At 38.3% G+C, this 72,089-nt stretch overlaps 1 long non-coding RNA gene across 2 annotated transcripts; it reads left to right on the top strand.

Annotated features, from left to right (window-relative positions):
• The first annotated feature begins 20,214 nt into the window (after positions 1–20,214).
• On the top strand, positions 20,215–50,084 carry LOC133561391 (uncharacterized). 2 transcript variants are annotated; one of them, XR_009808669.1, is made up of 5 exons: positions 20,215–20,372; positions 26,675–26,774; positions 31,165–31,256; positions 34,574–34,658; positions 49,878–50,084. It is a non-coding gene; the product is annotated as an uncharacterized LOC133561391 (long non-coding RNA). The 2 variants fall into 2 exon arrangements; XR_009808670.1 differs by lacking the exon at positions 26,675–26,774 and having other exon boundaries at positions 31,192–31,256.
• Positions 50,085–72,089: the final 22,005 nt, after the last annotated feature.

The following is a 72,089-nucleotide window of genomic DNA, read 5'->3' as shown; positions in this document are numbered from 1 at the left end:
TTGGGAAAGGTGGCAATAGATACTGATAAAGTTGAGGAATGCTCATCAAACACTTATTGGGAACATCCCACAGGTGTGCAGGCTAATTGGGAACAGGTGGGTGCCATGATTGGGTATAAAAACATCTTCTCAAAAAATGCTTTCACAAGAAAGAACGGGGCGAGGTACACCCCTTTGTCCACAACTGTGTGAGCAAATAGTCAAACAGTTTAAGAACAACGTTTCTCAAAGTGCAATTGCAAGAAATTTAGGGATTTCAACATCTACGCTCCATAATATCATCAAAAGGTTCAGAGAATCTGGAGAAATCACTCCACGTAAGCGACATGGCCGGAAACCAACATTGAATGATCCCTCAGACGGCACTGTATTAAAAACCGACATCAATCTCTAAAGGATATCACCACATGGGCTCAGGAACACTTCAGAAAACCACTGTCACTAAATACAGTTCGTCGTTACATCTGTAAGGGCAAGTTAAAGCTCTACTATGCAAAGAGAAAGCCATTTATCAACAACATCCAGAAACGCCGTTGGCTTCTCTGGGCTGGACATCATCTAAGATGGACTGATGCAAAGTGGAAAAGTGTTCTGTGGTCTGACAAGTCCACATTTCAAATTGTTTTTGGAAATATTCGACATCGTGTCATCCGGACTAAAGGGGAAGCGAACCATCCAGACTGTTATCGACGCAAAGTTCAAAAGCCAGCATCTGTGATGGTATGGGGGTGTATTAGTGCCCAAGGCATGGGTAACTTACACATCTGTGAAGGCACCATTAATGCTGAAAGGTGCATACTGGTTTTGGAACAACATATGCTGCCATCTAAGCGCCGTCTTTTTCGTGGACGCCCCTGCTTTTTTCAGCAAGACAATGCCAAGCCACATCCAGCACGTGTTACAACAGCGTGGCTTCGTAAAAAAAAAGAGTGCGGGGACTTTCCTGGCCCGCCTGCAGTCCAGACATGTCTCCGATAAAAAACGTGTGGCGCATTATGAAGTGTAAAATATGACTGTTGAACGACTGAAGCTCTACATAAAACAAGAATGGGAAAGAATTCCACTTTCAAAGCTTCAACAATTAGTTTACTCAGTTCCCAAACGTTTATTGAGTGTTGTTAAAAGAAAAGGTGATGTAACACAGTGGTGAACATGCCCTTTCCCAACTACTTTGGCACGCTTTGCAGCCATGAAATTCTAAGTTAATTATTATTTGCAAAAAAAAAAAAAAAACAAGTTTATGAGTTTGAACATCAAATATCTTGTCTTCGTAGCATATTCAACTGAATATGGGTTGAAAATGATTTGCAAATCATTGTATTCCGTTTTTATTTACATCTAACACAATTTCCCAACTCATATGGAAACGGGGTTCGTATAACGTTCAAAATATAAAACATTCTCATGCATTTTAATCCATCCATCCATCCATTTACTACCGCACCTGTTCAAGTAGTCGCATTAACGGTAAGATGTATTTTATTTATTATTGGTTAGCGTCAGAATAGCAATGTTATTAAAAAGAATCAAAGACTTACTACACTCTAAAAATGTTGGTCCTACTTAAAAATGCACATGATGTATTCAGTGTTAAAAAAAAATATTATATGGCTCTCACGGAAAGACATTTTAGAATATTTGGCTTTCGTGGCTCTCTCGGCCAAAAAGGTTCCCGACCCCTGCTCTAAAGGCTTAGTGTCCACATGCGTGGACAGCACCTTATAGCTCTTATTTCCAAAATTGTGTCTACTACTGAATTGGGGTCTTATGGCCACTTATGTGGACACTTATACTGCCATCTGGGGGTGTCAGAAGAGTATAACATACAATGGAATTGGGGGGGGGGGGGAAAGTGTAAAAAATAAGAGTTAGCATGTCACTAAACATGAAGTACACGTTTGTGTACTTATGGACTAAGTACATCATATCAAAAGATGGTTCTTAGTTTTTATTCTAATTAGGGTCCAATAAGCCCAAACAGCAAAAAGAAATAAAACAAAAAGCATGTAAACAAACAGCTTAGGCCTTAAGAGGTTAAACATGTTTGTTATTGCAATTTAGTCCTTAAATAAAATATTGAACATACTAGACAACTTGTCTTTTAGTAGTAATTAAACAAACAAAGACTCCTAATTAGTCTGCAGTAACATATTGTGTCATTTATACACTTATTGTTTTGTACACATTATGAGGGACAAACTGTAAAAAGGGATTATTAATTTCAGGCTTGCCACTGACAGTTTGTTTGTGTTTTACTTCTTCCTCTGTGTGTTTATTATTTCCTGTCCTTAGTTCCCGTCAGCACTCTTATTTTGGTTCAGCTTCCTGTTTGTCTCCCTGAGTGCTTTGTTTCCCCTCAGCTGTGGCTTTTTGGCACCTGGCCACACCTGGTGTCAATCAGCCCGCTCCTATTTGTACCTGCTTTTGTCCTCCAGTCAGTGCTGGATTATTGTTGTTGCCACATGCCGCTCTTGTCGTTGCTACCTGTTGTGTCGTGTCGTATCAGGTCGAGTCTTCGCAGTTTAGCAGTAAGCTTTATTTCGTTAGATGTTTGTAGCTTACTGTTTTTTGTTCCCTGCTTCCAAGTTTATTTTGTACTACACGTTACGACTTCTGTTTTCCTTCTCGCTATCCGCTAGCTTCCACGCTAGACCCTTTTTGTTTTTGCTAGCTTCCATGCTAGCTTTCTTGGTTGGTTATCCGCCTTGTGCGCGCCTTTTGTTTGTACCCTTTGTTTGTTTTTGTTTTAGTATTTAAATTAAATCATGTTTTCTCACTCCATGCCTGCTTATTTTGTCTTTTAACATGTTCTATCTACACTTCTGTAAAAATGTAATAATCACTTATTCTTCTCTTCTTTGATACTTTTCATTAGTTTTTGATGATACCACACCTTCAGGTATCGATCCGATACCAAGTTGATACAGGATCATACATTAGTCATGTTCAAAGTCCTCATGTGTCCAGGGACGTATTTACTGACTCTATAAACATAATACACATTAAAAAAAAACAATGTGATGTGATGCTAAAAATATCGACGTAATCATAGTATCGGCGAGATACGCTCTTGTACTTGGTATAATTTCAGTGGACGTCAGGTGTAAATCCAACCATGGTGTTTCTTTACATTGTGACGCCGGTGAGCTATTGTATCCTCCTACGGTGTGTAGTGAAGCATATTTAGCTATTCCTCGTCCTGCAGTGATAATGATACTTTATTTGTCGCCATGGAGACAAGGACTAGTCATGTTTGCGCATTATAACTTCATCTCTATCTTTATTTTTTTTACACCAAAATGCGTCCGTTCTCCCTGTTCTGTCTACACACTGTTTCTGCTTGTAAGTACTCTGTGTGTGTGCGCTGCCGAACATGCTCCTCGGCTCGTAAAACCAGCAATGTCTCGACGTGACGACGCGCTCATATGCTTGTTAAAAAAAAAAAGTTTTGAGGGCAGTAACCGGTACTTTTTAGAGGTGGTATAGTACCGAATATAATCCATTAGTATGGTGGTGCTATGTTAGTACCGGTATACCGTACAACCCGGACACATACTGTACATACTATAAGTATTTACATTTACAGCCTAATGTAACTGTTGATTCTTTCCATGTTCCAAAAGGAGCAGTGAAAACAAAACTTCCCCGCTGTTTGATTCACTCCAAACATCCCAACAGAACTAAAAATGTTTCCATCAAGCTGGCGTCAGTTTGTAAGCAACATGCCAGCAATTATTTTTGTAAAGGCCTACTGAAAGCCACTACTACCGACCACGCAGTCTGATAGTTTATATATCAATCACGGATTGTAGCGGACATTTTGTGCCAGCCCCGATCCCAGCTATAAGTCGTCTGCTTTAATCGCATAATTACGCAGTATTCTGGACATCTGTGTTGCTGAATCTTTTGCAATTTATGCAAATAATAATGGAGACGTCAAAGAAGAAAGCTGTAGGTGAGAAGCCATGTATTCAGGACGGCGTGGCGAAGCTGGTAGAGTGGCTGTGCCAGCAATCTGGGGGTTACTAGTTCAATCCCCACCTTCCACCATCCTAGTCATGTCCGTTGTGTCCAGACTTCACCCTTGCTCCTGATGGGTCCTGGTGAGCGCCTTGAATGGCAGCTCCCGCCATCAGTGTGTGAATGGGTGAATATGGAAAATACTGTCAAAGGGCTTTGGGCTCCTTTAAAAAAGGGTTAGAAAAGCGCTATACAAGTACAACCCATTTACCATTTGCGGCCGCCTATAGCAACACAAACACAGCCGGTGTCTCCTTGTTTCTGTGAAGCTTGTGCGGCATGGCGATGCCGGATTTGTTCCTCCGAGGATGCGTCGGGCAAAAATCCAGCATGAGGTAAGAAATAAAGATGTATTTAACTCAAAACAGGCTAAGAACAAAAACAGTGGTGCTGACAGAAAGGCAAACAAAAGCGCTAGCATGGAAAGGGAGGAAAACGAACGGGAAACACAAACACTTGGCACGAAGGCACAGAAAAGGGAAAGCAAACCATTAGCATGAGAGCTAGAAATGAACAAAACGCAGCGCGAGAGCTAGCGAGTATGGAAAGCAGGTCTTCGTCAGTTGCATGAAAGCGAACTAGAGTCCGAGGATGAATGACGAAAATGGGCGAGCTTAAATAAGGCAAGTTGATAAGGAGAAACAGGTGTGCGTAGAAAGCGAGGGACAGGTGAACTAATAAGCTACCACGGTGACAGAATAAACAGTAAATAAAGAAGTCCGAAAACAGAATGTGATACAAAAAGGAACTAATGCAAACATTGGCAGACTATAATACGAAAATGGAGCTCCAGATATCGGATCACAGCAGTTTTCTCGTTTACATTCCCGAAAGATGATGGTGAAGCTTTACTCTGGAACAGAGCGGTCAAGCGAACATGGTTCCCTACCACATGTCAACCGGCAGGTTTCGGTGAGAAAATGGTGGTAATAAGTCGGCTCTTACCATAGACATGAGCGGAGAGCTTGCATCGTTCCTCGGGCACTTGTCAAAGAGGCAGCTGTGAACTCTTTTGCCTCCTCCGACCGGCCGTCCCCGACCGTGGGATGCTTCCACTGTGGAGGAGGGGGATAAAAATCAAATCTCAGGCCGGCCCCAACGGCTGCCTTCGCTTCGCCTCGTCGAGAAACGTGGCTTCCCTCAGAGACACTGGCAGTCACCACACCAGTGGCCACATCCCTCCGACTTTCACTAAAACGCTAAAACACTAGTAACACAAAAAGCAGATAAGGGATTTTCCAGAATTATCCTAGTAAATTTGTCTAATAACATCTGAATCGTTATTTTTTTTCCCTTGTCCTTATACTCTCACTTTCCTCATCCACGAATCTTTCATCCTCGCTCAAATCAATAGGGAAATTGTCGCTTTCTCGGTCCGAATCGCTCTCGCTGCTGGTGGCCATGATTGTAAACAATGTTCAGATGTGAGGAGCTCCACAACCCGTGACGTCACGCACACATCGTCTGCTACTTCCGGTACAGGCACGGCTTTTTTATTAGCGACCAAAAGTTGCGAACTTTATCTTCGATGCTCTCTACTAAATCCTTTCAGCAAAAATATGGCAATATCGCGAAATGATCAAGTATGACACATAGAATGGACCTGCTATCCCCGTTTAAATAAGAACATCTCATTTCAGTAGGCCTTTAACATTGCTGTATGTATTCTTTTGACCCTCACATTTTCAGTAGAGCCATAATAAATTCATAAAAGCAGCAAACTTCATGAAGGTTTTTTGTGACCGACAAGTATGTGCTCCAATCACTCTATCACCCAAAAAAATAAGAGTTGTAGAAATGATTGGAAACTCACTAGGTAGATTTAAAATAAGAAGGGATAGTCAGTCGATCAGACAGTTGGTTGCAAAAAGTCAGACCCTGACTGTGAGGTTCAAACACTGATGACATCTATTAAACAAGACAAAAGGCAAGGAATCAAACAGACACAGAATTACATTTGGACTCAATCTTGAGGGGAGACATTGCTCCTGTACTGTGTGTACAGTTCCTGCACCACGCTCTGACGAAAAAGGTTTTCGACTCCTCTTTTATTTAGATATTCAATGTTTACGCAACAACACATGTCACAACAGAAATGGGGAGTATGTAAACAGTCATTGTTTTCGGTCACATTGAAGACAAAAGAAGAAGATGCCTCGGGCTTGGGCTCGTCCTGGATTCAGCTTCGGCAGGTGTTTGAGGACAATAAAAAAAAACCTTTCGTCGCATTCCAACGTACACAGCGGAATCTTCCAAGACCTTGCTTGGTCGAACAAGGACAGCTCTCATTTGTTCAATGGAAACTCAGAGAGCGGAAAGTTTTAATGGATAATTTACACACAATTTTTCTAACACTGACCGAATAATTCCAAATAATGCAGTGATAAACCCTAAAGACAATTAAAGATTGCCTGAAGAATGGATTCAGCAACAGCAACGGATGGAAACTTGCATAAGAAAAACACTTTTGGCCTTTGCAAGGTAACACAGAGGACTCTATTTTGATTTCATTCTGGAGGTGAAAGTGAAATATTACACAAGCGATCTGCTGTGTGTGCCTTTGGGTTGTCACATTCCCATTTGTCAGAGCAGGTGGAAAGCCTGGGGGAAATTACTTGCCTTTACTTCTATTGTGGTACACATTATTTGTGTTTTACTCACGCAAAATGTGTCTCATATTCCTTTAAAAAAAATGCCTTACTTGGTCAAGTTTAGTCAGTATCTATCAATCAATCAATAAATCAATCAATCAATCAAAGTTTGTCCAGACTCCCGAAATGCACCACAGAACAACACAGGAAGTTCTTCATTCCGACAGGCGTCAGACTCTATAATGCATATGTTCCTTTTTGACTGTACTTAAATGTATAATAGACTGTATTTACATTATTCACATGTGAATAATGCTGTATAATAGACTGTATTTCTATTATTCAAATGTGAATAATTCTGTTTATCCAACTGTATTTATATTACTCACTTGTGAATAAAGCTGTATATCAGACTGTATTTATATTATTCACATGTGAATAATGCTGTATATCAGACTATATATATATATATATATATATATATATATATATATATATATATATATATATATATCATTCACATGTGAATAATGCTGTATAACAGACTGTATTTATATTTTTCACATGTGAATAATGCTGTATATCAGACTGTATTTATCTTAATCACAGGTGAATCAAGCTGTATATCAGACTGTATTTGTATTATTCACATGTGAGTCAAGCTATATAATAGACTTTATTTATATTATTTACATGTGACTAATGCTGTATATCAGACTATATATGTATATCATTCACATGTGAATAATGCTGTCTAATAGACTGTATTTATATTTTTCACATGTGAATAATGCTGTATATCAGACTGTACTTATATAATTCACATGTGAATAATGCTGTATAATAGACTGTATTTATACTATTCACATGTGAATAATGCTGCGTATCAGACTGTATTTTTACTATTTACATGTGAATAATGCTGTATAAGAGACTCTATTTATATTATTCCCATGTGAATAATGCTGTATAAGAGACTGTATTTATATTATTCCCATGTGAATAATGCTGTATAAGAGACTTTATTTGTATTATTCACATGTGAATATTGCTGTATATCAGACTGCATTTATATTATTCACATGTGAATAATGCTCTATAATATACTGTATTTATACGGTGTAGCGTGCAAGGACAGGAGTGGAAGAAGTGTCAAAAGATGGCGCTAACTGTTTTAATGACATTCAGACTTTACTTCAATCAATAACAGAGCAGCATCTCCTCATCCGGAAACAACAACAACGTCCGATCGGAACTCTAATAACTAAAGTTCCTTGGGTGAATAAAGTTAACTCACTACAGCGGTATGTTTTCGTGCTTTCATGGCGAGTTTACTGACGGATATAAGTAAGATCTTTACACTATTTTATATTAGAAATGGCAACAGTGGAGGATGAATGTCCCATAACAAGAAGATAGAGAAAGAGACGAAGATTATGACTACGGTGTCGATACGAACTACAAAGGCGGAAGCGCACAAATTTTCAGGACTTATACAGATCCCAAATACAGATCAGCAGGTACCAGAAGGTAAGAAAAGTTGGTTTTGCATAATATTGTGAAACAAAACACCAGATGATAAGTCTTACCTTATACACACAGCATAATAATACTCCTATGTTGAAGCACAGTACAATCCATCAAGCGGTGCGGCTTCATAGCTTACCAAAGTCCTCCTAAAATATTTTTGACATATTTTTGAGCGCCATGTGCAATGTTCTATATTTTCAATGGAACATTAAAAAGTTTGGTGTTGTTTACTTGTGTCATATTGCAGTCTACACGTGTGTCTTATGCGTGATTGCCATCATCTTGCAGTCTACACGTATCTCTTATGTGTGACTGCCATCTACTGGTCACACTTATCATTACACCGTTTACCAAATAAAATAGCTTCCATGTCGGTAAGCGCGACCAGAATCATTTCGTACATTTGGCGTACCGGATTATAAGGCACACTGTTGAGTTTTTAGAAAATGAAATGATTTTAAGTACGCCTTTTGGTCCGGAAAAATACTGTACAAATATCGCTGTGTGTAAAGTTCTATATTTTCAGAGGAATATTAAAAGCTTGCAGTCTACACATATCTCTTATGTGTGACTGCCATCTACTGGTCACACTTATCATTACACCATGTACCAAATAAAATAGCTTCCAGGTCGGTAAGCACAACCATAATTATTCCGTATATTAGGCGCACCGGGTTATAAGGCACACTGTCGACTTTTTAGATAATGAAAGGATTTTAAGCGTGCTCTTTTAGTCCGAAAAATACGTTATAAATATCGCTATGTGTAATTTTCTATGTTTTCAATGGAACATTTAAAGTTTTGGTGTTGTTTACTGGCATTATATTGCAGTCTTCACGTATCTCTTATGTGTGACTGCCATCTACTGGCCACACTTATCATTACACCATGTACCAAATAAAATAGCTTCCAGGTCGGTAAGCACAATCATAATTATTCCGTATATTAGGCGCACCGGGTTATATGGCACACTGTCGACTTTTTAGATAATGAAAAGATTTTAAGCGTGCTCTTTTAGTCCGAAAAATACGGTATAAATATCGCTATGTGTAATTTTCTATATTTTCAATGGAACATTTAAAGTTTTGGTGTTGTTTACTGGCATTATATTGCAGTCTACACGTATCTCTTATGTGTGACTGCCATCTACTGGTCACACTTATCATTACACCATGTACCAAATAAAATAGCTTCCAGGTCGGTAAGCACAACCAAAATTATTCCGTACATTAGATGCACCGGGTTATAAGATGCACTGTCAAGATTTTAGAGAATGAAATTATTTTAAGGGCACTTTTTAGTCCAAAAAATACGGTATACATATCGCTGTGTGTAATGTTCTATATTTTCAATGGAACATTAAACGTTTGCAGTCTACTCGTACCTCTTATGTTTGACTGCCATCCAGGCCACACTTGGTCACACTTATCATTACACCATGTACCAAATAAAATTGCTTCGAGGTTGGTAAGCACAACCAAAATTATTCCGTGTATTAGACGCACCGGGTTATAAGACGCACTGTCGAGTTTTTAGAAAATGAAATGATTTTAAATGTGCCATTTAGTCCAAAAAATAGGGTACTAATATTGTTGTGTGCAACATTCTATATTTTCAATGGAACATTAAAAGCTTTGGTGTTGTTTACTGGCGTCATATTGCAGTCTACACGTACCTCTTATGTGTGACTGCCATCAGATTGCAGTCTACACGTATCTCTTATGTGTGACTGCCATCTACTGGTCACACTTATCATTACACCGTTTACCAAATAAAATAGCTTCCATGTCGGTAAGCGCAACCAGAATCATTTCGTACATTTGGCGCACCGGGTTATAAGGCACACTGTTGAGTTTTTAGAAAATGAAATGATTTTAAGTACGCCTTTTGGTCCGGAAAAATACTGTACAAATATCGCTGTGTGTAAAGTTCTATATTTTCAATGGAACATTAAAAGCTTGCAGTCTACACATATCTCTTATGTGTGACTGCCATCTACTGGTCACGCTTATCATTACACCATGTACCAAATAAAATAGCTTCCAGGTCGGTAAGCACAACCATAATTATTCCGTATATTAGGCGCACCGGGTTGTAAGGCACACTGTCGACTTTTTAGATAATGAAAGGATTTTAAGTGTGCTCTTTTAGTCCGAAAAATACAGTATAAATATCGCAATGTGTAATTTTCTATATTTTCAATGGAACATTTAAAGTTTTGGTGTTGTTTACTGGCATCATATAGCAGTCTACACATATATCTTATGTGTGACTGCCATCTATTGGTCACACTTATCATTTCACCGTGTACCAAATAAAATAGGTTCTAGGTCGGTAAGCACAACCAAAATGATTCCGTACAATAGATGCATCGGGTTATCAGGCGCACTGTCGAGTTTTTAGAAAATGAAAGGATTTTAAGTGCGCCTTTTAATCCGGAAAAATACGGTACAAATATCGCTGTGTGTAATGTTCTATATTTTCAGTGGAACATTAAAAGTTTGCAGTCTACTCGTATATCTTATGAGTGACTGCCATCTACTGGTCACACTTATCATTACACCATGTACCAAATAAAATAGCTTCGAGTTTGGTAAGCACAACCAGAATCATTCCGTACATTAGGCGCAACGGGTTATAAGGCGCACTGTCCATTTTTGAGAAAACTAAAGGATTTTATGTGCGCCATATAGTCCAAAAAATACGGTGATTACAGGTTCAGAGTGTGTTTATTCTGATTGAAAAGAAAACAATCACTTGACGGCCTTGATATTTATACTACCGTATTTCCTTGAATTGCCGCCGGGTATATAGTATGCGCCTGCCTAGAATTACTACCGGGTCAAACTCGTTTCGCAAAATAATTAGCGCATGCTTAGCATTACCGCCGGCTCAGGATTACCACTGGGTCAAACTCGTTTCGCAAAATATTATTTTTATTAGCGCATGTCTAGAATTTCCGCCGGGTCAAACTCGTTTCGCCAAATAATTTGCATATGCCTAGAATTTCCACAGGGTCAAACTCATCACGTCACGAGTGACACTTCCCCTGTCATCATTTTCAAAACGGAGGAGGCTGATTTCAATCATTTGAAATTGCATAAAGGGAAGAAGATTAAGCGCTATTCAGTAGGATTTAAGGTCCAAGCTATTGAATATGCTAAAAAGAACAGTAAGCAGCTTTGTTTTATTAATATACCGTAGCTGCGTGTGTCAAATATGACTCATTAAATGACTCCCGCCTCCTGGTGGTAGAGGGCGCTAGTGATCCTTCTTGCGACTACTCGGCTGCAGAAGAAGTGACAACAAGCAGCAAGAGTGAGCAGCGATCGTTTTTTTTTTTCCTCTCGCTTGCACTTTTAACATGGAGGATTACATATCTAAAATAAAACAGTTTTCTAAACTGGACTTTCAATCGAAGCAGGAGGTAATAAAGGAAGATCTTCATCGATACAGAGAGACTTTTAAAACCGAAGAAAGATAAGGAAGACTTCTATAAAACAAGTTATCGATGCTTTTGATCAAAAGGAGCTGCGAATGGACTTCATTTATAAGTAAAGGTAACACCATAATAACGTTTTTTTTATTAAATGTGCTTTTCATGATGGTATCATTACATCACACTCAAATTTTTAAGTGCAGGCCTAAATTTACCGCATGCCTTTGGTAAACGCCGCAGTGAGAAGAGGTTTTAAATTAAGAAACGAAGGAAATACAGTATACACAACAAGTTTTCTCTCATCGCGGTCCCTGAGTCAAAACTCCTCTTAATGACGAAGACACTTTGCTGGTTTTAAGGATCTGCTGCAAAGACTGGAGTTGAACAGGGCTGATCAAAGGTTGGATAAAGAAAGCTCACGTCCTTGTTGGCCGAGCGTCACATCCTCCATTAGACTGTACTTGCTAAGCCGTTGAGCAGGAGGATTATTCGGGACATTGTGTGTACGTAGAGTGTCTACACTCCCCGGGGGCATTTGCGGCCCACAGCTAATCGTTTACCTGCCCCCCACACATTCTGCAAAAATTAAAAAATTAATAGTATTGCAAAAATAAAAAAATAACATTTAAAAACGTGGAATGAGCTGAAATCTAATGAGAAAAAGTGGCAATGTTGACACAAAGCTGCCATGCGGGCAGTTTATTTTTCCTTTTGACTTTTTTTTCTTTTTTTTTCCATTGCTCCAAAAAAAAAAAAGACTGCGATGAGGTGGCGACTTGTCCAGGGTGTACACCGCCTTCCGCCCGATTGTAGCTGAGATAGGCACCAGCGCCCCCCGCCACCCCAAAGGCAATAAGCGGTATGTTATAATGAATTATTACTTAAAAATGATCACTTTAAAATGTTTTATGCGGAAAAAATATTGTCTATGTTGTGTGGTTGCCATATAAAAACATAAAGGTTTTGACAAAAGAGCATAAAACAAACAAAATAATAGTTCAAACCTAAAATCGACAGATATATCGGAAGTTGATCTTAAAATTTAAGTGTTAAAAGTAAATTAAAAAAAACTAATAAAAAGGCATCACTTTATGAGTGGGGAACATTTTCGGATCTCAAATATATTTCGTAGGATTTTATTTAACTTTTCACTGTGATTACTCAAAAATATTAAACGATTAAAATCAATGGTGTCCTGCATTATTGATCTTTGAGGGCTTTAATTGCTAAATAAAGGAATTACTATCTATCTAAATACTGCATATTTGTTTTACTTATCACTCGGCTGTCGAGAGCCTGCTGACGTACTGCATAACAGTGTGGTACGCCAGCTGCACTGAAGCAGACAAACAGGCGATTCAGAGGTACAAAAATTCTGCACAAAAAATCACCGGCTGCCCCCTGCCCTCCCTGAAGGATTTACATAACTCCCGTTGCCTCAAAAAACCACACCCTGGCTTCCACCTGTTCCACCTGCTACCATTGGGCAGGCGCTACAGGTGCATCAGAGCCAGAACAAACAGGCTCAGAGACAGCTTCTTTCCCAGAGCTGTCACCGTGTTGAACTCTAACTTATAATTATAATAATTCACCCTTATACAATAACCTGCCCTAATACCCCACTGTGCAATAGTACCCTTCGAGTGCAATACGTCCAACACTGATTGTTATTTATTACTTGGGTACACTTGTCTTGTTCTGTATATTGTACAGTATTTTGCATTTCTATAGTGTTTTGTATATTCTACAGGATTGCTTGTTATTTTTATTGGATAGTATTCTTTTTATTTTAATTGTTAGTATTTTATTTGTTACCGCACCATAAATTGGAGTCTTTAATCTCGTTATATGCAAATATAATGACAATGAAGTCTATTCTATTCTATTCTATTCTATTCTATTCTATTCTATTCTATTCTATTCTAGTCTATTCTATTTATATCAACTTCAAGTTGATATAGAGATTTACTGTAAGCATTGAATTTAAAAAAATAATCATAATTTGACTTATTTTTAACATTTTAGTGACTGAGACCCTCCATGCTCCCCAGGAAAAAAAATCCATATATTTTGTTATGGTTTAGAAATGAAAATGATCAAAATGGCCCCCACATGCTTAAATTTTTCCGTGTGCGGCCCTCTGTGGAAAAAGTTTGGACACCCCTGGTCTAACACCACCCTTGGAAAGCAGTCAAGTTTGACATGATATAAAGTAAAGGTACATAATGGAACAAAAGCCTGGTGTCTTGTTCCACCTTAAAGGGGAACATTATCACCAGACCTATATAGGCCTCAATATATACCTTGATGGTGCAGAAAAAAGACCATGTATTTTTTTAACCGATTTCCGAACTCTAAATGGGTGAATTTTGCCAAATTAAACGCCTTTCTGTTTATCGCTCTTTTAGCGATGACGTCAGAACGTGACGTCATCGAGGTAAGATTTTCATTTTCACATTACAAACACCGGGTCTCGGCTCTGTTATTTTCCGTTTTTTCGACTATTTTTTGGAACCTTGGAGACATCATGCCTCGTCGGTGTGTTGTCGGAGGGTGTAACAACACTAACAGGGAGGGATTCAAGTTGCACCACTGGCAAGAAATCTGCCGCCAGACTTGAATGTGCCAGAGTGTCTGCACATTTGACCGGCGATGCTAAGGCAGACATGGCACAGAGATGTATGGATAACCTGTGGATGCATTTGCAACTATAAAGTCAACAAAATCACAAAGGTGAGTTTTGTTGATGTTGTTGACTTGTGTGCTAATCAGACATATTTGGTCGCGGCGTGACTGCCAGCTAATTGATGCTAACATGCTACGCTAATCGATGCTAACATGCTATTTACGCTAGCTGTATGTACATTTGAAACTAGATACCCACATTTAATGCGAAACAAACACTTACCAATCGACAGATTTAAGTTGCTCCAGTGTCACAAGATGCGAAAATCCTGATCGTTTGGTCCGCACATTTTACCGCCGATGCTAATAAGGCAGCCATGCTATGGGCCACTTCATTAGGTACACCCAGGCTATGGCCAAATAGCGTCAATAGCTATTCGCTCAATAGCTTCAATTTCTTCTTCAATTTAGTTTTCGCTATCTGCCTCCATACTCCAACCATCTGTTTCAATACATGCGTAATCTGTTGAAAAGCTTAAACCGCTGAAATCCGAGTCTGAATCCGAGCTAATGTCGCTATATCTTGCTGTGGTAACCGTCATGTTGTTTGTATTGTCAGCCCTGTATGACGTCACAGGAAAATGGACAGTCGCACCGCAAATAGCAAAAATCAAAAACTTTAAAGCTTTTTTAAGGGATATTCCGGGACCGGTAAAATTTTGAAAGAAACTTCAAACAATTTAACAAGCCACTGGGAACTGATTTTTATTGTGTTTAACCCTTTTTTAACCGATTTCCGAACTCTAAATGGGTGAATTTGGCGATTTAACCCCATTACAATTGATAGCCCGTCGGAGCAATGACCTTTCACCCGTGACGTCACAACTTGAAGCGATCCGCCATTTTCTCAAACACATCACACACACCAAGTCAGATCAGCTCTGTTATTTTCCGTTTTTTCGACTGTTTCCCGTACTTTGGAGACATCATGCCTCGTGGGTGTGTTATCGGAGGGTGTAACAACACGATCAGGGACGGATTCAAGTTGCAACAGTGGCCAAAAGATGCGAAAGTACCGACGACAGCTATGCTACGACAGAGATGAAAAGAATGTGTGGATATATCCTGCGGCACTCAAAGCGGATGCATTTCCAACCATAAAGTCAACGAAATCTGCAATATTGGAAAATAGACTGACAAGGTCAAATACCATGAGACATTATAAAGACACAAAAACAGAGAATAGAAGACAAACCAGTGATTGCTTTTCACGTACGAGGAGAGAAACTGGAGCGAGTTGTCAGTTACAGGCTCCCAATTTACTCTGAAACTTTCTCCAGTCTCCTCGCCTTTTTAATTCATTTAGGGAAGCCCTTTCAGCACACACATGCAGCTGCGCTCAGGGAGGGGGATTTACAGCTGTGTGGGATACCTAACCCCTGTGCTGATAACTAAACAGGCAAATACATAGCAATAAAAGGATTAGCAACTTCCTGCATTGCTCTGGCCCATCTGCAAATTCCTCCTTTAAGCGGGTAGGTCAACTTAAGTTCAATCTAACACCAAGTTTCCTTTCTACTTGTCTACTCAATGCACAAAACAATCATATTTGAATAAAATAAGATAACTTATTTACAATTAATCCAATATAGACCACCACTGAATCTGCCGGAGTGCGAGCTATTCAGGGACGACGGCAGTCTCTTCCCGCAGACGAGCGAGGTAAAAACCCCCTGGATGTCTTGGCTCAGACATGTTTTATGCCACTTCTCATTTTGTCCACCAAACTTATAACGTTGTGCATGAATGCACAAAGGTGAGTTTTGTTGATGTTATTGACTTATGTGGAGAGTGCTAATCAGACATATTTGGTCACGGGCATTACTGCAAGCTAATCAATCAATCGATCAATGTTTACTTGTATAGCCCTAAATCACTAGTGTCTCAAAGGGCTGCACAAAACCACAACACAAACCACTACGACATCCTCGGTAGGCCCACATAAGGGCAAGGAAAACTTACACCCAGTGGGACGTCGGTGACAATGATGACTATTAGAACCTTGGAGAGGACGAAAGCAATGGATGTCGAGCAGGTCTAACATGATACTGTGAAAATTAAATCCATAATGGATCCAACAGAGCTGCGAGAGTCCAGTCCAAAGCGGATCCAACACAGCAATCGATAATCGATGCTAACATGCTATTTAGGCTAGCTGTATGTACAAATTGCATCATTATGCCTCAATTGTAGCTATATTTGAGCTCATTCAGTTTCCTTTAAGTCCTCTTAATTCAATTTATATCTCATGACACACATTTAATGCCAAACAAACACATACCAATCGTTGGTTAGAAGGCGATCGCCGAATTCGTCCTCGCTGTCTGTCGTAGCTTCAGTTCTTTAATTTCGTTTTCGCTACCTGCCTCCACACTCCAACCATCCGTTTCAATACATGCGTAATCTGTTGAATCGCTTAAGCTGCTGAAATCCGAGTCTGAATCCGAGCTAATGTCGCTATGCCTTTTCTGTGCTACCCGCCATGTTTGTTTCTGGTGGTTTCACGCTGTGACGTCACAGGATAATGGACGGGTGGATATAACGATGGTGAAAATCAGGCACTTTGAAGCGTTTTTTTGGGATATTGCGTGATGGGTAAAATTTTGAGAAAAACTTTGAAAAATGTTATTGGTTTTAACCCTTCAGAAATTGTGATAATGATCCCCTTTAATATTTCTACATTCTCTTCTTATGCGTCTGTTTTGCTGTCAAATCAGTTGAGGTTTCCAAAACTTTTACTGCAATGACATTGTTGTTCGAGCCTTCACTTTGTGTTGAAGAAGTAAAGGTTGAAAACAGAAATGTGCCAAGTCGGCTTGCGAGGACTTCATCTATCACGACGCGCTCGAGGTAGTTTGGAGCCGTTCCCAGCTTTCGTCTCTTAAACATCCATCCATCCTCTCGAGGTGGCAAGGACGTCCATTCTCTTCTCCAAAAGATGTTTTCTGACACCTTCTAAGTCCTCTTTGTCACGTCTGCTCTTCCTTTTGTGAGTCTTGGAGTCTGTGCCCTCGTTTTGTCTCAAACCTGCTTACATGGTTACTATGGTTACCTTGGAGCACAAATACACAGTACAGGCCAAATGTTTGGAATACCTTCTCATTTCTTTAATCTCAAGACCATCTATATTGTAGATTTTCATATCAAAACTATAAAATGAACACATGTAGAGTTAGGTAAAACATGGTGAGATAACTACATCCACTATGGACTGGACTATCTCTATTATGTTAGATCCACTATGGACTGGACTTTCACACTATTATGTTAGATCCACTATGGACTGGACTATCACTATTATGTTAGATCCACTATGGACTGGACTATCGCTATTATGTTAGATCCACTATGGACTGGACTCCCACACTATTATGCTAGATCCACTATGGACTGGACTCTCACACTATTATGTTAAATCCACTATGGACTGGACTCTCACACTATTATGTTAGATCCACTATGGACTGGACTCTCACACTATTATGTTAAATCCACTATGGACTGTACCCTCACTATTATGTTAGATCCACTATGGACTGGACTTTCGCACTATTATGTTAGATCCACTATGGACTGGACTATCACTATTATGTTAGATCCACTATGGACTGGACTCTCACACTATTATGTTAGATCCACTATGAACTGGACTCTCACACTATTATGTTAGATCCACTATGGACTGGACTCTCACTATTATGTTAGATCCACTATGGACTGGACTTTCACAATATTATCTTAGATCCACTATGGACTGGACTTTCACACTATTATGTTAGATCCACTATGGACTGGACTATATCTATTATGTTAGATCCACTATGGACTGGACTCTCACCATTATGTTAGATCTACTATGGACTGGACTATCTCTATTATGTTAGATCCACTATGGACTGGACTTTTACACTATTATGTTAGATCCACTATGGACTGGACTATATCTATTATGTTAGATCCACTATGGACTGGACTCTCACACGTTTATGTTAGATCCACTATGGACTGGACTTTCACACTATTATGTTAGATCCACTATGGACTGGACTTTCACACTATTATGTTAGATCCACTATGGACTGGACTCTCACACTATTATGTTAGATCCACTATGAACTGGACTCTCACACTATTGAGTTAGATCCACTAAGGACTGGACTCTCACTATTATGTTAGATCCACTATGGACTGGACTCTCACACTATTGAGTTAGATCCACTAAGGACTGGACTCTCACTATTATGTTAGATCCACTATGGACTGGACTATCACTAGTATGCTAGATCCACTATGGACTGGACTCTCACACTTTTATGTTAGATCCACTATGGACTGGACTTTCACACTATTATGTTAGATCCACTATGGACTGGACTCTCACATTATTATGTTAGATCCACTATGAACTGGACTATCACTATTATGTTAGATCCACTCTGGACTGGACTCTCACTATTATGTTAGATCCACTCTGGACTGGACTCTGTTACTATTATGTTAGATCCACTATGGACTGGACTCTCACTATTATCTTATATCCACTATGGACTGGACTCTCACTATTATGTTAGATCCACTATGAACTGGACTCTCTCACTACTATGTTAGATCCACTATGGACTGGACTCTCACACTATTATGTTAGATCCACTATGGACTGGACTCTCACACTATTATGTTATATCCACTAGGGACTGGACACTCACTATTATGTTGGATCCACTATGGATTGGACTCTCACTATTATGTTAGATCCACTATGGATTGGACTATCGCACTATTATGTTAGATCCACTATGGACTGGACACTCACTATTATGTAAAATCCACTATGGATTGGACTCTCACTATTATGTTAGATCCACTATGGACTGGACTCCCACACTATTATTTTAGATCCACTATGGACTGGACTCTCACACTATTATGTTAGATCCACTATGGACTGGACTTTCACAATATTATGTTAGATCCACTATGGACTGGACTTTCACACTATTATGTTAGATCCACTATGGACTGGACTCTCACACTATTATGTTAGATCCACTATGAACTGGACTCTCACACTATTGAGTTAGATCCACTAAGGACTGGACTCTCACTATTATGTTAGATCCACTATGGACTGGACTCTCACACTATTGAGTTAGATCCACTAAGGACTGGACTCTCACTATTATGTTAGATCCACTATGGACTGGACTATCACTAGTATGTTAGATCCACTATGGACTGGACTCTCACACGTTTATGTTAGATCCACTATGGACTGGACTTTCACACTATTATGTTAGATCCACTATGGACTGGACTTTCACAATATTATGTTAGATCCACTATGGACTGGACTTTCACACTATTATGTTAGATCCACTATGGACTGGACTCTCACACTATTATGTTAGATCCACTATGAACTGGACTCTCACACTATTGAGTTAGATCCACTAAGGACTGGACTCTCACTATTATGTTAGATCCACTATGGACTGGACTCTCACACTATTGAGTTAGATCCACTAAGGACTGGACTCTCACTATTATGTTAGATCCACTATGGACTGGACTATCACTAGTATGCTAGATCCACTATGGACTGGACTCTCACACTTTTATGTTAGATCCACTATGGACTGGACTTTCACACTATTATGTTAGATCCACTATGGACTGGACTCTCACATTATTATGTTAGATCCACTATGAACTGGACTATCACTATTATGTTAGATCCACTATGGACTGGACTCTCACTATTATGTTAGATCCACTATGGACTGGACTTTCACGCTATTATATATTTGTCATAGTCATTCAATTTGACATCCCACTGGGTTATGAATTTTTCTTTGTCACAAATCCCGGGTCTCCCATAACGACCAAACTAGTAAGAGTGAAGGACCTGCCAGACCTGTTTTTGTTATTATTTCTTAACCGTTGCGGATCCACCAGCCACGGCTGCCTGGCTCCCCCCGTCTTCGTGGAAGAGAGCAAAGGCAGATAAGATGTGACAGGATGATAACAACACACTGCCTGGGAAGCCAGGCGGGTTCTTCACTGCTCGGTATGGAAGACCGGAGCTCACCGGAGATAGTCGGAAGGAGGTGGGTTTGGTCCACTGCCTGCAGTGACCTTTTGCAAATAGATTGTTGCAAACTTCAATGCTTCCTCACCGAGTTTTCTTTTTAATTTGCAAATTATTAATAAGCGCGCGCGCGTAAACATGGAGGCGAAACCCGGTTGCTAACAATCTGTGCGTTTCCAGCCGGATGATTTCACACCGAAAGGTCAAACCTGACAATGATTTGAAACCCTTTTAGCGCAGTGTCGGCCACGCATTACATCACACTACCCAGCAAGCTTGACGTGTGCATACATTTATTCTGAAGGAATGAATATTTCATAGTTTATGGGCACCCTCGACAACATGCAGTGTGTTTGTGCACTACTACTGGCAGCAATGTAAGCATACGTAGTCCCAAATGTCGCTTGCCGTCGTCGTGCGGGTTCAATGGACCACCCAGGAAGGACATGCTTTTGAGCAGGTTTGACTCCTTTATTTTGCAAGAAACCTTGTCTGCGGTCGGGTCGCTTTTCAGCTCCTTCCTCCACTGCTCGTTACCGGTCTGCTTTTCAGCTGCCGTCTTGGTCGTAGTAGAGTAGTGGAACCTTTATTCAACCAGATAAGAAACCCATTGAGATCAAGATCTCTTTCACAAGGGTGACCTGGCCAAGAGGTCAACAGCACTTGTCACAGAGCAGTTTCAAAAAAGTAATACATTAAGACATACATTTTAAAATACATAAAAGAGAACTGTAAAACAATAAAGATTTACACCTTTTAAAAACACAGGCACTGTGCAAAAGTCGTCGTGTTGCTCTCGCTTCTCATCCGCTGCAGACTCTCCTCCTTCCTCCATCTCTCCTCCTTTTCCCCTTTTATACATCATGAGGAGATTGTTTAATCGTTTCCCGGTGTGTGAGCCACGCACCTGAATTAGATTGCGGCGGCGGCGCTAACCGGCACGCCCCGCCTCTCCTCTTAGCCGCATCCTCCACCTCCTTGCCGCCATCTTGGGCAAGGCTGCAGCGTACTCTGCCCCGCCGTCGGCCCGTTGGCTCCGCCTCTCCACAGTGCTGGAAATGTTCATTCCCAATAACAGGGCGTTAATTAGTCGGGTTTAAGCACCGAACTATCCATTAAACAGAACAAGAAGCAAGGAATCAGGCAGAGACAGAGTTCAATTTTGCTCATGAGGAGAACGCATGGAGCTGCACGCTCAGTTACAGTCTCCCGCTACGCTCTGAGGAACAGCCCACGCGCTCCCCCATTTATTCAGTTTAGGAGTTACCTAGTCACATCGCTGAGGCTGCTTCTAAAGGGAGGGGTCACACATCATCCAAGCAGCTCAGTAGGCACAATATCGTGATTATTCAGAACAGAACGATGTGATTGCGCCTGTCTCTGCCCGCTGTTGATATGACTTATCGTCGTTGAGGTGCCGGTTCGCCCTTTGGCTGTTAGCAAGCCGAAAAACAGAAAACATCTGCGGCGAGGCCACTCCTCGCATGCCGTGGAAGATAACAAGGTGTGTCCCCTTTTGCAGAGAAAAAAAGCACAGCTTGAGCACAATAGATGATAACCACAGCAACGGCCTTTAAGCATAAGAGTTGTGTTTGTGCACTACTACAGGCAGAAATGTAAGCATACGTCGTCCAAAATGTTGTAGAAATGTTCATTTACCGTAATAGGGCGCTAATTGGAAGCGGGCGTTGATTTGAGGGATGCTTTTTGTCAGGATTAAGCACTTAACTATTTATTAAACAGAACAAGAAGCAAGGAATCAGGCAGAGTTAAATTTTGCTCATCGGACACCTCCATAAAGTGGGGTGTTCGTTGTGCAGACACCTCCATAAAGTGGGGTGACAATTATGCAAACATCTCCATAAAGTGGGGTGTTCGTTGTGCAGACACCTCCATAAAGTGGGGTGTCAGTTTTGCGGACATCTCCATAAAGTTGGGTGTCAGTTGTGCAGACACCTCCATAAAGTTGGGTGTCAGTTGTGCAGACACCTCCATAAAGTGGGGTGTCAGTTATGCAGACATTTCCATAAAGTTGGGTGTCAGTTGTGCAGACACCTCCATAAAGTGGGGTGTCAGTTGTGCAGACACCTCCATAAAGTGGGGTGTCCGTTGTGGAGAAACCTCCTTAAAGTGGGGTGTCCTTTTTGCAGACACCTCCATAAAGTGGGGTGTCAGTTGTGCAGACACCTCCATAAAGTGGGGTGTCCGTTGTGGAGAAACCTCCTTAAAGTGGGGTGTCCTTTTTGCAGACACCTCCATAAAGTTGGGTGTCAGTTGTGCAGACACCTCCATAAAGTGGGGTGTCCATTGTGGAGAGACCTCCTTAAAGTGGGGTGTCCTTTGTGCAGACCCATCCATAAAGTGGGGTGTCCATTGTGTACACATCTCCATAAAGTGGGGTGTCCGTTGTGTACACACATCCATAAAGAGGGGTGTCAATTGTGTACACACCTCCATAAAGTGGAGTGTCCGTTGTGCACACACACCCGTAAAGTGGGGTGTCAATTGTGCAGACCCATCCATAAAGTGGGGTGTTTGCTATGGAGACACTTCCATAAAGTGGAGTGTCCATTGTGTACACACCTCCATAAAGTGGGGTGTTAATTGTTTAGTCGCCTCCATAAAGTGGGGTGTTTGCTGTGCAGACACTTCCATAAAGTGGGGTGTCCATTGTGTACACACTTCCATAAAGTGGGGTGTCCATTGTGTACACACTTCCAAAAAATGGGGTGTTTGATGTGCAGAAACTTCCATAAAGTGGGGTGTCCTTTATGTACACACCTCCATAAAGTGGGGTGTCCGTTGTGTACACACCTCCATAAAGTGGGGTGTTTGCTGTGCAGACACCTCCACAAAGTAAAGTGTTTGCTGGGCAGACACCTCCATAAAGTGGGGGTTTTGCTGTGCAAACACCTCCATAAAAGTGGGGTGTTTTCCGTGCAAACACCTCCATAAAAGTGAGGTGTTTGCTGTGCATACACCTCCATAAAGTAAAGTGTTTGCTGGGAAGACACATTCATAAAGTGGGGTGTTTGCTATGTAGACTCCTCCATAAAGTGGGGTGTTTGCGGTGCAGACACTTCCATAGAGCTGGGTGTCCATTGTGTACACACCTCCATAAAGTGGGGTGTTTGCTGTGCAGACACTTCCATAAAGTGGGGTGTCCATTGTGCACACACTTCCATAAAATGGGGTGTTTGATGTGCAGAAACTTCCATAAGGTGGGGTGTCCTTTGTATACACACCTCCATAAAGTGGGGTGTCCGTTGTGTACACACCTCCATAAAGTGGGGTGTTTGCTGTGCAGACACTTCCATAAAGTGGGGTGTCCATTGTGCACACACTTCCATAAAATGGGGTGTTTGATGTGCAGAAACTTCCATAAGGTGGGGTGTCCTTTGTATACACACCTCCATAAAGTGGGGTGTCCGTTGTGTACACACCTCCATAAAGTGGGGTGTTTGCTGTGCAGACACTTCCATAAAGTAAAGTGTTTGCTGGGCAGACACCTTCATAAAGTGGGGTGTTTTCTGTGCAAACACCACCATAAAAGTGGGGTGTTTTCCGTGCAGACACCACCATAAAGTGAGGTGTTTGCTGTGTAGACTCCTCCATAAAGTGGGGTGTCCATTGTGTACACACCTCCATAAAGTGGGGTGTTTGCTGTGCAGACACTTACATAAAGTGGGGTGTCCATTGCGTACACACTTCCATAAAATGGGGTGTTTGATGTGCAGAAACTTCTATAAAGTGGGGTGTCCTTTGTGTACACACCACCATAAAGTGGGGTGTTTGCTGTGCAGACACCTCCACAAAGTAAAGTTGTTTGCTGGGCAGACACCTCCATAATGTGGGGTGTTTGCTGTGCAAACACCTCCATAAAAGTGGGGTGTTTTCCGTGCAAACAACTCCATAAAAGTGAGGTGTTTCCCGTGCAGACACCTCCATAAAGTAAGGTGTTTGCTGTGCATACACCTCCATAAAGTAAAGTGTTTCCTGGGCAGACACCTTCATAAAGTGGGGTGTTTACTGTGCAAACACCACCATAAAAGTGGGGTGTTTTCCGTGCAGACACCACCATAAAGTGGGGTGTTTGCTGTGTAGACTCCTCCATAAAGTGGGGTGTTTGCTGTGCAGGCAACTCCATAAAGTGGGGTGTTTGCTGTGCAGACACCTCCATAAAGGGTGGTGTTTGCCGTGCAGACACCTCCATAAAGTATGGTGTTTGCCGTACAGACACCTCCATAAAGTGTGGTGTTTGCTGTGCAGGCACCTCCACAAAGTGGGGTGTTTTCCGTGCAAACACCTCCATAAAAGTGAGGTGTTTCCCGTGCAGACACCTCCATAAAGTGAGGTGTTTGCTGTGCATACACCTCCATAAAGTAAAGTGTTTCCTGGGCAGACACCTTCATAAAGTGGGGTGTTTTCTGTGCAAACACCACCATAAAAGTGGGGTGTTTTCCGTACAGACACCACCATAAAGTGGGGTGTTTGCTGTGTAGACTCCTCCATAAAGTGGGGTGTTTGCTGTGCAGGCAACTCCATAAAGTGTGGTGTTTGTCGTGCAGACGCCTCCATAAAGTATGGTGTTTGCCGTACAGACACCTCCATAAAGTGTGGTGTTTGCTGTGCAGGCACCTCCATAAAGTGTGGTGTTTGCCGTACAGACACCTCCATAAAGTGTGGTGTTTGCCGTGCAGACACCTCCATACTGCAATAAGGTGACTGAGTCTCTATGGAAGCTCCTAGGCTGTGATGCTTTTATCTTCTAGATCAAATGCATTTGTTGTGTTTGTTTCTTGGGAGTTTGCAGGGCTGTAACTTAACTTAACTTGACTTAACTTAACTGAACTTAACTTGACTTAACTTAACTTAACTGAACTTAACTTGACTTAACTTAACTGAACTTAACTTGACTTAACTTAGTTCCTCCCACTGATAAATCCCTGTCTGCTCTGCTGCTATCTGATTATCTGGAGCGTACAGCCGAGCAGGATTCATTTCACCGCTGTCTCTCCTCCTTCCTTGTTTCCCCTTCACAACAATGCAAGAACAACAGCAAGCAAGCGCTTTCATGCTCCACTGATGTTTTGCTCGTTATACACACGCTCGCCAGCCATGGTTCTGATGAGCGCTGCCATCTGCATGCCAGTTAGAATTGGATCGTCATTATTTTCTTTTTTAGGTAAGAATAGTTGCTTTTGCACAATTTTTGCAGAACAAAACAGCCTGATATTATGTCTCACCTTATACACACAGCGTGATAATAGTCCTAAGTTGAAGCACAGAACAATCCATCAAGCGATGTGGCTTCATAACTTACCAAAGTCCTACTAAAACATTTTGATAGATTTCTGAGCGCCGTGTGTAATGTTCTATATTTTCAATGGAACACATACAATTTTTGGTGTTTATTACTTGAGTCATATTGCCATCATATTGCAGTCGACACGTATCTCTTATGTGTGACTGCCATCTACTGGTGACACTAATCATTACATCATGTACCAAATAAAATTGCTTCAAGGTCGGTAGGCACAACCAGAATTATTATGTACATTAGGCACACCGGGTTATAAGTCCAATTTTGAGGGGGTAAAACGAATTTAAGTGTGCCTTATACTTTTGAAAATACGATATATATATATATATATATATATATATATATATATATATATATATATATATATATATATATATATATATATATATATATATATATATATATATATATATATATATATATATATACATACTATATATATATATATATATATATATACATATATATATATCCAATGCATCCCTACTCTTCCGGGCTACACCCCCGCAACCACCAAACCCCGCCCACCTCAATTGACGCACAATGTGGGGTGGCGGGTGTATCCCGGAAGAGTAGGGCTGCATTGAATTCTGGGTATTTGTTCTTTTGTGTTTATGTTGTGTTACGGTAAAGATGTTCTCCCGAAATATGTTTGCCATTCTTGTTTGATGTGGGCTCACAGTGTTTTTCCGTGGAAGCACCAGCATTGTCACTTTATTAAAGTTGGTTGATGGTAATAATTTGGAAAAACTCTGTAGAATAAAGGTGTTTTTCTGCAGAACTGTTTTTATGGTCACTTTATTAAAGGTGGTTGATCTTAATAATTTAGTAAAAATCGGTAAAATTACGATATTTTTCCGCAAAACGTTTCATGCACATTTCTGTAAATATAATGTTTTTGATCATTATTTGGTTTACAATGTTTTACTTTAATTGTATTTTTTCCGTTTGGCAGCCAGTAGATGACCGTTTTTTTTACATATTTTTTTTTTTTACAGTGCATCCAAACCCCAACTGAACCGCTTCTTCTGTGAAATCAGAATGATTCAAAGAATCGCTGGAAATTGCACTCCACCTACTTGCTCCCACGCATTTTGTGTGAGTCAGCTTGACCGGAGAGGTCCATACTTTCCTCTTATTCCCGTTATTTGGAACTATTTTCATCATTCTGCACGGAAATGATAACAATCAAGCCTAAAACCCCCACTGTGTCTATTTGTTATCATTTGTAGGTCCAAAACTGTGGAGTAAGTGCCAATGTTGTCAGAAATAAAAAAGACCCTTAAGGATTGTGATTGGTTGGAGAGAGGCTGTTCTTTCAGGAGAACACGATATCATTGCTGTCTTGAGTTGCAATCATTTCTGCAACTCTTATTTTTTTGTGATTGGAGTGATTGTAGATAAACGTTTGCACTGGATGTATCGCGGGTTTGTCTCTGTGCGATATAGAAAATGACTATATGGTGATATTGGAGTATACGTTCTCACGCGGTTGATTTTAGCTGCGGACATTACACTAGGGCAGGGGTCAGCAACCTTTTTGAAACCAAAAGCTGCTTCTTGGGTACTGATTTATGCGACGGGCTACCAGTTTGATACACACTTAAATAAATTGCCAGAAACAGCCAATTTGCTCAATTTACCTTTAATAAATAAATCTATATACATAAAAAATGGGTATTTCTATCTATCATTCCACCGTACATTTTTTTTTCCTTCTACGGAAGGTTTTTTTGTAGAGAATAAATGATTTTAAAAAACACTTAATTCATGGGTGTCAAACTCTGGCCCGCGGGCCAAATCTGGCCCGCCGTGTAATTTAATTTGGCCCTTGAGGCAATATCAATTTAGCATTAGAGCTGGCCCGCCGGTGTTATACAGCATCGGTGCCGCTGTAACACCGCATTCACCGCTAATACTCATACTTGCCAAACCTCCTAGTTTTCCCGGTAGACTCCCGAAGTTTAGTGCCCCTCCCGAAAATCTCCCGGGGCAACAATCCTCCCGAATTTCTACCGATTTCCACCTGGACAACTATATTGGAGGCGTGCATTTAAGGCACTGCCTTAAACGTTCTCTACAACCTGTCGTCACGTCCGCTTTTCCTTCATACTAACAGCGTGTCACATAATTTTTGTGGCTTTTACACACACACACACACGCACAAGTGAATGCAAGGCATACTTGGTCAACAGCCATACAGGTCACACTGAGGGTGGCCGTATAAACAACTTTAGCACTGTTACAAATATGCGCCACACTGTGAACCCACACCAGACAAGAATGACAAACACATTTCAGGTGAACATCCGCACCGTAACACAACAGAACAAATACCCAGAATCCCCTTGCAGCACTAACTCTTCCGGGAAACTTCCAGCAAACTGACCAATAATTAACGTGTTATTCATGCATTTTCTCTTGCTACTTCAAGGCTTGAATGTTTGGTTCATTTGTTATTGTTATTTTATTTTCAAATTTATTATTAGTCTGTGGAAGAAAAAAAAATATATTTACCTATTACATTTATTTATTTGCAAATATTTACATATTTGCAAAACTTGTTTCGGTCCCTATTAAAAGGTTAATTTATTCAACGGCTTTGTTCCGTTTAAAATTTTGGCCCACTCTGTATTTGAGTTTAACACCCGTGACTTAATTGAACGGTTTAAAAGAGGAGAAAACAGGGGAAAAAAATGAAAATTAAATTTTGAAACATAGTTTATCTTCAATTTCGACTCTTTAAAATTCAAAATTCAACCGAAAAAAAAGAAGAGAAAAACTTGCTAATTCGAATCTTTTTAAATTGTATTTATTTACTAGCGAACTGGTCTCGCTTTCCTCGACTTTTTTTTAATTCTAAGAGAGACAAAACTCAAATAGAATTTGAAAATCCAAGAAAATATTTTAAAGACTTGGTCTTCACTTGTTTAAATAAATTAATTTATTTTTTTACTTTGCTTCTTATAACTTTCAGAAAGACAATTTTTTGAGAAAAAATACAACCTTAAATATTATTTTAGAATTTTTGAACACTTATACCTTTTTACCTTTTAAATTCCTTCCTCTTCTTTCCTGACAATTTAAATCAATGTTCAAGTATATTAATTTTTTTGTTGTAAAGAATAATAAATACATTTTAATTTAATTCTTCATTTTAGCTTCTGTTTTTTCGACGAAGAATATTTGTGAAATATTTTTTCAAACTTATTATGATCAAAATTCAAAAAGAAATATTCTGGCAAATCTAAAACATCTGTAAAATCAAATTTAAATCTTATTTCCAATTATTTTTAATTTCTTAATTTTTACTTTTGTTCTGGAAAATCTAGAAGAAATAATGATTTGCCTTTCTTAGAAATATAGCTTGGTCCAATTTGTTATATATTCTAACAAAGTGCAGATTGGATTTTAACCTATTTAAAACATGTCATCAAAATTCTAAAATTAATCTTAGTCAGGAAAAATGACTAATGATGTTCCATAAATTATTTTTTTTATTTTTTCAAAAAGATTCGAATTAGCTAGTTTTTCTCTTTTTACTGTTGAATTTTGAACTTTAAAGAGCCGAAATTGAAGATAAACTCTGTTTCAAAATTACATTTTCATTTTTTTCCCGTTTTCTCCTCTTTTAAACCATTCAATTAAGTGTTTTTTCATCTTTTATTCTCTACAAAAAACCATCCGTAAAAGGAAAAAAAATGTACAACGGAATGACAGACAGAAATACCCATTTTTTTATATATATACATTAAATTAAGCAAATTGGCTATTTCTGGCAATTTATTTAAGTGTGTATCAAACTGGTAGCCCTTCGCATTAATCAGTACCCAAGAAGTAGCTCTTGGTTTCAAAAAGGTTGGAGAACAAGGAGTGCTTGAAACTCCGCATGTCAACATCTTCGTTCGGTACCACACCCACAAAATGCCCAAACAACCATTTCCACATCGACACCATATGAAAAAAATTGTCAATAACAGAAGGTGATAACGTCCGCATACCTACCACATAGCGAAGGACATACACTATTAGATTTCCTATTATGCAGCTCATTTTTATTTGACACTTATTGAAATATTTTGTGTGACATCATGCACAAAAGTGCACTTTATTTGTTTTTAACTGTTGTAGTGGCGTTCTGCACTTTAATTGAGTGTTGTTTTGATACATCATCTTAGTGACATCATGCACAAAAGTGCACGCATAGCTTGTTTTAAAAATGTCTCCGACAATCTTGCACGTTCTGTTTTGGAAATGACATGAATGTTTGTGCCACTGCTTAATAACTGTTTAATAAATACGCTTTTGCTAAAAGTATACATACAGCAATGTTAATATTTGCCTACATGTCCCTTGGCAAGTTTCACTGCAATACAGCGCTTTTGGTAGCCATCCACAAGCTTCTGCTTACATTTTTGACCACAAAATTGGTGCAGTTGAGCTAAATTTGTTGGTTTTCTGACATGGACTTGTTTCTTCGGCATTGTCCAAACATTTAAGTCAGGACTTTGGGAAGGCTATTCTAAAACTTTCATTCTAGCCTGATTTAGTCATTCCTTTACCACTTTTGACATCATTGTCCTGTTGGAACACCCAACTGCGCCCAAGACCCAACCTCCGGGCTGATGATTTGGGTAGGTTGTCCTGAAGAATTTGGAGGTAATCCTCCTTTTTTTCATTGTCTCATTTACTCTCTGTAAAGCAACAGTTCCATTGGCATCAAAATAGGCCCAGAGCATAATACTACCACCACCATGCTTGACGGTAGGTGTGGTGTTCCTGGGAATGAACGCCTCACCTTTTCTCCTCCCAACATATTGCTGGGTATTGGGGCCAAACAGCTCCATTTTTGTGTCATCTGACCACAGAAATTCCTCCAGAAGTTCGTAACTTAGACTCAATAGCCTTCTTCAATCATTGATTTGTGTTGTTTTTCTTGTTTTTATCCAATTGATTTTATTGTTTTAATTTTGTTCCGTTTCCTTGAGTGCCCAGAAAGGCACCTTATAAGTAAAAATGTATTATTATTATTATTATTATCTTTTTCCATGTGATGTCCCAGCACATTTGCTCACATTTTCAGCAGAGCCATAATAAATTCATAAAAGAAGTAAAATGTATGATTTTTTTTTTTAAGTATGTGCTCTAATCACTACATCACAAAAAAATAAGAGTTGTAGAAATGATTGGCATCTCAATTTCGACCACAAGTGTAACTGTATACCGTATTTCCTTGAATTGCTGCCGGGGCGCTGATTATTTTAAAACCTCTTCTCACTCCGGTGTTTACCAAAGGCATGCGGTAAATTTAGGCCTGCGCTTAAAAATTTGAGTGTGATGTAAGGATACCATCATTAAAAGCACATTTAATTAAAAAAAAAACGTTATTATGGTCTTACCTTTACTTATAAATGAAGTCCGTGCGCAGCTCCTTCTGATCAAAAGCATCGGTAACTTGTTTGTAGAAGTCTTCCTTATCTTCCTTCAGTTTTAGAAGTCTCTGTGTCTCTGTCAGGCTTGGGCTGTGGATGTTTGTGCTTCCTCGATGCAAGGATGATGTGGGACGAGTCAGGCATGAATGTGAGTACATGGTTGTTTATTTAATAAACAAATAAACAACAAAAAGCGCTCACAATGGAGGAAGAAACTTGGCTAAACAGTACAAACGTGAAACAAAAACACCTGCTCGATGGCATGAAATGATGGACATAAAGTAAAGGACTTTGCACAAAAACAATTGGCTATGAATAATAATAGGGCTTCACGGTGGAAGAGGGGTTAGTGCCTCTGCCTCACAATACGAAGGTCCTGCAGTCCTGGGTTCAATTCCAGGCTGAGGATCTTTCTGTGTGGAGTTTGCATGTTCTCCCCGTGAATGCGTGGGTTCCCTCCGGGTACTCCGGCTTCCTCCCACTTCCAAAGACATGCACCTGGGGATAGGTTGATTGGCAACACTAAATTGGCCCTAGTGTGGGAATGTGAGTGTGAATGTTGTCTGTCTATCTGTGTTGGACCTGCGATGAGGTGGCGACTTGTCCAGGGTGTACCCCGCCTTCCGCCCGATTGTAGCTGAGATAGGCGCCAGCGCCCCCCGCGACCCCGAAAGGGAATAAGCGGTAGAAAATGGATGGATGGATGAATAACAATAAACTATAAACCAAACTAGCACAATGGCATAAATACAAAAACTTACACGGCATGGAACTGTGGACGAGGACGTGAAGGTTTGAACAGTATGGGTAGGGTGAGTGTGAGTGAGAAGATCCCAGAATGATGAACAGAAAGAAAATCCCTTAAATACTGGCTGTGATAATCAGGAACAGGTGCGGGACTGAGGGCGGGGGCGTGACAAGGTGGGAACTAATACGTTGGCATGGAAACAAACAAAACCAGGAAGTGCAAAACGTGACTGAATGTCCAAAATCAAAAACATAACATGACGAAACAAAACATGATCCATAGGTGTGACAGTCTCGATGGAGATCTTCCTTTATTACCTCCTGCTAGATCTTCCTTTATTACCTCCTGCTTCCATTGAAAGTCCAGTTTAGAAAACTGTTTTATTTTAGATATGTAATCCTCCATGTTAAAAGTGCAAGCGAGAGGAAAAAACAAACGATCGCTGTTTGTTGTCACTTCTTCTGCAGCCGAGTAGTCGCAAGAAGGATCACTAGCGTCCTCTACCACCAGGAGGCGGGAGTCATTTAACGACTCATATTTGACACACGCAGCTACGGTATATTAATAAAACATAGCTGCTTTTTTTTCTTTTTAGCATATTCAATAGCTTGGACCTTAAATCCTACTGAATAGCTCTTAATCTTCTTCCCTTTATGCGATTTCAAATGATTTTGAAAATGATGACAGGTGAAGTGTCACTCGTGACGTGACGAGTTTGACCCGGTGGAAATTCCAGGCATATGGTAATTATTTGGCGAAACAAGTTTGACCCGTCAGTAATTCTAGGCAGGCGCATACTATATAAGTAAACACGGTAAATGATCTGGGGTGCATGAGAACGTGGAAAGGAGTGATTTAAGCATGTAGGAGCTGCAGTGTTTGATGGAATCAATTGATTAGAGCGTGTGTGTGCTGGGCAAAAAGCGCCGGAGGGCACTATTTATTTATTTTTATTTTTTTCCAAGAGGCTTCAGTGTGTGCTCCCACTGGGCATGTGTGAATCGCTCAAAAAGTGTGTGCATACTGTATCTGCAGCCGTGGCCTCATTAAGTCCTCAGATGGCGACGGCTCAGGTTTTATTACCCAGCAGGCTGAGGGGCTCCTGTTTTGGCTCGGGACCACTGTGTCACGGTTCCTCTCCCCGGGAACTCATCTGTTGAACACTCAATTAAACCTGAATGGGGGAAATTTAGAGGATGAATTAGCACATCCTCTGAAGCGTGATTATGAGTAATGAGGGGATGAACGCCACCAGTCATGGAAAAACCAAGAAGTCTCAAGAAAAAGAAGAACTTGTATTGGAGAGTAACAGATATAAGCACCCGGTGCAGATGGCACTAGCAGGGGGGCGTCGTCCAAATGGAACAAAGTCTGATCCGACATGCTGGGTGACTCCCAAGTTGTTTCAAAAGCATTCTCATCCATCCGTTTTCTACCGCACCTGTTCAAGAAGTTGCGTTAATGGTAAGAAGTTATTTATTAATAATTGGTTAGTGTGGGGCTTGCCCTCTTGGGGGTTCTTCAGACCACCAAGCACCGACATGAGAGCCTGTTTCAGGGTTACAATATTGTTTTATTTTTCAATAAGTCTCTCAGTTGCTTTCCAGCAATTGTATTTTTCTCTTTCGTTCTCGCTCGCGCTCTGGCTCCAGCCCCAACCCCGTCCATCCTCCTGGCTGCTGCTAATAACAGAGCGACAGGTGATTAGATAACAAGGCCCAGGTGGATCTCTATGCACCTGTGGCTGATTTTGAGGTTGGTCCTGGCACACCCCAGTTTGCTGCAGGCCCACAGGCCACGCCCCCTCCACAGTTATCTTCAGAATAACGATGTTATTACAAAGAATAAGAAACCTATCATACTCTAGAAATGTTGGTCTTACTTAAAATTGCACACGTTTAGTTGTGTTCAGTGTTAAAAAAAATATTATATGGCTCTTACGGGAATACATTTTAAAATATTTGGCTTTTTGGCTCTCTCAGCCACTTGGAATAAATGATAAAAAAAAAACTAAAAAAAACACTTAATTGAACGGTTTAAAAGAGGAGAAAAGCGGAAAAAAATTAAAATTTAATTTTGGAACATAGTTTATCTTGAATTTCGAACTCTTTAAAATTCAAAATTCTACCAAAAGAAGAAGAAAAAACTAGCTAATTTGAATCTTTTTGAAAAAAAAAAATAAATTATGGAACATTATTAGTAAATTTTCCTGATTAAGATTAATTTTACAATTTTGATGACATGTTTTGAATAAGGTTAAAATCCAATCTGCATTTTGTTAGAATATATAACGAATTGGACCGAGCTATATTTCTAACAAAGACAAACCATTATTTCTTCTAGATTTTCCAGAACAAAAATTGTAAAAGAAATTCAAAAGACTTTGAAATAAGATTGAAATTTGATCCTACAGATTTTCTAGATTTGCCAGAATATATACTTTCTCAGTCTTTTTTGCCACTTGTGTCAGGATTTTTGAAAAATGTTGTCGGCATCAAATTCCAAATGAGCTAATATTTGCGAAAATAACCAAGTTCACCAGTTTGAACATGAAATATTTTCTCTTTGGAGTCTACTCAATTGAATATAAGTTCAAAACAATTTGCAAATCATTGTATTCTCTTTTTTTTACCATTTACACAAGGTGACAAATTCACTGGATTTGTATGCCAGCATCCTCTGTGATGACTTGTCTCTCGGTCCTTGTTTCCACACAGAAACACCTGAAAGTTGGTGTGACAAACGCAATTCGTCGTCTTGCGGGTTCCAGGGACCACCAAGGAAGGACATGGCTTTGAGCAGGTGTAGACTTCTTTATTTTACAATAAGCACAGTCTTTTGCGTGTTGCTTTTCAGCCTTACCCGTTGTCTGCGTCTGCCTCTCGCTTTCGCTCTCTTCCGAGTTGCACGCGCTTGGATTGCTCTCGCTCCGCACCATCACCAGCCCCGTTCTCTCTTCCTTCTCCCCTTTTACACAGCGAGAAGAGATACATTAATCATGTACAGGTGCGCGATCCACACACATGCTCTCGTTTGCGGCTTCCACCCAGCACGCCCCGCCTCGCCACTTGTTTGCCATCCTCGCCTCCTTGCCGCCATCTTGGGACGGGCTCGAACCGTCTGCTCCGCCTCTTCACAGTTGGGTTTGACCGTACTGTATATCTCGCATTTATTCCTACCGGTGTGTTTGTATAAAAAAAACATTCATAAAAATAAGACCGTAACAATAATTGCTGTCCGGCAAATAAAAAAAATTGAATTATTGTTTGTTTTATTTTAGTTAGCAAGGAGACTATAGAAAAGCTCTGAGGAGCTCCATCTTCACGAGGCTCATAAAGCAGAGGAAAGTGTTTTTTTCCTCCTTATTCGAGACATCTGGGGAGGAGTTTTATGTGTGGGTTCTGCCTGGGTGCTCATACTTTATACATGTATACGTATCACTGCGTCCACCAGCGTTCCATACAGCGCCTTTAGCGCTCATTTAAGTGGAGAGAAACACCTGGGGGAAATGTACTTCCGGCAGAGGGAAAAAAACACATTGACAACTTAGGAGCTTCCACTTTTATAACACTAACCACTCGGCCCTTTTACACTGCAAATAGTCAGTGTTGAAAAACAAGAAGAATGTGACTTTTGCTGGTGTTTCCTGCGATTACCCATTAAATATATCTTTACCTTAATGCTACCTACCTTCCCTGCATCCTGGGGTCACACTGGTGCTTCTTTCTTTCACCCATACACGCTGGTGCTTCCTGCCATCACCCAGACAACATATCTTTACCTGCACAATACCTACCTTCCCTGTATCCTGGAGTCAAACTGGTGCCTCCTTCTTTCACCCAGTCAACATATCTTTACCCGCACAGTACCTACCTTCTCTGCATTGTGTGGTCACGCCGGTGCTTCCTGCTTTTAAGCGGCCATCTTGAGACGGCAGCAGCGCAGAGGTTCTTTGAAGGCTCGTAAAATCAAAAACGGAGCAGTTGGAAAAACTCTTTTGTCAACTCAAAAGGGTTCAATATATCTCCTGGGGTAATTTGAAGCCGACACAACAAATGCGCTCAGAGGAGATAATGTTTGAAAAAAGGTGATGGGTTTTTACAAAACCTTTCATTTGAAGGGGTAGTTGCCAACTTCTTGTGGATTTTTGCTGAAGGATGTCAATGAATGAAATGTAGGTCTGAGTGAGACCTACATAGAGGTTTTTGTTTCACGTCCCTACAACATTCTTACTGGAAAAAACAAGCAGTTTTGTCTGTGTTTTCTTCCCAAGAGCAGTTTTGTCTGTGTTTTATTCATATTTATTCAATTTGTATTTTTTTATTTTTTATTATTTGATCGCAATTTTCACCAGTCCTGATGTGTGTGTCCAGTTTGGTGAGTTTTGAAGCATTCTAAGGGGGTCAAATTACAGCTCAAAGAGGCAAAATTTACATTCTTTAGGAATCTTTTGTTTGAAGGGGCTTTTGCCAGCTTTTTGTTGATTTTTGCTGAAAAATGTCAATGAATGAAATGTAGGTCTAAGTGAGACCTACATAGAAGTTTTTGTTTCACGTCTCTACAACATTCCTACCAGAAAAAACAAGCAGTTTTGTCTGTTTTCTTCCCAAGAGCTGTTTTGTCTGGGTTTTTTTCATAGGGGGCACTAGAGTGCAATTTTTAGTTATTTTTTTATTTAAAAAAATGCATATCGCAATTTTCACCAGTCCTGATGTATGTGTCCAGTTTGGTGAGTCTTGAAGCATTTTAGGGGGTCAAATTAGAGCTCAAAGAGGCAAAAATTACATTTTTTAGGAATCTTTTGTTTGAAGGGGCTTTTGCCAGCTTTTTGTTGATTTTTGCTGAAAAATGTCATGAATGAAATGTAGGTCTAAGTGAGACCTACATAGAAGTTTTTTTGTTTCATGTCTCTACGACATTCCTAACAGAAGTTACAAACAGTTTTGTCTGTGTTTTTCCTAGGAGGCGCTAGAGCGCAATTTTTAGTTTTGGGTTTTGTTTTTTTTGATTAGATCGCAATTTTTGCCAGTCCTGATGTGTGTGTTGAATTTGGTGAGTTTTGAAGCATGTTAAGGGGGTCAAATTACAGCTCAAAGAGGCGCCGGTATAATAATAATAAAACCTTAGAAATAAAATAGGGTCCTCTGACCCAAAGGGACATTCAATCCCTGATTAGCTAACCTCAATGAACCCAAAAATAGCTTAAAATAAGTATATTCTCACTAATAACAAGTGCACTTTTATTGGTAGAGAAAAAGAGACCTTTTTGCTCAATATCTTTAAAAATATTCTTAAATAAATTAAATGCTAATGCCATTATTTTGACTGGAGATGGCGTGGCGCAGTGGGAGAGTGGCCGTGCGCAACCCGAGGGTCACTGGTTCAAATCCCACCTAGAACCAACCTTGTCACGTCCGTTGTGTCTTGAGCAAGACACTTCACCCTTGCTCCTGATGGGTCCCTGTTAGCGCCTTGCATGGCAGCTCCCTCCATCAGTGTGTGAATGTGTGTGTGAATGGGTAAATGTGGAAGTAGTGTCAAAGCGCTTTGAGTACCTTGAAGGTAGAAAAGCGCTATACAAGTACAACCCATTTATCATTTATTTTTTGCCGATATCCGATATTCCGTTATTGTCCACCTCTTAATTACCGATTCCGATATCAACCGATACCAATAAATACAGTGGTTGAATTAAAACATTTGAATGCCTGATTTTGTTGTGATGACAACAATGTCACAAGGTTTTCCAAAATAAACCAACTCAAGTTATTGAAAAAAATGCTAACACGGCACTGCCATATTTATCATTGAAGTCATGTTATTTTTTTTTTAACATGCCTCAAAACAGCAGCTTGGAATTTGGGACGTGCTCTCCCTGACAGAGCATGAGGAGGTGGAGTTGGGCGGGGTTGGAGGGCCGGAGTGTATATTGTAGCGTCCCGGAAGAGTTAGTGCGGCAAGGGGTTTTGGTTTTTGTTCTGTTGTGTTACGGTGCGGATGTTCTCCCGAAATGTGTTTCTCATTCTTGTTTGATGTGAGTTCACAGTGTGGCGCATATTTATAACAGTGTTAAAGTTTTTTATACGGCCACCTTCAGTGTGACCCGTATGGCTGTTGACCAAGTATGTTTTACTCAATATACCGTATTTCCTTGAATTGCAGCAGGGCATATAGTATGCGCCTGCCTTCAATTACTGCCTGGTCAAACTGGCTTTACAAAAAATGAGCGCATGCTTAGTATTACGCCTGGTCAAACTTGTGATGTCACGAGTGACACTTCCCCTGTCATCATTTTCAAAATGGAAGAGGCTGATTTCAGTACCGGTAATTTGAAATCGCGTAAAGGGAAGAAGATTAAGAGCTATTCAGTAGGATTTAAGGTCCAAGCTTACTTCACACTCAAATTTTTACTGCATGCCTTTGGTAAGTGCCGGAGGGAGAAGAGGTTTTAAAATAATTAGCGCATGCTTACTTTTACCGCATGCCTTTGGTAAGTGCAGGAGTGAGAAGATGTTTTAAATTAGTTAGCACCCCGCGGAAATTCAAGGAAATACGGTATATCATTTTTTTTTTTGCATATTTTGCTAATGTTTTTTTTTTTTTGCATATTTGAAATTAACATTTATCAATCAATATAGGTCATAAAATCTCAGTAACAAGCTGTAATATCTTACTGACATCATTTAGGACCAAAACCCTTAAAACAGGTAAAACACTCTAACATAAAATCTGCTTGGTGAGAAGAATTATCTTATAAAATAGAAAACAAGCAAATATCACCCTTATTTGAGATATTTAATCTTACTTAGATTTAATTTTTTGCAGTGTTTTGTTGTTGCCACGGCGACCATGCATCATCCAGTCCAGTCTTATAATAAGCTGTGTTATGAGAACATGTGGTATTAAAACCAGCTGGCTGAAACAAGTAAACAATACAAGTCAATAATATTTGTGTAAAGGATTAAAAAGCAACATTGGTGAGCATATAAGACAAAGTCACACATGCGGGAGTCACATGTATGATTAATTGCAAATATGTTCATCAAATTAATTATAGAAGCATCTGGCTTGTTAGATAATTCCTGGATGCATCAAGAAATACTCTACCATTGTTATAGTGTTTGGTATGACTATGCCGGGGTTTGAATTCACAACCTACACTGCAAAAAGTGATATCGAAGTAAGATCAAATATCTCAAATAAGGCTGATATTGGCTTATTTTCTGTCTGATAAGATCATTCTTCTCACTAAGCAGATTTTATGCTAGAGTCTTTTACTTCTTATAAGTGTTTTGCTCCTAAATGATGTCAGTAAGATATTACAGCTTGTTGCTGAGATGTGATGACCTACATTGAGTCAAACATGTTTGAAACTATTTTTGTCCAATTGTCCTAAACACAGCCAGCAATGGTGCATGGGAAGGCGGGGAAAAAGAGGGGAAAAGTTAAAAAATGTTCAAAAGTCCAAATTGTGTTCAAAATCCCTGTTGATTTTTGCTGAAGGATGTCAATGAATGAAATGTAGGTCTAAGTGAGACCTACAATGAGGTTTTTGTTTCATGCACAAGTCCCGGGATGCTAAAAAATGTCCAAAACGCACCCAGCAAAGTTCCACGGGAAGTGGGAGAGTAAAGTGAGAAAAGTCGGCGAAAGTCCCCAAAAATTTTTAAAATACCTACCCAGGTTCGAGTCCCACAAGTCCTGCCGCTGGCTGTGCAAGTCCCGGTATGCCCAAAATGTCCATACCACACCCAGACGAGTCCCACGGGGATAATTTTGCCTAGTTCAAGTAAAATAGCCCTCTTTTTTGTATTTTTTTTCTTGTTTGTGAACACTGACTTTTTGCAGTGTACCCATCACGAGGCGAACAATTAATATATATTATCTACATAGCCAATTTAGGGAAGCTGCCTTTTTAGTCCGAAAAATAGGGCACCAATATCGGGGTCTTTTCTCAAACAGGTTTAAATTTACAAGCAAGTAATCACATGTGAATAATCAAAATTCATCCATCCATCCATCCATCCATCCATCCATTTCTCTACCGCTTGTCCCTGCATTCGGGCGGAAGGCAAAATTCCAAAATGTGATTACCGTATATTTCCTTGAATTGCAGCCGGGGCGCTAATTAATTTAAAACCTCTTCTCACTCCGGCGCTTACCAAAGGCATGCGGTAAATTTAGGCCTGCGCTTAAAAATTTGAGTGTGATGTAAGGATATCATCATGAAAAGCACATTCAATAAAAAAAAATGTTATTATGGTCTTACCTTTACTTATAAATGAAGTCCATGCGGAGCTCCTTCTGATCAAAAGCATCGATAACTCGTTTATAGAAGTCTTCCTTATCTTTCTTCAGTTTTAAAAGTCTCTCTGTCACGATGGAGATCTTCCTTTATTACCTCCTGCTTCCTTTGAAAGTCCAGTTTAGAAAACTGTTTTATTATAGATATGTAATCCTCCATGTAAAAAGTGCAAGCGAGAGAAAAAAAATAAACGATCGCTGCTTGTTGTCACTTCTTCTGCAGCCGAGTAGTCGCAAAAAGTATCACTAGCGCCCTCTACCACCAGGAGGCGGGAGTCATTTAATGACTCATATTTGACACACGCAGCTACGGTATATTAAAAAAACATAGCTGCTTACTGTTCTTTTTAGCATATTCAATAGCTTGGACCTTAAATCCTACTGAATAGCTCTTAATCTTCTTCCCTTTATGCGATTTCAAATGATTGATATCAGCCTCCTCCATTTTGAAAATGACGACAGGTGAAGTGTCACCCGTGACGTGACGAGTTTGACCCGGTGGAAATTCTAGGCATATGCTAATTATTTGGCGAAACGAGTTTGACCCGTCAGAAATTCTAGACATGCGCTAATAAAAATAATATTTTGCGAAACGATTTTAATCCTGAGCCGGCAGTAATGCTAAGCATGCGCTATTTATTTTGCGAAACGAGTTTGACCCGGCAGTAATTCAAGGCAGGCGCATATCCAAGGAAATATGGTATTCTGATTTTAAAAAAATAATAATTTGACCACCTTAATTAATGTATTTTGTACCTTATTATTTAAGGTGAAGTGTTTGTTTCTTGAACTGGGATGCATGCCAGACCCGTCCATGAGAAGATGGCGATAATGAACCCACTTGATGTTGCATCCAAAATGCTAAATTATCAGCCATGCAGTGACTCCCCCCGCCCCTTGGGGATGAATATATCCAAAATGGAATCCGGCAATATTAGCCAGCTTAGCTCATGTGCAAGCTCGGCTCTGCCACTTGAATGGAGAAAATGACCCGGGTGATGGAAGAGCCTCATTGATTCCCCGGTCACATGGGAGCGTCGGCGGCGGCGAAGGCGAAGGGGGGGGAGATATGAAAGAGAAATGAGGCGCTCCCCCGACGCATCTCTCCGCAGATTGCGGGAAGTCCTCGTGGGGAAACGTCGTTAATCAGGAATTGACGATGATGCAGTGGAAAGCAAACGGCTTCACGGAGAAAGCACACCAGAAACCCCTGGCGAGTTTAGGATTGTGCCATTGATCACGTTTGGTACCTGAGAGTGGAATTAATAACTAGGGTGTGATCGCTTCTGGTGGCTTGGATCGCTCTGGTTAGTCAGCGTTCAGATTGAAAGTGATCAAAGGCGGGCGATGAACCCGAAGCCTCACACTCACTTCTGGCATCAAAATTACATTTAAAATGAGGTTTGAGTGGCTCAACTTTTCATTAAAAGTACATGGCGGTGGGGGTGGGGGTGGGGGGTTTGGGTGATGCCCACATATGCGGTCCACTCCAAGGTTACTCATAGTCATCATTGTCTCTGTCACCGACGTCCCACTGGGTGTGAGTTTTTCTTTGCCCTTATGATAGATAGATAGATAGATAGATAGATAGATAGATAGATAGATAGATAGATAGATAGATAGATAGATAGATAGATAGATAGATAGATAGATAGATAGATGGATGGATGGATGGATGGATGGATGGATGGATGGATGGATGGATGGATGGATGGATGGATGGATGGATGGATAGATAGATAGATAGATAGATAGATAGATAGATAGATAGATAGATGGATGGATGGATGGATGGATGGATGGATGGATGGATGGATGGATGGATGGATGGATGGATGGATGGATGGATGGATGGATAGATAGATAGATAGATAGATAGATAGATAGATAGATAGATAGATAGATAGATAGATAGATAGATAGATAGATAGATAGATAGATAGATAGATAGATAGATAGATAGATCGATAGTACTTTATTTATTCCGTCAGGAGAGTTCCTTCAGGAAAATTACAATTTTCAGCACAATCCCATTCAAGATCAGACAAACATTACAGGGAGACAGAACAGGATCGCTGACGGGTCTGCCGGCTTCCAGCGCCCCTTACAAAAAAGATGACATACAGGTAAACAAGGGGGGTGGGGGGGGGGAAAAATAGACGATTAAAATAAAATTAAAAAATAAATAAATAAATCATGTCATACTTGTGGGAGGTGGTAGGGCCTTGGTCGGGGGTGGGGCGGAGGCGTGGTTTGGGGGGCGTGGTTGGGGCGGGGGGCGCGGTTAAGAGGAGAGTATATTTACAGCCAATTCACCAACTTGAGTATTTCATATATATTTCATATATATATACAGTGGGGCAAAAAAGTATTTAGTCAGCCACCGATTGTGCAAGTTCTCCCACTTAAAATGATGACAGAGGTCTGCAATTTTCATCATAGGTACACTTCAACTGTGAGAGACAGAATGTGAAAAAAAAATCCAGGAATTCACATTGTAGGAATTTTAAAGAATTTATTTGTAAATTATGGCGGAAAATAAGTATTTGGTCAACCATTCAAAGCTCTCACGTTTATACTGAAGGATGTCTTCACTTCCCGCGGACTTGACTTCCTCTGTGTGACGGAAACATGGCCGAGAGCCGGTGAGTCCGCCCCTCTTAATGAACTTCTGCCTCTGTAGTGTTCCTACTTTAATTCTCCGCGGTCGTCCGGTCGACAAGAAGGATGCGGTAAAGGCAAGCATGCGCTAATTATTTTAAAACCTCTTCTCACTCCGGCACTTACCAAAAGTATGCAGTAGATTTAGGCCTGCGGTTAAAAATTTGAGTGTTATGTAAGGATACCATCATGAAAAGCACATTTAATAAAAAAAAAAAAAAACGTTTTTATGGTCTTACCTTTACTTATAAATGAAGTCCATGCGCAGCTCCTTCTGATTAAAAGCATCAATAACTTGTTTATAGAAGTCTTCCTTATATTTCTTCAGTTTTAAAAGTATCTCTGTCTCGATGGAGATCTTCCTTTATTACCTCCTGCTTCGATTGAAAGTCCAGTTTAGAATACTGTTTTATTTTAGATATGTAATCCTCCATGTAAAAAGTGCAAGCGAGAGGAAAAAATAAACACACTCTGATCACTCTTGCTGCTTGTTGTCACTTCTTCTGCAGCCCCGAGAAGGATCACTAGCGCTCTCTACCACCAGGAGGCGGGAGTCATTTAATGACTCGTATTTGACACACGCAGCTACGGTATATTAATAAAACATAGCTGCTTACTGTTTTTTTAGCATATTCAATAGCTTGGACCTTAAATCCTACATAATAGCTCTTAATCTTCTTCCCTTTCTGCGATGTCAAATGATTGAAATCAGCCTCCTCCATTTTGAAAATGATGACAGGTGAAGTGTCACTCGTGACGTGACGAGTTTGACCCGGTGGAAATTCTAGGCATGAGCTAATAAAAATAATATTTTGCGAAACGAGTTTGACCCAGCGTTAATCCTGAGCCGGCAATAATGCTAAGCATGCGCTAATTATTTAGCAAAACGAGTTTGACCCGGCAGTAATTCTAGGCAGGCGCATACTTTATACCCGGTGGCAATTCAAGGAAATACGGTATGCAGTTTTTTCTAAAGCTTCATTTCCTCCCATATAATCCAGTCTAGAAAACAGTTTGCTAGCTTTTCAGCTTGTGCGACAACAGCATGACAACAACAATTACTTCACCGAGTGACAACATAAAGAGGAAGGGGGCGGGGGGGGGGACCCTGTGATAAGCTCGTTGCCAAAAGACTTGAAAAGTGAATGTCCAAGAATGACTCTGGAGCCGCTCAATCACAGTCCGCTTTTTCAAATGCGGCTGTTTAATCTAACAAGCTGTCGCAGCGTCGCCGTCGACTGTCATGAATTCTCCGCCACGTTTGTGTAAATAGATGCTGACGGACGCTGAGTGGCGGCAACTTCCTCCTCTCTCCTCTGAAGCCACTTGACAAGCAGCCGTGGATTTTTTTTTTACCTGGAAGGGCGACAGACAAACTGGAACCATTCATAAAAAGTAGAGATGTCCGATAATGGCTTTTTTGCCGATATTCTGATATTTTCCGACTCTTAATACCGATATATACAGTGTCAGAACGTGGACTTTGGGGTTTGTTTTTCCGCAATGCAAAGGAAAGTTGGAGCGGGCAAGGCGTGAAGGTAATTTAACACTATTACTACAAAAAAAGAAGCAAACAAAAGGCGCGCACAATGGCGGAGAACAAACTTGACTAATGAAACAAAACTTGCACGAAGGCAGAATCTATGAACAATAAACAAAAACCTACTTGGCATTAAACTATGAAACTGTCACACCTGTAAATCTGGTTTTATGTTTGATCATGTTTTGTTTTGTTTTCTGGACTCTTGTTCCGTTTTTTCACTTCCTGGTTTGTTTTTGTTACCATGACAACTCATTGATTTTCACCTTGCCCTCCTAGTCACGCCCCTGCCCTCAGTCCCGCACCTGTTCCTAATTATCACAGCCACTATTTAAGTCATTGTCTTTCTGTCCATCAGTCTGGGATTTTTGCATTCTGCCTCATGCCTTCATGCCTTCATGCCTTCACGCACCCTCGATTATCTTTCTATCCATGCCCCTTGTACCAATCACAGTAAGTGTTTTTGTGTTAGTTATTCATAGTTCTGCCACAGTGCACGTTTAAGTTTAGTTCATTGTCTTTCATGCCATCGTGCAGTTGTTTTGTTTTCCTGTTTGTATTTTTGTAGCCAAGTTTTGTACCTCTTTGTGAGCGCCCTTAGTTTGTTTATTTTTGGATTTAGTATTCCAAATAAACCATGTACTCACAGTCACGTCTGGCTCGTCCCGTATTCTCCTTGCATCGAAGAAGCAAAAATAATCCATGTCTCGGTTTGACAGAAACAAGCAGCGTGGATCATAAACATGGCATGAAGCAGAGTGGAGGTAAAGTTGCCAGCCTGACTTCCTGGCAACTTTCGCTTTGGATAATAGACATGATTAGTGACAGGTGTGCGAGTGCAAAACGTGAGACAGGTGCGTGACATGAGGACAGGTGAAAACTAATGGGTAGTTGTGGAAACAAAACAAACAAGGAAGTGCAAAAACAAGAAACAATGGAGTCTTAAGCAAAACAGAACATAAACAAAACATGATCACAAGACATGACACCCAGGAGCCGGTACTTTTCAAACAGTATGTAGTACCGTTTTTGATTCATTAGTACCTGTCAGGGTTATTAGGTGACGAACCCCAAGATGCAGAGATTGGAGGCAGGCATGGAATGTGAAAACATGATTTAATTAAATACTAAGACAAAAACAAAACAAAAAGGGTACTAACACAAAGCGCACACAAGGCGGATAACAAACTAAGGGTCTTTAGCATAGAAGCTAGCAAGAAAACAAAAAGGGCCTAGCGTGGAAACTAGCGGGTAGCAAACAGGAAAACAGAAGTCGTTACTTGTAGAGTGAAAACAAAACAGACGCAGGGAACAAAAGACAGTAAGTTACAAACAAACGAATGTAGCTTACCGCTACGCTGCAATAAAACGACACGATAGCAACGACAGGAGCGACATGTGGCAACGACAATACAAATGACAATACAATGATCCAGCAACTGACACAAGACAAAGAGGGTACAAATAGGACTGGGCTGGCCGGGTGCCAATCAGCCGTGGCTGAGGAGGAACACAGCACTCAGGAAACAAGACAGGAAGCTGACAAAATAAGAGCACTAAACAGGAACTAAAGACAGGAGATACTAAACACAGAGGAAACAGACAAATGCAGATGAAAAGTAAAACATAGACAAACTGTCAGGGGGAAAGCCTGACAAGTAAATGTGAATTGTGAATTATACTTATATAGAGCTTTTCTCTAGTGACTCAAAGCCTTTTACATAGTGAAACCCAATATCTAAGTTACATTTAAACCAGTGTGGGTGGCACTGGGAGCAGGTGGGTAAGGTGTCTTGCCCAAGGACACAACGGCAGTGACTAGGATGGCGGAAGCGGGAATCGAACCTGCAACCCTCAAGTTGCTGGCACGGCCGCTCTACCAACCGAGCTATGCCGCCCCAAGTACCGTGGTACTATACTAGTACCGGTATACCGTACAACCCTAGTAGCTTAATAGCATGGAAACAAGTGTTTATGGGAGCCACATTGTCGTGAAATATTCCTCTGCAAGTCTGCACTCGCCATTTGTCACAACCCTAATGTTTATTTGATTAGTCCCGAGTGACAGATGGAGCTTCACTGACACAAAAAAAAAAAGGCTTTTATTTATGAAAATGACTTTACGGGCAATTAGCAAGATGCCAGTGTGGGCTGGCTGTCATTAGAATAATTAGATTTTCTGATTCCCACTCCACGACGTGTTTGTCTGCGCCTCAATGTCAGCGCACTGTCATTGAGAGACGTCATGTAACAATCGCTGCGTGCTGTTTCTAATCATACGTCCATGTTTCAGATCAGCTGAATATGGTTGCCAAGAAGTTTAGACTTCAGTATTTTTAAAATAGTAAAGATGGAATGCATGTGCTGGATCTACAAATCCCATTTCCATATGAGTTGGGAAATTGTGTTAAATGTAAATATAAACGGAATACAATGATTTGCAAATCCTTTTCAACCCATATACAGTTGAATATGCTACAAAGACAACATATTTGATGTTCAAACTCATACATTTTTTATTTTTTTTTTGCAAATAATAATTAACTTAGAATTTCATGGCTGCAACACGTGCCAAAGTAGTTGGGAAAGGGCATGTTCACCACTGTGTTACATCACCTTTTCTTTTAACAACACTCAATAAACGTTTAGGAACTGAGGAAACTAATTGTTGAAGCTTTGAAATTAGATTTTTTTCCCATTCTTGTTTTATGTAGAGCTTCAGTCGTTCAACAGTCCGGGGTCTCCGCTGTCGTATTTTACGCTTCATAATGCGCCACACATTTTCCATGGGAGACACAGGTCTGGACTGCAGGCGGGCCAGGAAAGTACCCGCACTCTTTTACTACGAAACCACGCTGTTGTAACATGTGGCTTGGCAATGTCTTGCTGACATAAGCAGGGGCGTCCATGATAATGTTGCTTGGAGGACAACATATGTTGCTCCAAAACCTGTATGGACCTTTCAACATTAATGGTGCCTTCACAGATGTGTAAGTTACCCATGCCTTGGGCACTAATACACCCCCAAACCATCACACATGCTGGCTTTTGAACTTTGCGCCTTTAACAATCCGTATGGTTATTTTCCTCTTTGTTCCGGAGGACACCACGTCCACAGTTTCTGAAAATAATTTGAAATGTGGACTCGTCAGACCACAGAACACTTTTCCACGTTGCATCAGTCCATCTTAGATGAGCTCAGGCCCAAGTAAAGCCAGCAGCGTTCCTGGGTGTTGTTGATAAATGGGTTTTGCTTTGCATAGCAGAGTTTTAACTTGCACTTACAGATGTAGCGACCAACTGTAGTTACTGACAGTGGTTTTATGAAGTGTTCGTGAGCCCATGTGGTGATATCTTTTACACACTGATGTCCGTTTTGATGCAGTAACGCCTGAGGGATCAAAGGTCCGTAATATCATCGCTTATGTGCAGTGATTTCTCCAGATTCTCTGAACTTTTTGATGATTTTACGGACCGCAGATGGTAAAATCCCTAAATTCCTTGCAATAGCTCGTTGAGAAATGTTGTTCTAAAACTGTTCGACAATTTGCTTACAAAGTGGTGACTCTCGCCCCATCCTTTCTTGTGAAAGACTGAGCATTTTTTGGGAAGCTGTTTTTATACCCAATCATGGCACCCACCTGTTCCCAATTAGCCTGCACACCTGTGGGATGTTCCAAATAAGTGTTTGATGAGCATTCCTCAACTTTATCAGTATTTATTGCCACCTTTCCCAACTTCTTTGTCACGTGTTGCTGGCATCAAATTCTAAAGTTAATGATTATTTGCAACAACAAAAAATGTTTATCAGTTTGAACATCAAATATGTTGTCTTTGTAGCATATTCAACTGAATATGGGTTGAAAAGGATTTGCAAATTTAACACAATTTCCCAACTCATATGGAAACAGGGTTTGTAATTGGGTGTATGTTTAGTTAAAGTTCAACCCTGGCCAAGTCATACCAAAGACTATAAAAATGGAAGCCATTACCTCCCTGCTTGGCACTCAGCATCAAGGTTTGGAATTGGGGGTTAAATCACCAAAAATGATCTCCGGGCACGGCCACCGTTGCTGCTCACTGCTCTCCTCACCTCCCAGGGGGTGATCAAGGGTGATGAGTCAAATGCAGATAATAATTTCGCCACACCTAGTGTGTGTGTGACAATCATTGGTACTTTAACAGGGAAGTGAAGCACCACCCACCTCTGAAAGACGCGCACAGCAGGCGTTTGCTGCATGGATATCACCTCTTTTCAAAAAATAATATTTTCTTGTATCAGTGTGACAATCATTGGTACTTTATCTTTAATTATGTTGCTCCAAAAGCTGTATGTACCTTTCAGCATTAATGGTGCCTTCACAGATGTGTAAGTTACCCATGCCTTGGGGACTAATGCACCTCCATACCATCACAGATGCTGGCTTTTGAACTTTGCGCCTATAACAATCCAGATGGTTCTTTTCCTCTTTGGTCCAGAGGACACGACAATCACATACAATTTGAAATGTGGACTCGTCAGACCACAGAACACTTTTCCACTTTGCATCAGTCCATCTTAGATGAGCTTAGGCCCAACGAAGCCGGCGGCGTTTCTGGGTGTTGTTGATAAATGGCTTTCGCTTTTCATAGTAGAGCTTTAACTTGCACTTACAGATGTAGCGACAAACTGTATTTAGTAACAGTGGTTTTCTGAAATGTTCCTGAGCCCATGTGGTGATATCCTTTAGAGATTGATGCCGGTTTTTGATACAGTGCCGTCTGAGGGATCGAAGGTCACGGTCATTCAATGTTGCCGCTTACGTGGAGTGATTTCTCCAGATTCTCTGAAACTTTTGATGATATTATGGACCGTAGATGTTGAAATCCCTACATTTCTTGCAATTGCACTTTTGAGAAATGTTGTTCTTAAACTGTTTGGCTATTTGCATCTGTCCTTCTTAGACGAGCTCGGGCCCAGCAAAGCGTTTCTGGGTGTTGTTGATAAATGGCTTTGGCTTTGACTAGTAGACTTTGAACTTTTCACTTACAGATGTAGCGACCAGGCTACATCTAGGAGTTCAGGTGTGTGAAGTATGAAGTGAGTGAAGAAACACCGTTCTGACAGAACTAATTATCGCATGACTTTAAATACATTATTCAATTATCTGTGTGTGTGTGTGTGTGTGTGTGTGTGTGTGTGTGTGTGTGTGTGTGTGTGTGTGTGTGTGTGTGTGTGTGTGTGTGTGTGTGTGTGTGTGTGTGAGACCAAGTGACACATATCCCTCCAACCCCCTCGACATGAATCCCTTAGGAGTGATGGACGACTGGGCAGCGCCTGAAGAGCTGCAGCCTGCCACCGTAGCCCCCAACTCCCTCCCCTCTGTTGCAAGTCTCGAGATGTGTGTTGCATTATGTATATTATTTCTATGGAGGTTTTGTGCCACTCCAGACTGGGCCCCCTTAGGAGCCCAGTCTAGATTGTATTTTTTTACTCATCCTCCCCCAGCATTGACCTTTTTCCCCATCTTTTACAGGGCACCTTGTGGCGACCCATCAGCGTTCCTCTTCTGTACACTGTTTGTTCGTCTAATCTTGACTTGAGCAAGTCAGCGCCCAGACAGAGCAGCATTAGCACAGCTGTGTTTGTTTGGTCATAATGGCAATTTGTGAGCAATCAGGACAACACTGTTGAATTTCACTGGATTGTGTTAATGCTACCTAATAAAGTAGTGTTAATATTGTGTGTTGATGGCTGTAGTCTCCTTGTACACAAACAGGGCGCAAGCTTGTCGCTCAACCATTGATGTGTTGTTCATTATAGGAGTAGTGTGTGTATGTATTTATATAGTGTGTGTTGTTGACCCCTATTTAATCTGAAGTTCATTTTAGTGTGGTTATTCGTAAAAAAAATATATTGAACTTGTTGTGCTTCTGACGCAGTCTTGTTGACATCAAAGCACATCGGAAGTGGCGTGCCACGTTACATCAAATGTCTCAGTAACGGCGCCACTATTTCCGCCGACGAATGCGCAAGAGACGAAGACATCTGTGACTCTGAGCATATTTCTCAAATCTTCGGCGTGGTCCGTCGCAGTTTTTTGGAGCAGAAATGACAGAATTGCTCTCTCGCTTTGCCAGAGTCGTGCACAGGAGCTCTGCAGCGGATGCTTACCTTCCATAAAATGTGATTTATTCCACTGTTTGCATTTGTGAGTCTCGCTTAAATAGCCAGCAACATTCAGTGTGGAGGATTTTGTACAAAAAAGAAAGTCACTCCTTAACAGAATTTTACTATAAAGACTCAGTCCCTCGTTAAACCAATAAGCTCATCTTCAGGCTTAATTGATAATTCCGTACATTGCTGGAAATTGATTTATATACATGTATTTATGTACTGTATATATTTTTGTATGTATGTACATGTATGTATGTACTGTATGTATACACATAAATACATGTATGTATGTATGTATGTATGTGTGTGTATGTATATATGTACACATACATAAATGTATGTATGTATATATATACACATATGTATGGATGTATATACAGTATGTACATATATGTGTGTATAAATGTACATACATATATGTGTGTATATATGTACATACTTGTATGTGTATATATGTAAATACATATATGCTGTATGTATATATTTATGTGTATACATGTATATGCATATGTATATATATATATATATATGTATACATATATACACACATATGTATATACATATGCATATATGTATGCATATATATGCATATATATATATACACATATGCATATACATATGTATATAAATGAATATATATATATACACATATGCATATTATGTACACACATATATGTATATATATATATATATATATATATATACATATACGTATATACACATATATATTTACGTATACATATGTATATTATGTACATATGTATATATAATAATAACAACTAAGATTTATATCGCGCTTTTCTAAACACTCAACGCGCTCACAGAGAAGTGGGACTCAACATTCATTCACACCTGGTGGTGGTAAGCTACATCAGTAGCCACAGCTGCCCTGGGGTAGACTGACGGAAGCGTGGCTGCCAGTTTGCGCCTACGGCCCCTCCGACCACCACCTATCATTCATTCATCATGTGTGTGTGTGTGCGTGTGTGTGCGTATACATATATTTAGATATACATATGCATATTATGTACATATGTATATATATACATATATGTAAATACACACATATATACATACATGTATATACTGTATACATATATTTATACATATATGTATATACTGTATACATATATTTATACATATATGTATATACAGACATATGTATATATTAAATATATATGTGTAGATATATGTATATATACATATATGTATATACTGTATACATATATTTATACATATATGAAGTGCAAAGTTGTCACCCTTTGGATGCACGACGACCAGACAGACAGGATTACAGGTAAGACTTGATTTTAATATATAAAATGATAAAGGAACACTGACAAAAAGGCAAAATAAAGCGCCTGCCAATGCACGGAAAGCTAGTGCTAATACTTAGCAAGCAGAGAGTCTTAGAGTCCAAGGGTTGTGTGCCGAATGCACGGAAGCTAAGACGGAACTTAGCACAGAGGGTAAATACAAAACCGAGAAACGAACGTGACTTGTTGCATGAAGCAAACAATGGACCAAGGACGAACAAAGTGAGCAGGTGGACTTAAATACAATAAACATAATCACAGACAGGTGTGACAGGAGCCCGTGCAAGGGGATCAAATTAGGTCACCATGGTGACCAAATACAAACGAGGAAGTGTTCAAACACAGGGATTGGCAGAGTCCAGAAATAAACATGATGAAAACAAATCAGAAGGCAAAACAATAAACGATCCGTGTAGCGGATCGTGACAATACAGACGTATGTATATATACATATATGTGTATACATATATGTATATACATATACTTATATGTCCCTTTTGTGGGCTCTGTACCGCAGATGTCGTTGTGGCTTGTGCAGCCCTTTGAGACACTTGTGATTTAGGGCTATATAAATAAACATTGATTTATTGATTAATGATGTGTATGTGTACATACATTCATATATATGTAAATATATACTGTATATGTGTGTGTTATTATGTATATATATACATATATATATATATATATATATATATATATATATATATATATATATATATATATATATATATATATATATAATGTTGTATAATAGTGTTATTGATAAAAGACTGATTGCTGAGTTGTTGCTCTTTTAAAAAGCCAATCATAACAATGCACTTCTCTCAGTGGTTTGCAATTGTCATCCACGCTGGTTGTTTTGATCGTTTGACATCCCAGCGTGATTTCAGAAGAAAAGCTCAGTCAACACATCTCAGAATAAACTGGAAAAAAAATGTTTACAACGCCTTAACGCGCTTCTCAGATACTCATTTTGAATTATTTAGCCTGCACTGTGAGACACAAAGAAGTTCTGTTTCAACTGTTGTGATGTGAGGTTTTTTTGTTGTTGTTGTGTGTGAAGGCTCGATGACATCATCTCATTTGCATAATTACCCGTTAGGCATGTGCATGTTATTGTAATTGACACCGTAGGAGAGAAGGATTACATTGTGGGAGAGACACAAAGTGAGGAAGAGATCATGGAAAGCAAGATAAATACGGTTAAAAATACAAATGAGGTTACTAACAAGACAGAGCCGGAGGCAAGGTAAGGTAAGGTAAGGTAAGGTAAGGTAAGGTAAGGTAACGTAAGGTAAGGTAAGGTACATTACATTGTTATATTCAAATCTTATGAGGTTTATGGGAGTGTAACTTTTTGTATAAATTATATATATATATATATATATATATATATATATATATATATATATATATATATCCATCCATCCATTTTCTACCGCTTAATCCCTTTTGGGGTCGCTGGGGGGCGCTGGCGCCTATCTGGACAAGTCGCCACCTCATCGCAGGGCCAACACAGATAGACAAACAACATTCACACTCACATATATATATATATATATATATATATATATATATATATATATATATACACACGCCTGCTGTTGTTGTTGACTTTGGACTGACTAGCAACACCCTTGACGCGAATACCTTAGGGGTGATGGATAACTGGGCAGCGCCTGAAGAGCTGCAGCCCACTGCTTTGGCCCCCCCACTCCCTCCCCTTTGTTGCGAGTCTCCAGTTGTATGTTGTAATATGTATATGTGATTTGCTACGGAGATTTTTTTTTTCCCACTCTAGATTGTACTTTAAGTATGTAACGTTGTGTATAAATTGCAAATCGGGATCAAATTGTTGTTTATATATATATATATATATAGTAGTGTTTTTGTCATTTCCCTGCCTTCTCTATATTTTGTGTCAGTTTCTTTCCTCTGTCAATTAGTCCACAGCGAGGCACACCTGCAACTACTCGCTACCTGGTAGCATCTAAGCTCGTCACAGCCAGCTGGTCCCTGCCGGTTATTGTTTCCTGAACCTCGTATGTACATTTGTCTGCTTCGACTCATCTGTCCTGGTACGTTGCCGCTTCTTAATATAATATATAATATATATGTATATATATATATATATATATATATATATATATATATATATATATATATGTATGTATATATATATATATATATATATATATATATACACAAAACATATATAAATACATATACATACGTGTATATATGCAGACACAAATATGTATGTATATATACATATGTACACATAAATATACATTTCTATATACACATATATACATATATATACTATATATATATATATGAATATATATATATATGAATATATATATATATATATACATATATATATATATATATATATACATATATATATATATATATATATATATATATATATATATAAATACATACATGGTGCATTAAAAAAAAGATGCGAGCGGTGTAAATGTGGAAGTGCACTATCTTCATCAGTGCACGTCATTGAGGATATCATAATCCCGAAGGGAGTAAAAAAAAAAAAAGGAAAAAAAAAAGAGGTGAGGAATGAGCCTGTAAACTGTCACTCCTGCAGCTGTGAGCTTGAGTGACTGAAACACTAAAAAAAAGTTTTCTTCCTTCAAACCTGACATGACTTCATTTCCACATCCACTGATATATTCCTGCTTTAATGCTGCTTTCCCCTGGCAGATGTGATTGTTAGAGTGTGAAGCCATCCCGGGCTATTTTTAGAAGTCTGATTATGCGTGGGCGCTCCCCTCTGGGCACTAACAAGGTGTTGGAGGTGGGCCTGGCAGACCTTTGCACTCCTGGCAGCGTGGATGTTCTGACAAGTGCCTCTGAGCCAGGGCATCTGTTCACGACACACACTTTCATTATTTCAGACATGCATCCTTTCATTTTCTATACCACTTTTCTTACATGACCCAAACAAGCAATACTGCAGCCTAATGATGATTTATGATCATGATTCATGTCAGGAGAGAAGACCCTGATGGCTCACCACTGATATATGATATGATGTGTGTGTGTGTGTGTGTGTGTGTGTGTGTGTGTGTGTGTGTGCGTGTGTGTGTGTGCGTGCGTGCGTGCGCTCGGCTGTGTGTTTATAAGGTGTATGTATATATGTGGGTGTGTGTGTATATGTATGTATGTATGTATATGTATAAGATATATATCTATATATGTATATGTATATAATATATATTACATATATATATATATATATAATATTCCTCGACGTCACTTTCAACCTGAGAAATAACAGCTACCAACCATTCACGAAACCCAACACAACACTCCAATACGTGCACCACGACAGCAACCACCCACCCACCACCACGAAAAGAATACCTACCGGAATTAATAAAAGGCTATCGATGCTGTCATCCAGCAAAGCTGAATTCGACCAAGCAACCCCCCCGTACCAGAAAGCACTTGATGAAAGCGGATACAACTTCACCCTCACCTATGAACCCACCCCAGGAAACCAACCAAAAAAGAGCAGAAAACGAAACAACATCATCTGGTAAAATCCGCCATTCAGCAAAGACGTCTCAACCAACATCGGCCGCAAGTTCCTCACTCTGATCGACAAACACTTCCCCAAAGGCAACACCCTAAGAAAAATATTCAACAAGAACAACATTAAATTGAGCTACAGCTGTATGAATAACATGCAACAAATCATTTCAAACCACAACAAAGCAATTGCAAAAGGACTGCCTACCCCCAGACTAAACGACTCTGAAACCAATAATGAATGTAACTGTCGCAAGAAACCTGATTGCCCTCTCAACGGAAGGTGCTTACAGACATCAGTCGTTTACCAAGCAAAGGTAATACGCAAGGACATTAACACATCCGACACGTACGTAGGATTAACCGAAGGAGCGTTCAAAACAAGATGGAATAATCACAACGCCTCCTTTAGAAACCAGATTTTGCAGAATTCTACCGAACTCAGCAAACACATTTGGAACCTCAAAGACAATAATGTTGAATATTCAATAACATGGCAAATTCTTGCATCCAGCACACCTTACAACAGTGGTAATAAAAGATGTAACCTATGCTTAAAAGAGAAACTGTTTATTATATATCATCCAGAGCTATCATCCCTCAACAAGCGCAGTGAAATCATTTCAACATGCCGCCACAGGCGGAAACACCTCCTAGGTAACACATGAGCCAATCACCACACCCTACGCCTGCTTGTACCCACACACTCTGTGCTCTATATAAACCATTGTATGTGAATGCTTCCATTAAAATCTCCTGATGATTGAGGGAACCCCTCATGAAACAGATCTGTAGAGATGAAGTAGTCTTGTGATTTTTTTCCCACACCTACATATATAATATTTATGTGTTTTATGTAAATGTGTGTATGTATAAATATATATATATATATATATGGGTTTTTATGTATATATGTGAATGTGTAAATATGTACTGTATAGCTTTATATAGATATGTATATACGTATGTATATATGTATTTATGTGTGTATTTAGGTGTATATACATACAGATTAGTGTCTGTGTCTTTGTACGTATATATTAAACGTGTGTGTGCGTGCGTGTAGGTGTGTGTGTGTGCGCGGCTGTGTGTATATATGTGTATGTATATATGTGGGTGTGTGTGTATATGTATGTATGTATTTATACGTATAATATATATATATATGTATATATATAATATATAATACATATAAATATATATATATAATACTTATGAGTTTAATGTAAATGTGTGCATGTATATATATATATATATATATATATATATATATATATATATATATATATATATGTGTGTGTTTTTTGTATATATGTGAATGTGTAAATATGTATAGTTACTATAAGTATGCATATACGTATGTATTTATGTGTGTATTTAGGTGTATATACATACATATTTGTGTCCGTGTCTATGTGCGTGTATATTAAATGTGTGTGTGCGTTCGTGTAGGTGTGTGTGCGCTGCTGTGTGTAAAATTTGTATGTATTTATGTGGGTCTGGGTGTATATGTATGTATGTATGTAAGTGTATATATTTGTGTGTCTGTATATATGCACGTATGTATATGTTATACATATATATGTGTGTATGTATATTTATTGTATGTATGTGTATGTATATATTAGTAAACACATAGATATGTATATATATGTTGTATGTATGTGTATAGGGCTTCACGGTGGCAGAGGGGTTAGTGTGTCTGCCTCACAATACGAAGGTCCTGCAGTCCTGGGTTCAAATCCAGGCTCGGGATCTTTCTGTGTGGAGTTTGCATGTTCTCCCCATGAATGCGTGGGTTCCCTCCGGGTACTCCGGCTTCCTCCCACTTCCAAAGACATGCACCTGGGGATAGGTTGATTGGCAACACTAAATTGGCCCTAGTGTGTGAATGTGAGTGTGAATGTTGTCTGTCTATCTGTGTTGGCCCTGCGATGAGGTGGCGACTTGTCCAGGGTGTACCCCGCCTTCCGCCCGATTGTAGCTGAGATAGGCGCCTGCGCCCCCCGCGACCCCAAAAGGGAATAAGCGGCAGAAAATGGATGGATGGATAGATATGTATATATATTTATAAATACATTTATATATGTTATATATACATAAATATATATACATATATTTACAAAAATATGTATGTACGAATATATTAACGTGTGCTGTGTGTATATATATATATGTGAATGTATATATGAGATTGTGTCTATGTATGTATGTATGTACAGTATATATAGTATATGTAATATATAATATATATAATATATAATATATGTATATATATACATATTTTTATATATAAAATATATGATACACATAAATATGTGCATAATATTTATATATATTCATGTATACATGTATGTGTGTATGTATATATATATAAATATGTGTTTTTAAAAATATGTTTTTATGTATATATGTGAATGTGTAAATATGTATAGCTTTATATAAGTATATATAAACGTATGTATGTATGTATTTATGTCTATATAGGTGTATATACATAAATATTTGTATCTGTATGTATGCAGTTATGTATATGTTGTACATATATATATGTGTGTATATATATATATATATATATATATATATGTGTGTGTGTGTGTATAATTATATGTATATTAATCTGTATACATTAATATGTGTATATATACATATATATATACATAAAAATGTATATTTATGTACATGAATATAATTTTATAAATATATATACATAAATATATATGTACATATATATTACATGTGTGTGTGTGTGTGTGTGTGTGTGTGTGTGTGTGTGTGTGTGTGTGTGTGCGTGTGTGTGTGTGTGTGTGTGTGTGTGTGTGCAGTATTTTTATGTATATATATCAATCAATCAATCAATGTTTACTTATATAGCCCTAAATCACTAGTGTCTCAAAGGGCTGCACAAACCACTACGACATCCTCGGTAGATATATATATATATTTATATATATATATATATATATATATATATATATACATATATATATATATATATATATATATATATATATATATATATATATATATATACATATATATATATATATATATATATATATATATATATATATATATATATATATATAGTGGTGCAAAAAAGCATTTAGTCAGCCAGCGATTGTGCAAGTTCTCCCACTTAAAATGATGACAGAGGTCTGTAATTTTCATCATAGGTACACTTCAACTGTGAGAGACAGAATGTGAAAAAAAAATCCCAGAATTCACATTGTAGGAATTTAAAATAATTTATTTGTAAATTTTGGTGGAAAATAAGTATTTGGTCAACCATTCAAAGCTCTCACTGATGGAAGGAGGTTTTGGCTCAATATCTCACAATACATGGCCCCCATTCATTCTTTCTTTAACACGGATCAATCGTCCTGTCCCCTTAGCAGAAAAAAAGGCCCCAAAGCATGATGTTTCCACCCCCATGCTTCACAGTAGGTATGGTGTTCTTGGGATGCAACTCAGTAGTCTTCTTCCTCCAAACACGACAAGTTGATAAAATAGCGTATATATTCTTTAAATATGAATATACTGCCTGACTTACAAAATGAGTTATAACTTTCTTCGAAACGTTTCTAGACCAAAAAAAAAAAAATGTGTCAAAGATGGTTACAGATAAAGTGATCAGTGATTGTGTGGTTTTTCATCGCTGTTTGTTTGTTTGTATGTTTTTTGTTTGTTTGTTTGTTTGTTTGTGAGCTCCACAACACCACACTTTTGTCCCAGAAAACATCTAAGACTTTCTGGAAGAGAGCCTTTGATTTGGGTAAAGAGCGTATGAGCGGTGTAAGATACATCTGTCAAATTTTCTGCCGGTTTTGCATCTTCATTTGTGGCTATTTATGTCCTCCTTCCTTCACATGTGCGTCTTGTCAGGTAGCAACATTTGCAAATAGGCAGATGTAGGAAGCATCTCTCAAGTTACCTCTGAAAGCGCAAGAAAATTAATTACATCATGTATATATTACATGTTATTATGAATGTTACTACTTGACATATATACTTACATCATGTATATATTACATGTTATTATGAATGTTACTACATGACATATATACTGTACTTACATCAGGTATATATTACATGTTATTATGAATGTTACTACTTGACATATATACTTACATCATGTATATATTACATGTTATTATGAATGTTACTACTTGACATATATACTTACATCATGTATATATTACATGTTATTATGAATGTTACTACATGAAATATATACTTAAATCAGGTATATATTACATGTTATTATGAATGTTACTAGATACTACATATATTCTTACATGTTGTATGTATTACATGTTATTATGAATGTTACTTTATGACATATATACTTACATCATGTATATATTACATGTTATTATGAATGTTACTACATGACATATATACTCTACGGGGTTCTTGCCGGCGCCTGACATGTTGGACACCACTTCCTCCAGTGAAGACTAGTGGTGGCGACAGATGCAGATGGCTCCGGTCTTGTCGGGAGAGCCCACGGGTCTTTGGGACTGACCTTGATTCAGTGGTTTTTACCCATCTACTGATGTGGTGGTCATGTTACACTTGTACAGCTTTCTTACCTGTAAGTGTTACGGCTCCTTTGCACGGCTGCAGGAGATCTGCAATCAGCGCACCTGCCTGAGATGAACAAGCTGTTTTCTTTAACCAGCACTACCTGCCATGCCTGGCCGGATTATAGTCTTCTCTACCTTTGTAAGCGTCCCATGTCTGGCTTCCATCCCGCGAACTCGCTCTTCCCCGTGACTTCTGTGTTTCCGTTGTGTCTTCCCGCAGCGCTTGCCGTGTTGAGTTGAGTCTGAGTTGAGTTTATTCCGAACATGTGAAGCACACAACATGACATTTCACAATTTTCAGTTTCTCTTTTTAACATGTTCGAAAAGGAGTAGGAAGAAGCAGAGCTTATTTAACCCCTTTTCTTTTACATAACAGTTGCTAAAACTTTTGTTCACTTTCAGTTCTCAATGTATTCACAATATACTCCATAAGTAATCACAATAAAAATAAATACATTAACAATTGGTGAAGTAAGTTATATTCCATACGATGAGATAATTAAAATTATTTTGAGAATGAAATAATGGATGGATGAATACATCCAGAATGGTCATCATGGTTTTTCTTCTTTGTACTTTGTAAACACTTTTAATTTGAATAGTCTTTTGAAGTGGATCATATTAGTACATTGTTTGATTGTGTTCTCCTGTGTTTTCCTGTTGTTCCTCTTGCCTCCCGGACTGCCCTTTTGGATTCTCGTCCTTCCGCTTGGACACGTTCTCTCGACGCTTCTCACTCGCCTTGGATCATCTGCCTGCCCCACGGACTTCCGTGTTCCTTTGCTCTCGTTCAACACATAACATCTAATCTACACACATAGTCTTACACCTTACACATTCTTGGATTTTGCCACGCTCCTTTTCCTTAGTTAAATTAATTATTATTGTTTGTTTATTATGTATACAGTGACTATATATAATAAATACTTAGAGCTAAAACCCCTGGTGTCTGTTGCCGTCATCTCCCCTCAGCGCTTTTTCGCTAATTCTACATTCACCCATTAATCTCACACTGATGGCGGGAGCTGCCATGCAAGGTCCTAACCTTAGCTAAATGACATATATACTTACATCATGTATATATTACATGTTATTATGAATGTTACTAGATACTACATATATACTTACATCATGTATATATTAGATGTTACTATGAATGTTACTACATACTTACAGCATGTACAGTATATATTACATGTTATTATGAATGTTACTAGATACTACATCATGTATATATTACATGTTATTATAAATTTTTCTAGGTACTGCATATATACTCTCGTTCAACACATAACAGCTAATCTACACACATAGTCTTACACCTTACACATTCTTGGATTTTGTCACGCTCCATTTCCTTAGTTAGTTTAATTATTATTGTTTGTTTATTATATATATATATTGTGTCACAACTTGGCTTGGATTAAAGTTGTTTCTTCGATGCAGAGAATGATTTGCACGGGCGAGACGTGATTGTGAGTACATTGTTGTTTATTTAAACACTATAATAAAAAATAAACAAACTAAGGGCGCTCACAAGGAGGTACAGACACTTGGCTATGAACAAACAAAATACTACCATAAATGCTGCAAACTACAAACATGAAACAAAAACACTTGCTCAATTGGCATGAATAATAATGTACTATAAACCAAACTAGCACAATGGCATAAATACAAAAACTTACACGGCATGGAACTATGGACGAAGGCATGAAGGAGGTGCAGCATGGGTAACGTGTGTGCGAGTGTGAAGATCCCAGATTGAAGACAAGAAAAAGTGTGACTTAAGTAGCCGTGATCATTAGTGACAACAGGTGTGAGGCTGAGAACAAGGACGTGACATGACAGGTGAAAACTAATGAGTTGGCATGGAGACGAAAACAAACCAGGAAGTGCCAAGACAGAACCTAAATGTCCAAAAAACTAAACATAACCTGACCAAAACCAAAACATAAACATACAGGTGTGACATAGTGACTATGTATAATAAATACTTAGAGCTAAAACCACCTGGTGTCTGCTGCCGTCATCTCCCCTCAGCGCTTTTTCGCTAATTCTACATTCACCCTAACATTAGCGCTAAAAAGAAAGTAGACGTGTGTATAACACCGTTACACCACCAGGATGCACTTGTTACTATAATTTAGTACCGTATTTTCCAGACTACAAAGTATATAAGTCACCAAATTTTGGAAGAAAAATATATTCTGCATATATGAGTCGCACTCGCTCATATTGCAGCAGCAAACAGACTGAACTCATATTTTATCATCAAGTCGATGTTGAGAAAAAGATGTCTGCTTATGTAAACAAACATGAATGCACATTGTTGTGGAGAAGTTACTCCCCCTGCGTTAATAATGTGCTGCATTAAGCACCAGTGAAAGGAACTCTCCTCCCTGCCGAGTGTGTATTATACTTGATGTCGGTCGATTGCGCCTTCATGGGGTTTTGTTTTTTTTGTACTCAACTCAAATTTCCCACAGAGAGGGCCAGCGAGATGCTTATTGGCGCCCATATTGATTTCTTTGGATAAAGCGTTCTATTGTATTTGTTTGCTTTTGCAGCCTGTTGCGAAAACATCAACTGCTCATTTACGCTCATTTGAGCATTCCTAAAAAAAAGAAAACGTCAGAAATGTTTCAGGGATTTTGAGTCGTTCTTTGCTGCTGATTGCATGAATCAATTTTGACAGCTCGAGTAATCAGATATTTATTGTAAAATACTGTTTATTTAACCCAGAGGGAACAAAGGCTGACTTTTAGTCCGTTCAGTTATTTTCTGCTGTATTTTGCCCATAATTGCTACTGTTATTCTATTATGCTTGATTTTTAGAGGGTTTTTTTTCATGTTACATTTTAAAATGCCAGTGTTCAATATTTTCTCAAGTGTTCAAAACACTGGAAGTTAGGGTTGCATGATATAAATTATATAAATAATAAAAATAATATACAAAACCCAAAAGCAGTGAAGTTTTTACATTGTGTAAATAGTAAATAAAAATAGAATAGAATGATTTGAAAATCCTTTTCAACTTATATTCAATTAAATAGACTGCAAAGACAAGATATTTCATGTTCAAACTGACAAAATTTGATTTTTTTTCAAATATTAGGTCATTTGGAATTTGATGTTTGCAACATGTTTCGAAAAAGCTGGCACAAGTGGCAAAAAAGAGTGAAAAAGTTGAGGAATGCTCTTCAAACACTTATTTGGAACATCCCACAGGTGAGCAGGCTAATTTGGAACAGGTGGGTGCCATGATTGGGTATAAAAGCAGCTTCCACGAAATCCTCACTCATTCACAAAACATTTCCTAACCAGCTATTGCAAGGAATTTAGGGATTTCGCCATCCACGCTCCATAATATCATCAAAATGTTCAGAGAATCTGGAGAAGTCACTGCAGGTAAGCAAAACTGTATCAAAAAAGCGACATCAGTGTGTAAAGGATATCATCAGGAACACTTCAGAAAATCACTGTCAATAACTATAGTTGGTCGCTACATCTGTAAGTTCAAGTTAAAACTCTACTATGCAAAGCCACAGCCATTTATCAACAACACCCAGAAACGCTTCGCTGGGCCCGAGCTCATCTAAGATGGACTGATGCAAAGTGAAAAAGTCTTCCGTGGTCTGACGAGTTCACATTTGAAATTGTTTTTGGAAACTGTGGACGTTGTGTCCACCAGACCAAAGAGAAAAAGAACCATCCGGACTGTTCTAGGGTCAAAGTTCAAAAGGCGGTATGTGTGATGGTATGGGGGTGCATTAGTGCCCAAGGCATGGGTAACTTACACATCTGTGAAGGCACCATTAATGCTGAAAGGTACATACAGGTTTTGGAGCAATATATGTTGCCATCCAAGCAAAGTCTTTTTCTCGGACGCCCCTGCTTATTTCAGCAAGACAAAATGACAAAAGTTTCAAAATGATATTGATTGATTGACATTTTTGTACAGGACTTTGTAGAATTACAACACCCATTATAACTGATAAGATTGGACTAATAATTGACTAAAATAGGATGACAAAAATATTTAAATGACAACAGTAAACTATTAATGATAATCAGAATACTATTAAAATATGAATAAATACAAATTTAAAATTAAACATGTAATCAAAGTAATTAGCATGGTCTTCCAAAACTACCAAGATTTTGCTTAAAATGTTCAAGCAAAATAAGAATATACATTCAAAATGTTTTTCGCCCGTTATGAACCTCAGGACTTAAGTCCCGTTTGCTCTTTGAAGATGATTAAGCATACAAACATTTTAACTCTTATTTCTTTGCTAATTTTTTCAAAAAATCTACTAAAATATCCAATGTAATGTTCTTTTTTTAATGATTATTTTAACCCTTTTGAAGGACTTTTGATGAAATGTCATAGTTTTTAATTAGTATAAATTTGATTAATGAGATATTTGACTCATTTAAACTTCATCTGATCAAAAGAACTTCAAAAGGGTCAAAATGATATTGATTGACTGACATGTTCATTTTGGATGTAGTATAACTACAACACTCATTATAACTGACAAAATTTGACCACTAATTGACTAAAATAGAATGACAAAACTACACTAAACAAAAACAATAAACTATTAACAATAAATGAAGTAACATAAAAAAAATAAAAAAAATAAAAACATTTAAAATAAAACATGTATGTGGAGGGGGGCGTGGTCTGCGGGCCTGTCGCAGAGCAGGGTGTGTAAGGACCGGCCTTGAAGCCAGCAGCAGGTGAGTGGATGGCCCAGCTGCGACTGGTTATCTAATCACCTGTCGCCCTTATTAGCAGCAGCCGGTACGAGACTCATGGTTATAGTTGGAGCGAGAGAGAGACACTACGGAGCAAAGCAGAAACACGCCGGACTGAAAAGTCCTATCTTTATACTGCTGAAAAGCAAATCAAACTGGTGGATGAAAATTAAAGACTTGATTCAACCTGAATACCAGATTCTCGTGCCAGTGTGTGGTGGTCAGGAGGACCCACTAGAGGGCAACGTCTACAAAATAATCCAAATAAGTGTCTGATTCATGAGCGTAAATTAGCATGGTCTTCCGAGACTAAGCTGCCAAAGAAGAAGTTAAAAAAATGTTCAAGCAAAATAAGAATATAAATCCAAAATGTTTTTCGCCCGTTATAAACCTAAGGACTTAAGTCCCGTTTGCTCCTTGAAGATGATTAAGCATACAAACATTTTACACTCATATTTATTTCACGTTCTTCTCTTATTCAAAAAAAAATCTACTAAAATATCAAACGTTAAGTTTTTTTAATAATTATTTTAACCCTTTGAGTTATTTTACTCATTTAAACCTGTGACTTAGTTTGATTAAAAGGACTTCAAAAAAGGGTCAAAATTATATTGATTGATTGACATGTTTGAATAAGATCTTGTAGAATTACATCACTCATTAAAACTGACAAGATTTGACTAATAATTGACTAAAATAGGACAAAAATAGTTAAATGAAAACAATGAACTATTGACAATAATTAAAGTACCATTAAAATATATATATATATATAAATACATAACACATGGAATTCAACATTTAATCAGAAAATAATTAGCAAGACTAAGCTGCCAAAGAAGAAGTTTAATTTTTTTTAAAGGAAAATAAGAATATAAATCCTTGATACTTTTCGCCCGTTATAAACCTCAGGACTTAAGTCCCGTTTGCACTTTCAAGATGATTAAGCATACAAACATTTTACACTCTTATTTATTTCACTTTCTTCTCTCATTTAAAAAAAAAAAATCTACTAAAATATCAAACGTAATTTTTTTTTCATGATTATTTTAAGCCTTTTGAAGGACTTTTGATCAAATGATGTCACCGTTTTTAATTAGTATAAATTTGCGTAGTGAGTTATTTGACTTAATCTGATCAAAAGGACTTAAATAAAAGGGTGAAAATGATATTTATTGATCGATTGATACTTTTTGTGTAGCGTTGAAGTTTAAAACATTTCAAGCAAAAAACGAAAATGAGTCTTTTAAACTGAAGGACTTTTGTCAAGTTTGCCCCTTGGAGAGGATTCAAATCCAACATCCCCAGAAGGTTAAGTCCTGTTGAAAGTTTAGTGGAGCTTCTCAGTCCATTTGCAGCGAGGCAAGGTTTTTAATAATAGCAATAATAAAATAGCAGCACTTTTAGCTGGAGGAAAAGAAGCTGCCCAATAATTGTATTATAAATGGCTCTGCTTGAAGGCCAATAATTGCTGTAAATGAAATATAATCAGCGCTCACAGAGGAGGAGCATAAACCCCCGGCTGCGATACTCGGACTTCTTCTCGCGTCACACCTAAACATCGCATCGTTTGTTTGTGCGTGAAAACCCGGGTCGTAAAGCTGACATTTTCTGCTAAGCAACACATTGAAGACCGAGTGACATGTTGGCTTGGTGGGTGGCTCACTCCCAAAATAGTCACTCCTAAACGGTCACTCTGGTGTGACGGACCAAGGGTGTCAGTGCATCGCCAGCCAGGCATTGAAAAAAATAAACCTAGTTAAAGCTGCAAGCAGCGATGGACGGGACCGCTTTGGCTGCTGCCCTTGATTTTTGCTGAGGGTTGTCAATATATGAAATGTAGGTCTAAGTGAGACCTACATAGATCATTTTGTTTCATGTCTCTACGACATTCCTACTGGAAGTTATAGGCAGTTTAGTCTGTGTTTTCTTCCTAGGAGCAGTTTTGTCTGTGTTTTATTCCTAGGGGGCGTTAGAGGGCAATTTTGAGTTTCGGGGTTAGGTTTTTTGATTAGATCGCAATTTTCACCAGTCCTGATTTGTGTGTCCAGTTTGGTGAGTTTTGAAGCTTGTTAAGGCGGTCAAATAACAGCTCAAAGAGACAAAGGTGAGTGTTTTTACAAAACTTTTGTTTTGAAGGGAGAATTGCAAACTTCCTGTTGATCTAGGTCTAAGTGACACCTACATAGAGTTTTTTTGTTTCATGAGTCTATGACATTCCTACTGGAAGTTACAGGCAGTTTTGTCTGTGTTTTCTTCCTAGGGAGCGCTCGCGCAATTTTTAGTTTTGGGGTTAGGTTTTTTGATTAAATCGCGATGTTTCTCCTTTATTTGAAAATGTGGAGGTTGTCATCACTACTGTCTGATTCCCAACAATGCAAGTTTTTTGTGTTTTATTTATTTTATTTATTTTATTTATTTTATTTATTTTATTTATTTTATTTATTTGATCTATTTTATTTATCTTATTTGTTTTATTCATTTTATTTATTTTATTTATCGTATTTGTTTTATTGTATTGTATTATTTCATTTTGTTTTTCTCCTCCATTTGAAAATGTGGACGTTATCATCACTACTGTCTGATTCCAAACAATGCTAGTTTTTTGTGTTTTATTTTATTTTATTTAGTTTTTTATTTATATATTTATCCATGTATTTATTTATTTTATTTTATTATTTAATTTTGTTTCCCCCCGTCCATTTGAAAATGTGGACATTATCATCACTACTGTCTGTTTCCAAACGATGGTCGTTTTTTTGTGTTTTATTTGATCTTATTTAGTCTTTATATGATTTATTAATGTATTTATTTATTTATTTATTTATTTTATTATTTCTTTTTGTTTTTCTCCTCCATTTGAAAACGTGGACATTATTATCACTACTGTCTGATTAAAAAAAATGCAAGTTTTTTGTGTTTTATTTATTTTATTTGTTTTATTTTATTGTATTATTTCATTTGGTTTTTCTCCTCCATTTGAAAATGTGGACGTTATCATCACTACTGTCTGATTCCAAAAAATGCTATTTTTTTGTGTTTTATTTTGTTTCATTTAGTTTTTCATTTATATGTTTATGTATATATTTATTTATTTTATTGTATTATTTCATTTTGTTTCCCCCCGTCCATTTGAAAATGTGGACATTATCATCACTATTGTCTGTTTCCAAACAATGGTAGTTTTTTGTGTTTTATTTGATCTTATTTAGTCTTTATATGATTTCTTAATGTATTTATTTATTTTATTATTTCATTTTGTTTTTCTCCTCCATTTGAAAACGTGGACATTATTATCACTACTGTCTGATTCCAATCAACGCAAGTTGTTGGTGTTTTATTTAATGAACTAATCAATTTTTTTTATTTTTTATTTTTTTGTGTTTTTCTCCTCCATTTGAAAATGTGGAGGTTATCATCACTACTGTCTGATTCCAAACAATGCAAGTTTTTTGTGTTTTATTTTGTTTATTTTATTTTATTTATTTTATTTATTTTATTTATTTTATTTATTTTATTTATTTTATTTATTATATTTATTATATTTATTTTATTTATTTTATTTATTTTATTTATTTTATTTATTTTATTTATCTTATTTATCTTATTTGTTTTATTTTATTGTATTATTTCATTTTGTTTTTCTCCTCCATTTGAAAATGTGCACGTTATCATCACTACTGTCTGATTCCAAACAATGCTAGTTTTTTGTGTTTTATTTTATTTTATTTAGTTTTTTATTTATATATTTATGTATGTATTTATTTATTTTATTTTATTATTTCATTTTGTTTCCCCCCCGTCCATTTGAAAATGTGGACATTATCATCACTACTGTCTGTTTCCAAACAATGGTAGTTTTTTGTGTTTTATTTTATCTTATTTAGTCTTTATATGATTTATTAATGTATTTATTTATTTTATTATCTCATTTTGTTTTTCTCCTCCATTTGAAAACGTGGACATTATTATCACTACTGTCTGATTCCAATCAACGCAAGTTGTTGGTGTTTTATTTAATGAACTAATGAATTTTTTTTATTTTTTATTATTATTTTTTTGTGTGTGTGTTTTTCTCCTCCATTTGAAAATGTGGAGGTTATCATCACTACTGTCTGATTCCAAACAATGCAAGTTTTTTGTGTTTTATTTGTTTTATTTATTTTATTTATTTTATTTATTTTATTTATTTTATTTATTTTATTTATTTTATTTATTTTATTTATTTTATTTATTTTATTTTTATTTTTTATCTTATTTGTTTTATTTTATTGTATTATTTCATTTTGTTTTTCTCCTCCATTTGAAAATGTGCACGTTATCATCACTACTGTCTGATTCCAAACAATGCTATTTTTTTGTGTTTTATTTTATTTTATTTAGTTTTTTATTTATATATTTATGCATGTATTTATTTATTTTATTTTATTATTTCATTTTGTTTCCCCCCGTCCATTTGAAAATGTGGACATTATCATCACTACTGTCTGTTTCCAAACAATGGTAGTTTTTTGTGTTTTATTTGATCTTATTTAATCTTTTTATGATTTATTAATGTATTTATTTATTTTATTATTTCATTTTGTTTTTCTCCTCCTTTTGAAAACGTGGACATTATTATCACTACTGTCTGATTCCAATCAACGCAAGTTGTTGGTGTTTTATTTAATTAATTAATTAATTATTTTTATTTTTATTTTTTTTATTTTATTTTATTAATTTTTTTTGTGTGTTTTTCTCCTCCATTTGAAAATGTGGAGGTTATCATCACTACTGTCTGATTCCATTCAATGCAAGTCATCACAATCATACCAACTTATGTTCTTGTCTTCATGAAAGAAAGGAATGTTAAACACGCTTTTATTATCATTAAACACCTTTAACTTGTGAAAACCAAAAACTCTCTTTCATGAATAAATCAATATGCATGATATATAAACCTACTCAGTGGCCTAAGGTCGTGAGTTCAAACCCCGGCTGAGTCATACCAAAGACTATAAAAATGGGAGCCATTACCTCCCTGCTTGGCACTAAGCATCAAGGGTTGGAATTGGGGGTTAAATCACCAAAATTGATTCCTGGGCGCAGCTAATCGCTGCTGCTCACTGCTCCCCTCACCTCCCAGGGGGTGATCAAGGGTGACGGGTCAAATGCGGAGAATAATTTCACCACACCTTGAGTGTGTGTGTGACAATCATTGCTACTTTAATACATGAATGAGGTAGACCCCCCACTTGTGTGCACCCCTGCCCTAGTCACTCCCCAACAGTCACTACATATGACATAGGTCAGGGGTGTCCAAAGAGCGGCCCAGAGGCCATTTGCGGCCCGCAGGTCATTTTTTAACGGGCCCACGGCACATTTTAAAAATACGATTGAAAAATGTTTCAAATGTAAAAAGTGATATAAAGGAGCAAACGGGTGAAATGTAACCAGAAAATGTTGCAATGTTTACTTTAATAACACAAAGCTGCCATGCAGGCTGTTTCTTTCTTTAAAAAATAATAATGAATCAAAATCAATGTCATTGTGAATTATTGACCTATTTAAGGCTCCAATTACGTCACGTTAAATTTTCCACTTTGAGATATTTTGGGGGGAAAATGTGGCATATTTTGCTTAACGTGGACCCCGACTTAAACAAGTTGAAAAACTTATTCGGGTGTTACCATTTAGTGGTCAATTGTACGTAATATGTACTGAACTGTGCAATCTACTAATAAAAGTATCAATCAATCAATCAATCAATCAATCAAGTTTTGTTTTCTAGTCAAGTTTGTTCTCCGCCCTTGTGCGCGCCTTTTGTTTGCTTCCTTTGTTTGTAGTTTGTTAGTATGAATAAATATGTACTTACATTCATGTCTCGCTCGTGCCAATTTTGCTTTGCATCGGAAAAACAATCCACGCCCAAGTCTTGACAAAACTGAGCCGTTTTTTTCTAAAGAATGGCCTAAAATGAACAAGCAAAAAACATAAACCACAATAAAACTTATAATTGACTGGTAGATCTGAAGTTGATCTCGAGATTACAGTGTTAAAAGTAAACAGTAAAAAAAATGTATAATGTATTTTTGAACACTTTAATGAGTAGGACCCTTTTGGATCCCTAATAGTTTTAATGTGATTGGTTTTTAATGTCATTGCTCAAAAAATAATAATGAATTAAAATCAATGGTTATCAACATTTTTAATGCTCCAATTATTATATAACCTCAAATATTCCACTTGAAAAAAATATTGGGTGAAAATATTGCATATTTTGTGATTTTTCCATAAAAAAAACAGGTTAACAACTTAAATCTTTAAAATCATTATATTGACATATAGATCTAATGTTGATCTACAAATTTAAAACTTGAATATCCATCCATTTTCTACTGCTTATTCCCTTTTGGGGTCGCGGGGGGCGCTGGCGCCTATCTCAGCTACAATCGGGCGGAAGGCGGGGTACACCCTGGACAAGTCGCCACCTCATCGCAGGGCCAGCACAGATAGACAGACAACATTCACACTCACATTCACACACTAGGGCCAATTTAGTGTTGCCAATCAACCTATCCCCAGGTGCATGTCTTTGGAAGTGGGAGGAAGCCGGAGTACCGGGAGGGAACCCACGCATTCACGGGGAGAACATGCAAACTCCACACAGAAAGATCCCGAGCCTGGACTTGAACCCAGGACTGCAGGACCTTCGTATTGTGAGGCAGACGCACTAACCCTTCTCCCACCGTGAAGCCCAAACTTGAATAATAATTTTAAAAAATTAATACTGAATAATGACACATTTTTAATATTTTTTTGACCAAAACCCTTTGGGGTCCTTGAGATCAAGCCTGAGTGGAGGCCGAAATGTATATATGTATTTTCATACATATATTGTATTGTTTTTTTAAATAAAAAATATCAAAATGGCCCCCGCTTGCTTTGATTTTTCAGTGAGTGGCCCTCAGTGAATAAAGTTTGGACACCCCTGACATAGGTGGAGTCAGCAGACCGGGACAGGGTGCAGCATTAGACCGTCTGTCCAAAGCAGGATTTGTTAGTCCTCTAGTGTCCGTCTCAAGTGCACCCGAAGGGACAGTCAAGTAAACAGTAAAAAAATGTATAATTTATTTTCGAACACTTTAATAAGTAGGACCCTTTTGGATCCCCAATAATTTTAGTGTAAATTTGTTTTTTAATGTAATTTCTCAAAAAATAATAATGAATTAAAATCAATCGTGTTATGAGTTATTGACATTTTTAATGTTCCAATTATTATATAATCTCAAATATTCCACTTGAAAAAAATATTGGGTGAAAATATTGCATATTTTGTGATTTTTCCATAAAAAAACAGGT

The sequence above is a fragment of the Nerophis ophidion genome, linkage group LG11, assembly GCF_033978795.1.
Source record: "Nerophis ophidion isolate RoL-2023_Sa linkage group LG11, RoL_Noph_v1.0, whole genome shotgun sequence".
Taxonomy (NCBI): Eukaryota; Metazoa; Chordata; class Actinopteri; order Syngnathiformes; family Syngnathidae; genus Nerophis; species Nerophis ophidion.
Note: the sequence above shows the minus strand (reverse complement) of the source record. Positions and strands in the feature narration are given on the sequence as shown.